Below are 54,250 nucleotides of genomic sequence, written 5' to 3'. Positions count from 1 at the left end.
GGAGGTAAGTCTCAGTGAACTCCGGGAGTTGGTGATGGACAGGGAGGCCTGGCGTGCTGCGATTCATGGGGTCACAAAGAGTCGGATTGAACTGAACTGAACTGAAGTCACAGTGTATAGCTCTGTGACCTGCAAAACTCCAGAGAGCAGCCTTCTTGAGCACACTATGTGCAGATCCTATCCCTCAACCCTTATCTATGCAGGATTCAGGAGGCCCTAGGGCCATTAGTGGAGAGCTGGAATTTTTGGGTGGTTCCTCATATCAAGACAAAATCTGTCTCCACCCTCCGTACAGAGTGTTTCACATTTTGGTCCCTGTTGTATCCTCTGGAGCCTCACACAGAAAGCCTTATCTCGTGTTTCAGCAAAGATGAAGACAGGAGATCCCATTCAGGCCCCTTGGATTCCAGCCCAAGCTAGAGGCAATTCTTTTGATGCTGCTCCTTGTCCCTCGCTGAAGATGCTTGACTTTGCAAGGCTTCGATGGGAGGAGAGAGACCTAGGCCACGCCCCCCCCCACCCTGACCAGCAGGTGTGCCTGCCTCTGTCCACTGTCACCTTCCTCCAGAACCTCGCTCCCGGATAGGTGCAGAGCAAAAGTAGAGCAGTCCGGAAATCAGAAAGAAAAACCTGCATTCCTGCTTCCTTCTAGGCAAGTCTCCCAAGCAGCAGGGCTCCTCGGGCTGTTGACTGCAATACATCTCCCCTGCCAGGGTTCCCTCAGAGCTGCCCTTTGGGCAAAGTGCTTCCAGGCTTCCTGTGAGCCCCTGGGTCATCCCATCAGGCTCCTCCCTGGTGGTAAGCCTGCTTGGGGGCATGTTCCTCCCCAAGAACTTGTGTGGCCAGGTTTGGGGTTAAGACAAGGGTTTCCCAGCCTGAGTAGGAAGGACACAGGCACTTCTCCTCTTCCAGGAGAAGGGTCGTGGACACATCTAGAAGCCAGTAATTCACCTGTCCTCTGTCCCACAACCTCCTTTCCAAGAAGGAAAGGTAAAATTCAACGCTTGTTACTTCCTTGGGTCTGGACAAGGGGAGGCACCTTCCCCTGAATGAGAAACTGTGGCCTCTGGGACTGAGCAGAGAATGAGAGGGGCTGGACCCAGATCGGTCCTCAGGACACAGTGCCTGTGGGCGTGCTCGGAGGTGGGAGGGGGGGAGCAGTGAGGGGATGTGGAGAAGAGATATAAGGCCTCTTGTACCAGAAGCAGCCAGGAGGTGAGAAGAGGTGTTAGTGGCACCCAGGAAGGCAGAAGAGGCTGAGGAATTCAGGAGGGGCAAGAACAGCCCTACAGAAAAGGCTCTGGGCACACTCTCTCTCTCTTTTGCGGCCAAAGCCAGAGAAAGAACAGCCAGTTGCATAATCCTTCTATTTGCTCAGATCTACATTTTGCCTTGAAGCTCCCTGCCCTGGGAAGTGATTGAGGAAGGCACCCAGCAAGGACTGGGCAGGGCAGGGAGTCAGTAGACCAACCAGGGGTGCGCAGGGTCTTCAGCCTTTCTTCCACCACTGCCGTCCAGGAGGATGGAGGCCTTCAACGAATCTTCCCCGTTCAACTTCTCCCTCCCGCACAACTTTGGCAAGCGGCCCACCGACCGGGCGCTGAGTGTCATTCTGGTGATCATGCTGTTAACCATCATGCTCTCGCTGGGTTGCACCATGGAGTTCAGCAAGATCAAGGCGCACTTCTGGAGGCCCAAGGGGCTGGCCGTCGCTCTGGTGGCGCAGTTTGGCATCATGCCCCTCACTGCCTTTGGACTGGGCAAGTTCTTCCAGCTGAATAACGTCGAGGCCCTAGCCATCCTGATCTGCGGCTGCTCACCGGGGGGGAACCTCTCCAACGTCTTTGCCCTGGCCATCAAGGGGGACATGAACCTGAGGTAGGACTGGGGGTGAGAAGGGAGCTACCTGGGGAGATTGCAGTCAAGGGGAAGAGCCAGGAGGGGAGTGAATGGGGGCTTGGAGGGTGTTAGGGCAGGGGGTGGCAGCCATTTATGCTCAAAAGCTAACACTGGGCTGGGGGCAGACGCTGGGGTACATCTTGGCTTAGGCTCCAAGCCAAAGGGGCTCAGCTGGTCCAGGGACATCCTGGAGAGACCCCGCCCCTACTCCCAGGGTTGTCTCAAATGGCACAAGGACTGTCTTGAAGGAATACTGTATTGATTTAAAGCAAAGGGACCTCTGGTGAACTTTCACCCATCTGCCAGGGTAGGCAGAATTCTGCTTCAAGGCCAGAGATACGAAAGGGAGTGCAGATTAGTCCCAAAGATCTCCAAGGAGATCAAGGCGGCTCAGAACCAAAGAGCACCTCCAGTTCCTGCAGACCAGGAAGGAATTGCCAAAGATCCCCCCAACTGTCTGTGCAAGTGGGCTGTCCTCTCTGAACCTCCCCTCTCCACCCATCAGAGGCAAGAACACTTCAGCGCAAAGACACAGCCAGGTAGATCCTGGAGTCCCCCAGCACCAGGTCAGGGTCCCATGTCAGGACAAGCCTCACCTCAGCCAAACTGGGAGGAGGCAACAGCAGCATCCCCACACCCAAACCACTACAGCAGAAGTCAGTGAGGGTAGAATCCTGCAGGGGGCAGCTGAATACCGGTCCTTCCAAAGAGGTGGGACTCTGGTCTGGAATGTTTCCCAGGGCAAAGCCATGTCAGACTAGCTCCAGCTCCAGCAGCAGCTTCTGCTGGCTGAAGAAAACTCACCAGCATAAAAGCTCTGGCTCTTACTTAATTGTCCATCTCAAGCCTGTCTCTTATGGTTCAGTCCTCAGTGGAGAGGCTATTCCATGCCAGGCAGGGCAGTAAATTCAAGACAGTCCATCTGCTTGTGCCTGTCACTACCCTGCCCCTGACTGAACTGTACTAAGGAAACCAGCCAAGTAGGGAATCCTCTTCCTGGTGATGCCAAGTGATACTGGAGCTGATACTTGAATGAAAAAATGATAGTGATCATGGGGGGTTACCTGGACCTGCCGCCTGAGAAGCTCTGGACTCTCCACCCATATAATTCAACCCTCACTGAGGTGTTTGATGGAGAGAGAGCCTGGCTTGTACAGTCTCTCATGGGAACATGTCCAGTATTCAACTACCTCACTGTGAGGAAGTTCTTCCCCTTATCTGATCTAGGTCCTTCCTGCAGCAAGACAAGCCCCTGACCTGATCTAGACAAGGCCCAATGCAGCCTCTGTGTCCCATACAGAGAAACCTGAACCATATCTTAATTCTGATGTAGAAGGGCTGCAACCTTGCCTGGGAGCTTAGCTGGTAAAGAATCCACCTGCAATGCGGGAGACCTGGGTTTGATCTCTGGGTTGGGAAGATCTCCTGGAGGAGAGCATGGCAACCCACTCCAGTATTCCTGCCTGGAGAATCCCCATGGACAGAGGAGCCTGGCAGGGTACTCAGGGCCTTATGGCTCTGTATCAGCAGAGCTGCGTGGGCGGGTGGGGAGGTGGGAGGCAGTGTTAAAGCACAGTAGGGGAGTCTCTAAGTGTGAGTGACCAGATGTCCCAGTCTCTTGAGCCAGTGAGTGCCAGTAAGGTCCCTTTGGCAATGCCTGCTTTTCAGAGGCTCTAGGCCTCCACCAGTGACGCCTCCAGTGACTCACTGTCTTGCTCAGGCTCCTGGTCTGGGCACCTGGGACCTGTCACCTCCACCTAGGCCCCTCAAGAGATAATACTTTGCAGGACAGCCACCTTCTGCCATAAAGCCCCTTCCCACAGACCAACCTCCCATGTACATGAAACCAGCCCTCTGACCCCACTCATCCTCCACCATCACAAGCTGCCAGAAACTTCAAATTCCAGATTGAGTTCACCTGAGACAACTTGTTACAGGTATTATAGTAATGATAATGGTGCTGATAATAAAAGACAGACTGGCAATGGGCCAAAGGCTCTACATGGGATCCTGATACGGCTTCCATGAGGAGGTGCTATAAGGAGCTCCATTCTAGAGACAAGAAAACTGAGCTTTAGAGAGGTTAATACATTTATCCGAGGCCTGGGGGCTCCAAAGCCTGTGCTTTCACTCAAATATCTTCAATGCCCAGTGTGGCTGGAAGATGACCGCCAGCCTCTGAGGTGTGGGGCTCCCTGCACAGGGCATATGCCATCCATCTCTGCCGTGGCTATTGTGGGATTAGGAACTCATGGCTGGCATAGCTTCCTGCTTTTCAGGAGAAGACAGAATCTCCCTTTGAAGGTGAAATCTCCACATTTTTAATTGTTGGCAATGATTTCAAATTTTTTAAAACACTGTGCAAGCCAAACTGTACATGTCAGAGGCCCAGATGCCACCCAGAGGCTGTGGGTTTGAGGCCTGTGTACGATACCATGCTATTCCCATGTGGACTAGAAAGGAGTGTTGAGACCAATTCCACTTTACACGTGAGAAAGCTGAAGTCCAGAGACTTGCTAGAGGCTTCCCGAGAGTCTGTGGGCAAGCTGTGTCTGGAGCCAGTCCCGGGGTCTCTCTTGCCAGTCATTCTGCTTCACGGCTGGAGTGAGGCTGAGGGAGATCCTCATGGGTGAAGGGGGAGAAGGAACATTCCAGAAGGCTGGGTGCCCCCTCCCCTGGTGGACCTCTCAAGGCAGCCAGGCACAGCAGCTCTTTCCTCTAGGATGCCGAGAGTCATGCTTCAAAAAAGACAGTGGACCCACAGGCAAGAGAAATTGCCCTCCCTGAGGGACAGAGAAGAGAGGGCCAGTGAGAACTGGGCCCCTTTGATGACCACCTATGCCACGCCTCGAGTTCACCTGCTCACCCCCACCCCTCATCCAGCCTACAGCAGACAGCAGAGCCAATGGCTGTGGAGACAACCCAAGGATTCTCACAGTTCTCCCCACCATGAAAGACTAGGCAGGAGACAGAAGCTACTCAGGTTCCCCGAAGTCTCCCACTTCACCACAGAGACTGACCGGTTCCCTCACAGCTCCCTCAGCTTCTGCTGCCAGTGCCTCTGTTAACAGGAGCTCAAAACCTGTCCCTCAAGCAGGGTATATACAGTTGCCCCAAAGCAGGCTGTGTGGAGGGCTCTGAGAATTTAAGCAGAAAGGTTAAAAAAAAAAAAAAGAAATGTGCTCCATTCCCCCTGGTCCCTGGACCCCTAGACAAGGTCCATAGCAGACTCTGGGTCCTACAGACAGAAACCTGGACCATATCTTAATTCTGATGTAGAAGGGTTGCCAGCTTCCCTGGTAGCTTAGCTGGTAAAGAATCCGCCTGCAATCCAGATTCACAATGTTACTACATGACAGGTTCGTCTCAGAGCTACAACAGGACTGCCCTCCCAGCACTGCCCTTCAGGGTAACAGGATCACAACCATTACAGATACCAGAAATGTAGGCCAGGAGCCAAGCCCTTGCACGGGCGGAGGAGGTATCAGGAGGTCTGGGAGCACGGCTCCCCCACACACGCCAGTGCACAAGGCACACCAAGTCCCAGAGCAAATTCCAAAGCTCCCGACATGCCGAGCCAAAGCAAGCATGACTCCTGTTCAAGGTCATCAAAACAAGCACACGAGTTTCATGTGTGGCCTTTCTCCTAGGCAGAGGTCAACAGCTAGCGCTGTGTAGCCTACCGAATGCCCTTCCCAATCTCATTCCCCTCTTCCTACACTCAAGGAGCACCTCCCAGGATTTGACTTTCAGCCCTTCCACAAACCCTTTTATATTTTATATTATACTATTACTATGTATGTAGATATCCACCAGCAAGATACACTCCTGCATTTGTTGTTTTTAAACTTTATATGAACTGTATCATACTACCCATATCATTTGACAACTTGCTTTCTTTGAGATGATAGGTTTAAAAATAAAAGAGCTATTTTGTGCATTTGAACTGCAGAATAGTTTGTACCAGGCTTCCCTGGTAGCTCAGTCAGTTAAGAGTATGCCTGCAGTGAAGGAGACCCGGGTTCGATCCCCGGTCAGGAAGAGCCCCTGGAGAAGGAAATGGCAACCCACTCCAGTATTCTTGCCTGGAAAATTCTATGGACAGAGGAGCCTGGCAGGCTACAGTCCACAGGGCTGCAAGAGTCAGACGCGGCTTAGTGACTAAACTGCAACCACCATAGTTTGTTTGCATTGTCCTGTTGGCAGGCGTTTATGCGGCTTTCCTGTTTAAGCAAGTCTTGTGCCTGCTACCCCTATGCTCACATGTGAGAGCATACAGGAACACAGGACTGCTGGGTCTTGAGGTTCACACATCTTCATCTAACATCTATCCAGACTAGTTGTTCTACATCTCACTCCCCAGGGCAGTGTATGAAGATCCGTTTCTCTGTGTCGTCATCTGTATAAAATGAAATGTCATGGTGGTTTTAAATTTAATTCATCATAGGCTTCCCTGATAGCTCAGCTAGTAAAGAATCCACCTGCAATGCAGGAGACCTGGGTTCGATTCCTGGGTCAGGAAGATCCCCTGGAGAAGAGAAAGGCTACCCACTCCAGTATCTGGCCTGGAGAATTCCATGGACAGTCCACGAAGTCACAGAGTCGGACACAACTGAGCAACTTTCACTTTCATGGGAGGTCTAGCACCTATTCAAATCTCATTGGCCATTTGGGTGTCCTTTCTGAAAATAATGCCCTTTGCCTATTTTTCTATGGGATGGTGGTGCTTCCTTCTTATTAATTGGTAGTCATTTGTTGTTTTTACATGTTTCAACAGTCTACTCATAGTTTGGGGCTTATCCTTATGTTTTGATAATGATATAAAACTGTGTATTTTAACTTAACCAACTGTATTAATATTTTCCCTTGACATTTTATATTTTGGGGATTATTTAACAAACACTTTACTGCCTTCAAGGTCATATATACATTCACCTATGTTTGAAAAGTTTTAAAGCTTTGCATCTCACATGAAGATCTTTAATTTATTAGTATGTATTCTGTGATCTAATTGTATCTTTTCCACCTGAATAGAAAAAATTCCTAGGATCAGTGAATTTTTTTCCAGCAACTTGTAACACCACCTCTTGTTGATCAGATGCTCAAATAAGCATGGGTTTATGTCTGAGATCTCTCTTCTATGTGGCTATTCTTGTACCAATATCACTTAACTCTATGGTAAATTTTGATAAGTGAAAGGAGTTGCCCTACCTTGTTATTCTTGGAAATTATGTTAATTATTTTTGACCTTTTACTCATTCATTTGAATTTTGAGACTAACTCTCAAGTCGACAAAAGTTATTTCTGAAAGTTTGGTTAAGTTTGCATTAAATTTATAAATCAATACTGAATCTTCCCATCCACAAAACTGGTATAGGTTTCCTTTCATTCAATCATTTCATATTAGGAAGTTCTTCCATATAATTAAAAATTCATTTACTAATAATTTTTTGTAGTAATTTTTAATTGATTTTTTTTATTGCTAATGTATTCAGAATTTCATGGATTCTATTTACTAGTTAAAATAGAAATTCACTTGAATTTCCTCTGTGGACAGTTCTATCATCGGCTTATTTTAGTTTCTTCCTTTCCCCTCTATATAGTTTTCCTATCTCGTTTTGCAATGCTAGCGAAGACGTACAAACTATAATTTACAGCAGGTGATGTGATGAGAACAGGTATCCTTCCTTTATTCCTCTAATTTTTCACCATTAGGTTTTCTATTTCTTGTAGATTTTTTGGACAGATAATCCTTTTCAGGTTAAGGGAATCCATTCTGTTGCTAGTGTGGTGATTTTTACCATGCATGAACACTGGATTTTGTTGAATGACACTTTTCTATACCATTTTTTTCTTTAATCCAATAATGCAGTGATACATATCAGTAGATTGCCTAATATTAAATCATTTTTATATTGCTGGGATAAACCCATTTTGTTCATTGTATTATTTTATAAAGGCATAGCTAGATTCACTAGGTAACATTTTGTGACTTTTGCTCCTGTGTTTGTAAATGAGAATGGTCCCTAATTTTCCTTTCTCATAATGTGACTTTTTTACCTTTGGTTCTAAACTCATACTAATCATATATAATTTGGGGCATGTTTCCCCTTTCTTTACTCTGAGACGATCTATACTTTGAATATTTAGCAGAACTCTACTATAAAATCATATACATTTTGTGTGAGGTTTATTTGGATAATAGGTTTCAAAGTGTTTACTAAATGTCTTTAGTGAGTCTAAATTGATTCAGGTTTTCAACTTCATTTTAAGTTTTTGTAGATTTCCCAGGAAATTGTCCATTCAGTCTGAATAGAAAAATGAAAATATAAGACTATCCTTGATTTCTTCTATGGTCCTCTAAAATCTCTATTGTATCGGAAATTGTATTTCTTTTTGCATTCATGCTAAGATCAATTTGTGCCCATTTTCCTTTTTCTTGGCTAGCCTCGCCACAAGTATTTATATTATCGGACTTTGTAAAGAACCTGCTCTTGGTGTAATTGATTCTCAATTTATATCATTTTTAAAGGTTATTCTCTCATCTTTAATATTTTCTCTTTCACTGGGTTTGTTTCTCTTTCCAACTCTTGAATAAAATGCTTAGCTCATTAATTTTTAATCTTTCTTCTTTTCCTTTATAAACATTTCAAGCTATAAATTTTCCTCTTAAGGATGAATTTTGTCCTCTAGATTTTTAATATTTTTAAGATATAATTCACACACCATAAAATTCACCTTTTTAAAATCAGTAGTTTATAGTATATTCACACTGTACAACTATCACCACCAATTCCCAAACATTTTAATCATCCCCCAAAGAAACCTAAACACATTAGTAGTCACTCTCCATTCTCTCTCTCCAGCCCCCAGCAACCACAAATCTATTTTCTGTCCCTAGGGATTTCATGTAAATGGAATCATATAATACCTAGCCTTTCATGTTTTTGATTCCTTCACTTGCCATGCTTTCAAGATTCATCTTTGTGACAGCTGATATATAGTGGTACTTCATTGCTTTTTATGGCTGAAGAACATTCAATTACATGAATACACCACAATTTGCTTATCCATCAATATTTTATTTTCCACTTTTCAGCTGTAACTAATGTTGCTCTGAACACTTGTATGTACTTTCTCCACATTCTCACCGAGACTTATCATTTTTATTGCTTAGCTCCGCTAGTGGGTGTGAAGTGGTATCTCATTACCACTTTATCATTTCATTATCAGTTTTAATTTGTATTTCTTTTATAACTAATGGTGTCGAGCATCTTTTCATGTGCTTGTTGGCTAACTGTGTTTCTTTGGAGAAATGCCTATTCAAGTCCTTTGCCCATTTTTAAATTGAGTTATTTGGAGTTTTTTAGCTGTTGAATTATGAGTTCTTTATATATTCTGGATACTGGGCACTTGCACGATTTGCAAATATTTTCTCCCGTTATGTGGGAGACTTATTTTGAGTATCCTTTGAAGCAGTTTTTTAGGTTTTGAAGTCAAAGTTACCTGTTTTTCCTTTGGTTACCTGTGCTTTAGGTATCACATCTAAGAAATCATTGCATAATCCAAAGTCAGTTCAGTTCAGTTGCTCAGTCATGTCAAACTCTTTGCGACCCCATGGACTGCAGCACATCAGGCTCTTCCTGTCCATCACCAACTCCCAGAGCTTGCTCAAGAGTTGGTGATGCCATCCAACCATCTCATCCTCTGTCATCTCCCCATATTTTAAAATACTATATTCTTCTATTCCTTTTTCCATTATGAGTTCATATTCAACCCATAATAGAATTACATGTTCTGTTTTTCCAGTAGTCCTTTTGGAGTATTGATTACTGAGTAAACATTTGTTTCACCTCTCCTTTTTTCATAGGCTTAAAGTCTCAATTCTGGCCCCTCCCTTGGGTATTAAAACCTAAACACCAGATTACCAAGACTAACACCCTACCATCTACTCCTCCACATGCTGCAGCTTCAGCACAAGCCTACCTACTACTCGACATTCTTTTGTTTCTAGTCCCTGGAAACCTCCCCTCAGTTTCTTACAAGATGGAGTATGTGCTTAAGTGTTATAGGTGTTCATGACTATGTTGGGGGGAGGTTCCCATTATTCAGTCCACAGTATCTTTTGAGGGTCTCTCCTCAGCTTCTGACTCCTTGTGATATATCCACCAATTATGTTCTTGATGGCTATACTCCAGACCCTTTGGACTAGGATGTAGTTGATGGTCATATCAAGCCCTCATCCCCAACCTTCTCACTAGAATGGACGCCAAAGCATATATTGTAAAGTAAATGTCTACAAATCCAAGATGTTCCCTAGCAGCTTCCTCTCCCCGTTGGTCTTTCTGAAGGGCCTCTTCCTACAGTGTTCTGAGATTAACAAGGATGAGATTCCAAATGCAGACAGCAACAGGGCAGTTAGGATACAAATGAGAACTGGGAAGATACATTGTTATTCAGGATCTGAAACTCACAATTTATCTTAAATAATGTTAAAGATAAGCCAAAACATAAAGGACATGAGAATATCAATGTTGGGTGTGTGTACGTGTGCATGCTGCTTCAGTCGTGTGCAACTCTTTGTGACTCCTGGACAGGAATGTAGCCTGCCAGGCTCCGTGGGAATGTCCAGGCAAGAGTACTGGAGTGGGTTGCCATGCCCTCCTCCAGGGGATCTTCCCAACCTAGGGATCGAACCCACATCTCTTACATCTCCTTTATTGGCAGGCAGGTTCTTTACCACTAGCACCACCTAAGAAGTCCTCAAGTGTTGGGGACTAGATTATTATTCAAGATAGAAAACAGGTCTGATGACCAGATTATCTTGTCACTTGACAGTGGCTAACTCTGTTGCTGCCTTCTCTAATACTCCACTATTGGGCTCCTTCATCAACTTTTTTTTTTACACAGTCCTCTTAATCACATGGGCTTCCCTCGTGGCTCAGCTGGTCAAGAATCCACCTGCAATGTGGGAGACCTGGGTTCAATCCTGGGTTGGGAAGATCCCCTGGAGAAGGGAAAGGTTACCCACTCCAGTATTCTGGCCTGGAGAATCCCATGGACTATGGGTCGCAAAGAGTCAGATAAGACTGAGTGACTTTCACACTTAATCATAACCTCTGTTTACTGCTTTTTCTTTGCATGTTTTTTGGTTTTTGAAATCCCTCCCATGCCACCCACTCTCAAAGACCAAGTGCTCTATAATTGTGTATACGTTCAAACTCCCTGAGAGAAAATGTCCTTGATGTGCTTAATCTTTGTTATTTTAGTCAGAACCACTATGTCCAGCCATGCCCTAGACTCTAAAGGCAGGCACTTAGCCACTGTAGATCAGGTGTTATTCTACAACCCAACGGACTATAGTTAGTGATGGGATCGCACAGCTTTTTTCAAAATGGGCTGTGCATATGTACAAGTATAGAGAGCAAAAAGAGTTCTATTACGGAGGAGATCAAAATGGCTCCTTTCACAGTGAAGTGTATAGGGACCTGGGTTCAAATCTCAGCCTTCCCACCTTTGTGATCCTTCAAGTCCCCAGCTTCCTCTTCATCAGTAAAAAGGAGATCGTATGCTTACCTCCTCAAACTACTGGGAAGAGGAAACAAAGCAATGCATGTAAGATTCTTCACGCCACGCCTGGCACACAGCAGGCACTCCACAAATAGTACAGGCATACCCTGGAGATACTGCAAATTCATTTCCCTACCACTACCATAAAGCAGAATATCACAATAATGTAAGTCATGTGGATTTTTTGGTTTCCTGGTGCATATACATGTTACTTTTAAACTATACTGTGACTTATTAAAGGTACAATAGCATTGTGTCTAAAAAAATTTGCATATCTTAATTTAAAAATACTTTATTGCTAAAAAATGCTAACCATGATCTGAGCCTTCAGCAAGTTGTAATGTTTTTGCCAGTAAAGGGTGTTGCCTCAATGTTGATCAGGATAGTGGCTGCTGAAGGTGAAGGTGGCTGTGGCAATTTCAAGAAGCAACTCCTTATCCATTCAAGTTTTACCATGCGTTGCAGCAATTCAGTCACATTTTCAGGCTCCACTTCTAGTTCTTGCTATTTTCACCACAGTCACGTCTGTAGTTGCTTCCTCCTCTAGTCTTGAATTGCTCAGTCATCCACGAGGCTTGAAATTAACTTCTTTTAAACTCCTGTAACATTGATATTTTGACCTCTTTCCAGGAATCATGAATGGCCATCTAGAATAGTGAATCCTTTCCTGAAGATTTTGTTAATTTTGCACAGATCCATCAGAGGAGTTACTATCTATGGCAGCTGTAGATGCATCTTCTTCTGATAGAACACTGTTTCATCTGCACTGAAAATCTCTTTAGCATGGCCATCTTCACTGATGATCTTAGGAAGATCTTCTGGATAACTTGCAGCTTCTACATAAGACCTTGCTGCTTCACCCTGCACTTGCACATATATGCATATGGCAAGAAACATCCATGTTTCTTCTGCAGATTCCTCACCTCTCTGAGCCTTCCTAGAATTGAAGAGAGTTCAGGCCTTGATCTGGATCAAGCTTTGGCTTAAAGGACTGTTGTGGCTGGTTTGATGGTCTCTTTAGATCACTACAACTTTCTCCATAAGGCTGTTTTGCTTTCTTCTCATTCGTAAGTTCACTAGGGTAGCACTTATAATTTTCTTCAAGAACTTTGCCCTTGCACTTACAACTGGCGTTTGGTGCAAGAGGCCTGGCCTTCAGCCTGCCTGGGATTTCCACAGAATCTCCTAAGAGTAAACATTTCTACCTTTTAACTTAAAAACATAAGAGACATCTGACCCTACCTTTCACTTGAACACTTAAGAGACCAGTGTGGGGTTTGTAATTGGCCTAATTTCAGTATTATGTCTCAAGGAACAAGGAGGCTTGAGGAGAGACAAAAGGGGGAGCAGTCAAAACACACACATTTATATCCTTGAAATTCACCATCTTACATGAGCATGACTCACAGTGCCCCTAAACAATTACAATAGTAATATCAAAAATCACTGTGACAAATACAATGAAAAAGCGTGAAATACTGCAAGACTTGCTAAAACACGACGAGACACCAAGTGAGCAAATGCTGTTGGAAAAACAGCACCAATAGACTTGCTTGATGCAGGACTGCCATGAAGGCTCATTTTATAAAAACACAACTGTGAACTGCAATAAAATGAGGTATGCCTGAATTAATGAGCACCGTCTCTCTCTCCATTTTTCCTATGTCTCCCTCTCAGCATCGTGATGACCACCTGCTCCACCTTCTTCGCCCTGGGCATGATGCCCCTCCTCCTGTACCTTTACTCCAGGGGCATCTATGATGGGTCCCTGAAGGACAAGGTGCCCTACGGCGGCATCATGATATCACTGATCCTGATTCTCATCCCTTGCACCATAGGCATCATCCTCAAATCCAAACGGCCACAATACGTACGCTATGTCACCAAGGTAAGAACCTGGGGGTCTGGGCAGGGAGTGAGAACCCCACCATCATAGCAGTAAATGGCTTGATCCGAGTCATTTGGGCTTCTTCTGTGTCAGTTTTCTTTCCTTGATTAAAAAAAAAGTCTGCTATTGATACAACCTACTTCATGAGATTGTAATGCATATGAGAGTATTTTTGAAGCGTTAGCAGGAAAAAAAGGAAAACACCACACACAACATACAACCATTTTGATAATTAAGCTTTTATCATGTACCTACTAGATGTTACGTTTTACGCTACTAAGGATTCACTATCCTCAAAGAGTTTAATCACAGAAAATCAGTAACACGTGAGAAACAAGACACAAGAGTGTATAGTCAGGCATTGGCAGAATGCAAGGAAGGTAAGGTTAAGAAGGGCCAGGTAGTCAAGAAAGGCTTCTCTGGAGGATGGAAGGAGGGGTGGTCTTGAGCGAGACCATGAATAAAGGGTCAGATTTGGGTAAGCCTAAGGAAATGTCTGAATAGAGGAGTTCAGAGGGAGACCAAAGGCAAACATGGCTGACTAGATAAGAAGGTGGAGGGGAAGAGACCAGAAGAGCTGGGAGGCACACTCACAGCGCTTTGGGAATGGGATGGAGGAAGTGGAGAGTTGGTCCCAAAGGGTGTGGGGGAGTGCCATGAGGGCACCATACCACTGCCTTGCCTTGGAAAAACCAGACCCTTAGAGAGCTCCCTCTGCCAACTCTTATGACCTTGGAGCTCACTCCCCATCAGTCTCTCCTCTGGTTCACTGCTCACCCCTGGGATCCAAGTGCCAACCTGGTCCTCAGGATAAACTCTGCATCCTGAAGGCCTGTTTTTGTTCCTGCCCCTGGATCTATGCCTTTGAGCCGGTCTACAGGGTACACTACTTGGAAGCGCAAGGCTTGGCAGCAGCTTTAGGCCTGGAACAGAGGTTTGGTCAGATTTCCAGGGTCTTTCCATTTTCACAGTGCCATTGTCAAAGGTAGATTTTTGCCCTTGCCCTGGTGCAGTCCTAATACCACGGCCACAGTTCCCCTCCCGACCTGTTGGAAGATGTGAAGTCTCCTGCCAAATGGCTGGTCACCCCACTCTGCTCTGGACAGCATCTTCTGTTTTCACCCTTGCTTCTCAGTAATCTCCTTTTATTCATCACATCCTCTTATTCCCACAGCCTCCTCCTCACTCTCATTTTTAGAATGACACCATATTAATTCTTCCCAATCAACATCAGTTCTGGTTTACATCTCTCCTTTTTTTCAGTAAGTAGTCACTGGACTGGACTTCCTGTTTCAGCCAACACCTGTCTTTCCTCCCCTTCCTAGCCATGCTCCCAGCAGACATCCACTGCCCCCACCTACCTTCCACTCCCACCCAGCCCCCAGGGCTGTTCTCCAGTGACAACCCTCATCAATCAGTGTCTACTCGTCAGTCTCCCATCCACTCACATTTTGATGACCCCTTGCTCCACTTTCTTCACCAAATCCAACAGACATGTCTCAACTATTCTTTTAGCGGTTTTTGATATGGCTGACCACTGCCTCCATCTCAGAAATCTTTCTCCTCAGCTTCAGTGACAGGGCACCTGCTTTCCTACCACCTCTCTGGCATTTCTTTTCAAACTCCCTTGTGAGTTCCTGTGGCAAAGGTTACTTCTCTGCATTCAGCCCAAGGTTTCTGCTTTTCTTACCTACGCCCGGGACCTTCCCACCATGAGATCTGGCCCATCTCAACAGCCATCTACAAGCTGATGACCACCAGAACAATATCTTCAGCGCTCACAGCTCTCCTGACTCCAGGATCCATGTATTAACTACCAAATCTTTCTACTGAATATGCCTCAGGCATTTAAAACTCATTATGTTTTAAATTTAAACCATTTCCTCAAATTTGCTCTTCCCTCCTCCCTGTGTCATCTCAATGAAGCATTTAATGTGCCCAACTGCCTGAGCCAGAAACCAGAAAGCCATTCTCCACGTCCTCTCCCCCTCCCCACCCACACTAATCACCAATTGCCACTTCTGCCTTCTTTTGCTTGAGTCCATGTTTCTCCAAATCCACTGTCTTCATTCAGGCCACTCTCCTCTCTCACTAAGCTACTCAGTCTTCTAACCTGGTTCCCTTACCTAATTTTAACCTGAGTCTGGAAAGAACAAACTATCATGTCACTCTATTGCTTAAAGCCCCTCATTGGTTCCTTATTCTACCCCACGAGTCATGAGGCTCCTCAGCCCTTTCTTAATTTGGTCTCAACCAACCTCTCCAGTGTTAGCTCTTTTCTTTGCACATGCCCTTCCCTCTGCCTGGAATACTCCTCTCTCCAAAATCCCACCTCCCTCACCACCACCTTTCAACTGGACACATCCTTCAAGTCTCAACACAATTAGCACCTGCTCTGGGAAGCTGTTCTCAACCCACAAGCTTGGACAGAATGTGTGTCCTATTTGCTCCCTCATCACCCAACATCCTTGTAGCATTTATTGTATTCGTATTAAAAATACCACTTGTTTTTATTCCCCACACACCTGCAAGAAGATCCTAAGGCTGTGTCTTAACACTGAATTCTCTAACACTCACATCTAATGCCTGAGAATAAACAAAGGAATAGAGGACAAATCCTGTCTCTCCCACACATGAGTAGAAAAACAAAAAACCAGAAACATGAACCTGTCATCTCACTTACTGAAGAGCTTGTGGAATGTAGAAACAAAAGGAAAAATATATCACACAGAAGATAAAAATGTGAAATGACCCCAATATCACTTAAAGCAACTTTGCCCTCCTCCACTTTGTAGGTGAAACCAGAGACTAGAACCCCAAAAGCAACTGATATAACGTGTCTCCTGATCTAAGTATTCTTCTGAGAATGGCAAATACTGTAAGAGATCACTTATACGTGGAATCTAAAATATGACATGAATGAACTTAACTGTGAAACAGAAACAGGCTCACAGACCTAGAGAACAGACTTGTTGCCAAGAGGGAGAGGGGCAGTACAGAAGGAATGGGGGTTTGGGGTTAGTAAACTGATGTATACAGATGGATGGACAAGGGCCCACTGCATAGCACTGTCAGCTATATTCACTATCCTGTGAGGAAATGTAAAAGAATGTGAAATGTATCTGAGTCACTTTGCTGTACAGAAGAAATTAACACAACACTGTAAATCAAGTACACTTCAATTTTTTTTTTTAAAGTGTTCTGAGGATGGAAAAAAGAATCTCAGATCTTAAGGCTAGAGAGGGCTTCAAGATGAGGTAGTCTCCTGCCTTATTCTCATTTTATATATAGAATAACTGAGGCCCAGGGAATGTCTCTCATTCCTGTTTTGTTACACATCCATGACTCAATTCTACAGTAAATGACCCCAGAGAACATTAAAAGGGCTGAGATACACCTGGACAGGAAGGACAGGAGCCAGTAACAGAGAATCACATAAAATATAAGTGTACCTTAGGACCTGCTTTGCCGCTGGCCAAACCTCCAAGGTTAGACAAGCAGAAGGGCAACAGCTCCATTAATCAATTGCTCCCAAACAAGATATCATTCCCATGAGGTTGCAGATAAAAGTGAGTGGCCAAGATGTAAAGGCTGAAATTTTCTTGCTTTTACATTTCTTTGAGGACTATGCTCATTCTTAATCTCCCCAATTCATAATGTAGTGAGTTACAAGCTGGAACAACTGTCCCAGCTTCTTTGCATACCGAACACTCCTAGAGACTTTCAAATCAAAATTACCCAACTTCTGATAACTGGCTCTGACAGAAGCTATCTGTTCAAACTCTGCTCAACCAGTAGCATTCCCTAGTGAGAGGTCACATTTGGACACACCAAGATACAATTTTAAGGATGCCCTATTTGGGCTACCCTGGTAGCTCAGATGGTAAAGCATTTGCCTGCAATGTGGGAGACCTGGGTCTAAAAGATCCCCTGGAGAAGGAACTGGCAACCCACTCCAGTGTTCTTGCCTGGAAGATCCCATGAACGGAGGATACTGGCAGGCTACAGGGGGGTCACAGAGTCAGACACAACTGAGCAACACTTTCACCATTTGGAAAGGTAATTCAAGTAATACTGTAACTCACCCATGCAGGAGTTTATTCAAGCCTATGTGGTCAGAAAGTTGGTGAACCTGAGCATGACACAGTCCAGGTGCCACTCAGCATAAGCCACTCACCACTCTCATTATAAGGATCCCACCCTGACACTGACTCAACCACGCTACCTATGCTTTCCCCATACCTGTTGCTGCTGACCGAAGACCTGACTCTCCTTTGTCTCAGTTTATGCCACCTTGTGACTTCTGCAGCCTGCGGGCCTCCATGTCAAAATTTTCACACTTGTCTCTGCTCTTGCCTCCCCTTCTCTGTAACTCTACAAACTCCCTAAATGAGAGAATTAATTTCCTCGTTGGGTCGCTCACCAACCAGGTCACCTACATGGGAAGAGTTAGGCCAGGTTATCTCCTGGATCCCTGGCAAGCTGAGCTGGCTGCCCATGAATGGACACACACTCATCACAGCTTTAGTCAGCAATGACAGGGCAATGCAGGTGACAGAAAACATGGTCACCTATGAACAACTACTGTGGCCTCTCTTCTTAGCAAGAGGTCATGGACAGGAGATCCGAGTGACAAGAAACTGTGAGATGTTACACTCCACTCCTTTCCCTACAAGCTACAAAGCAGTCAGTGGTTCTAAGATGCTAGGTGCTGTGTTGTCAACCTCATTCCAAAAGCTGAAGGACTCACCAGTTTACATATCTTGAGGAGGGCTAAGCCAGTTTTCACACCTGGGTCACATCAATGTCTATGCTCACCACCACTCTAAAGGCCCCAAGAATGGGAGAATGAGAATGAGGGCTTGAGATTAATACTCACGCAGATAAAGAGGGCTTCCGGATTCACAATCCTTGTAGCCCAATACCTCCTACATTCTTCATTACCCTCTTCAGAACAAAATCTGGACATCAGGTAGAGGACAAACCCAAGAGGCAAAAAATCCAAAAGGAGAAATTAACTCAAAACCCAAGGGTGAACTAAGCAGTTTATCAGTTAATTTTTGTTGTTACTCAGTCATGTTTCACTTCTTGCAACCCCATGGACTGCAGCACTCCAGGGCTCCCTGTCAGTTGTATCAGTTAATAGTCTCTCAATAAAACTTAAGTCGTTACTAGTGAGATTCCTTCCTATCCTGGGACAGGACCACCAACAGTACAGGTGCTGTTTTATATGATTATCAGTTGCAACATGATTTAGAAACAAGGAACTGCGCAGTTACAAGTAGAGCAACATAAATAAACGTTAAATTGTCACTAGGACAACATTGTGAATGTAATTAATGCCACTGAATTATACACTCAAAAAAGGTTAAAATGACAACTTGTGTGTTCTATATATTTTACCACATTTTTTTTTTAAAAATTGCATTAGGAAATACCAAACACAGGTGTGAAATGAGCTGGAAATGGAACCATAACCATTACAGAACACAGTAAGTTCAAGGAAGGTTTGCTGCACACACTTGTACTGAGAAGAAAAGGCTTCCCTGGTAGCTCAGGGATAAAGAATCCGCCTGCTGGTGCAGGAGATGAGGGTTCAATCCCTGGGTCAGGAAGATCACCTGGAGAAGGAAATGGCAACCCATCCAGTATTCTTGCCTGGGAAATCCCATGGACAGAGGAGCCTGGTGGTTGCAGTCCATTGGGTTGCAAAGAGTCAGCCACAAGTTAGTGACTAAACACCACAACTCAGAAGATAAGAGGGACAGAGCTTAAGTTTATGCATGCATTTTCATCAGTTTAGATGTCACTCTAAAATGCAGACATGTAACACTCTTTGAAACCTTGAATCCTCCTTAGTAGAGAAAATTCTTAACATTCTAATTTCATGATAAAGTGCCTACTGAAAATTCTAAGTGGTATGGAAGATCCAACTATAAAATCATAATTTTAAAAGAAAAAAAAACATACCATTGCTCCTGATGACAGTTGCTTTCACAGCTCTCACCTGGGGTAGGGTGGACCTGCACTGTTTCTAAAGATGCATTACCTGAGCTATTTGAAACTCCTTTTAGGAACTTTCCTATCATCCCAATTTGCAAGTCACTCAAGAAAAGCACTCATCCCTATACATCATTCAGATCTAAAAGCACATTATCTGACTTCATTACCTGCTTTAACCAGCATTGCTTCAAATGATTTTTGGCAACTTCCAGAAATCAGATTCATCCTAAAATAGATGAAGTCCCTACCCATAAAAGAGGTATTTAAGACAAGTACCACAAGTTCTAAGAACAGCTTCTACTCAGTTCCAAGATATCCAGAGCATCCAAAGCATTGTTGGGATGCGTAAAGAGAACTTTCATTTACAATACCCACTTTGCCGGAGGGCTGAATAGTCTCATCCTTCAGAGTCACAGCACTTCACTGAAAACCTGCTACTCAGAGATGTCTATCAGAAACTATGTCTGGCTGAGCTTTCAGTAACAAGGTAATCAGACCTATGACCGCCAGCAAGCTGCCCAGCTACAGGTAAGAAATCCAAGATGATGATAAAGGTCTTGCGTACTCCCTTTCACTTCAAATATGTTTATTAAAATGTTTTCCACCTTCGGTATCCACCAGCGCTTCCCTAGCTCTCTGTGCTCCTCCATATCCCCACACCCTTCTAACTGCCTTTTCTTCTTGTCCTTATTCGCAGGGAGGGATCATCCTCCTGCTTTTGTGCAGTGTGGCTGTTGTAGTGCTCTCCGCCATCAACGTGGGCAAGAGCATCTTATTTGTCATGACACCACACTTGCTGGCCACCTCCTCCCTGATGCCTTTCATCGGCTTCCTGCTAGGCTACCTTCTCTCTGCTCTTTTTTGCCTCAACGGACGGTAGGTATTATTGTTTTAGGTCCCACTGTCCCACGCCTTTCAGGAAAAAGATAAGATCCACAATCTGGGGGAAATAATTAAGCAATATATTCAAATGCAAAAATGGAACAAGGCAATTGGACTGAGGAACAGTGGGGAGGTACTGGATGAATAACACAGAGAAACAAAATCCAAAGGTATCTAATCACACAAAGAGGAACAGTTCATGGCGAAGTGCTCCCTAGCAGAGCCTAGACTCCACCACCTGCCCAACTCCCTGGCAGTAAACGGCAGCGGAATAGCTCCATGTCTTCATGACAAGCCTTGATGAGGAAAAGGATCCCTTCCCCTTTGCCTCCTTTTCTGTATAGGTTTTAGTTGTAACACACCACCTTGGGGTGGCAACTTTATAATAAATGTGCAGAGACCATGCTTACAATTTTTTAGCAAAGAACTATTTTAATCACTAATTGCAATTCAGTGAATAAAATGTTGTATTAAATGTAACAGTACATTCTTTAGCCCATAAAGTGTAAAGCAAGAGAATGTGTTCTCAAGGCAGATAATGGAACCAAACTTTCAGTTGTGAAGACATCCAAGCCAGAAATCGGACCACAGGACAAGGTTCCCAGACATTTAGACAATCTTTTACTTTATGCTGAAATCCTAATTGTCCTGTATGTAACTCAACATGTGCCAATGAACAATACTGGCTCAGATCTTTTCTCCCCGTAGCCAGACATTTTCCCTAAACTTCATTTTGGTAATTCCACAAGTGACAAACTGTAGATTTCTAAGCTAATCAAAAATTCCCTCATTAAAAACTCCCCACATGGACCTACTAGTCACCATTTTCCACAAAGCTGGATTAGTGACCTAAGAAATGGGTCAATTTGACTTTTCTCAAAACCCTGTGCACATGGCTCAGTTCCATCTTTCTGTGTTGGACTGTCAGTCTCTCTTATAAAGTATTTGGGAGAAAGATGACCAAGTGAAGTTGCACCCTTATGTCCCTTCTCTGAAGGCATTTGGTTGTTTTTTAATCAAAACAGATGCAAACGCACAGTTAGCATGGAGACTGGATGCCAAAATATTCAACTCTGCTCCACCATCCTCAATGTGACCTTCCCCCCTGAAGTCATCGGACCACTTTTCTTCTTTCCTCTCCTGTATATGATTTTCCAGGTTGGAGAAGGGCTTCTCCTTGTTGCCATCTTTAGGTGCTATAAGAAATTCAAGACTCCCAGAGGTAAGTACTGAATCATTCCCCTTTGAGCTCTACTCTCACCTGGGACATGATTTCACCAGCAACTGTCTCTGGCAAGGACCTTTCAAGAGGGGCTGTAACCCATAAAGTCATTAGGAACCAGACAGCACCAATGTGCAGGAAGGAATTTCAAAGAATCAAACTACCCATAGTTAGTGCATCTCATTTTCGCTGGGAGAGTAAGCTGTGGACTTTGCCTCATGGAACAGAGGGGATTTGGGCTGCTTTAACTGGGGAGACCATGCGGATGAATCAGACAGAACTGTCTTAAGCATTACATGGTTATGAGATCAGTAAGATTCTGTGTTAAGAGTAGGTTCTCAAGCCATGAAACCAGGTCAGAGCCCCAGCACCATTGGCATTGCTTTATGAGGGAAAACATGAAAGCAACGCAGTCTAATAAACCAGAACCAAAAAATGAGGATTCCAACTCTGGTTACACAGTAACAATAAGTCAACTACTAATCTAGATTTAATCTAATTACTACTGGATTAACAAATTCCTAGCCCATAGCATCTCTTTTTTAAGATGCTCAAGAGTATTCATTCTCTTCAAGATACAAACTTCAAGAAAGCCCACTGACTCCTTTCCTCAAAGTGAACATCAAATCTTTTTTTTTCTTCAGTATCTTTTTTCAAACCCAGAAAACTCAATCTCATTTGGTAACATATTTCAGTATTTTGTAACTCTAAACATTAGTATATTCATCTTAACCACTCATTCTTCAACTGACTCAACTTCCTATAAACTTGAAGATGTCTTAAGACCTCTTCAAGACCCAGAGCCTGAATCACACCCTAGGAGAAAGAAACTTACCCTGGTGGAATTTATCTTACAGTAGCAAATGAAGACTTACAGTAACTTAAAAGATGTAATCTTGGTTATCAAGCAGCCAAAAAGAAACCAATAAATAACTGATCATTACTTATGAACCATTTTTACTCAGCTCTGCTTGAAAACTAGAGCTATAGATAAGCATGCAGTCTGATACTTCTCTAAGATCAACTCAAGCTATTTGTTACCATTCAAGATTTCCACCCTCTTAACAAAAAAATTCCAGATCCCCAGGCTTGCGGTTTTAGTACCAGAAAGGGCTGAAATGCCAAGAGGCCATATTTTATAGCTTCTGGCTCTAGAAATCAATGTATGTAGGAAGATTCCTTGGGAGAAAACTAAGTGAAAATTACTCATCTCACATACTGTCTGGGCCCAAGTAGTGTTCAAGTTTAAGGATCTGTCAGTTTTTGTGCTTTGGACCCTTCTAGAAAGATGGGAAAATGGGAAAAGTGAACCCTAAGCATCTCTCCTTGCTACCACCATGTAGGCAGAAGTAAACCCAACAACACGACAGGCGTAATGGAAACACCTCTGGGAAGACTTCTCACTGACAGTGCTTTGCTCCCTGCCCCCACTGGTCCCAGAATGCAAGTCAACCATTGCTTACATGGACTCAACTCCCCAACTGTACCACTTGTACTAAGATGATAGAGACGGAGTGAAGCAGAGTCAGTGCTCTCTAGACCTTACTGCTCTTTATTAGACCCTTTGTTACGAGTATTATCATTAGAGTTGTTGAGGTGAAACCTAATTTTTCCTCAGTTTGACTAAGTCATGGGGAGAAAGGTGGTCAAGAGATAAGAGAAAAAAAAACAGCACACCCTAAGGGAAGTTGATATTATCCCCCAGACAGAACAAGTTTCTTAATCACTCTTTTGTTCTTCCTAACCCATGACCCTTTTCAACTTTACAGATGACACAAAAATGACCTACAAAGTTGATGCAACTGAAGAAACCCTCCCAACAGCTCTGGGAAATGGCACTTACAAAGGGGAGGAGTGCAATATTGGGTTTACTTCAGGCTTCCCCAAAGAGCTGGATTCTGGTCAGAAGGCAACTGAGCAACTCAACATGGCAAACTGAAGAGAGAGCAGAAAGAGGATCCACCTGTGGTGTGATTAGTCTCTCTCCAGCATTTCCAGCATAAACTATCAGAATCATTAAGCCTTGCATGGAGAACAAAGTGGGAGTCTACCCCGCAAGGCTTACCTGTCCTCAGCTCAGGACTTGATACCTGTTTTAAAAAATCAAAGACTTATTCAAGGACAGCCCTACAAAGGCAGGCACCAAAGCTGCCTTTGCATCCCTATAACAGTGCCTAAAAGGCATTAAAAAGCAATTTCTGAGCTGGTCAGTAAATGGGCTTTCACCCTAAAATCAAATATTAAAATTCCGTTCCCAGTTTTGTGACCCAAAAGGGAAATAAGACGCTCAGAGTATTGTAGGATTAGTAGACTTCAGAAGTCATTTCTAACCTTTAGATTTAGAAAAATCTAGATCCCATTCTTTCCCTTTTGACATCATTGGCACCAAAGCTACTGAGAACATGACACCAACTGGCTAAGACAAACTCACAACCATTCTGAAATGAAAGGACATTCTGGAGAACACAATTCTGGAAGAGAGCTTTAAAAAAGAAAAGGAAGGAGAAGAAGTATAAATACCAAGAGAATAGTTTCTCTAATCTAATAATCTACCCCATCAATTCATTAAGTATCAGTAGTTTTCACGTTATGTTCAAATTTAAAATTGAGAGTAAACTATTGCCAAAATTAGTGATTGCTAACTTCAAAGTACTGAAATTCTTAAATTTCCAATTTTTCCCAATGAAATTTAGACATTTTCTATACTGCTCATAGGCAAACACATACACACACAGGCACATTAAGTCAAAGATAAATAAAAACACTTGGAAACAGCTGACTATACCTAGATTCCTTGTGAATTTCATATCCCTTAATGTGATTAAGTACAAATGGAAACCAAGGCAAGTAAACATCTTTGCATCCATCTGGCAAATCTCCAGAACTATCACTACTCCCAACAGAACACCAACTTGGGTCATTAAGCACCTCTTAAAAATGCTAATTTGTTTTTTAAAAAATTGTAAAGATATCTGCCACCTATCAACCTTACATTCTACCTACATTTACTTATCTGTTCAAATTGTTTTCTCTCGTATCTAGCTGACATCATCTACTAGACCTGGTTAGGAAGAATATTAAGTTCAGCTTTTTGAGTTAAGTATGGCTGAACTTGAGATATATTACACTCAAATTTCCCTTAGAGGACCAAGCTGAACCCTGAATAGCCAATCTCCATGTTGCTGAAAATTCAAGTATAATTTAGTCAGCTCTCTGTATCTGAGATTTTACGTCAACTGATTCAACCAACCATGGACCATGGAATACAGCAAGAGGTATTTATTGAAAGTCTGTGTATAAGCAAACCCATGCAGATCAAACCTGCATTGTTCATGGGCCAACTATATATAGAAAAGTAATTACAGGGAGTTCCCTGGTGGTCCAGTGATTAGTAGGACTTCACACTTCCACTGCAGGGGGCAGGGGTTCAATCCCTGTCCGATAACAAAGATTCTTATACCTTACAACACAGCAAAAAAAAAAAATTACGTCACACCACACAAAACCTGAAGTTGGACACAACTGAAGCAACTAACTGTAAAACCTGGTCCTAAAACTTTGCTTAGGATTACAGCCACGCTCATTATTTCTGATGTTCTGTATCTCGGAATTCAGGCCAACTTATCAATTCAAAATTAACTTGGTCATCTCTGCCATTAGTTTAAAGCGCTTTATCCTATTAAGAGTGATAAGCCACTGATAACTATGTATTTAATGATAGAGGTGAAAAGTCACTGGTAAAATATCAAAGTACATACAGCATGCCCTTCTGAGTTACCATATCTAAAAAGCATAAGGGGAAAAATAATCACACCTCTCCACTTTACATCAGCAACTTCTGGCTGACCTGTACACCCTTCAACTACACTACAAAGAAAAAAAACCTAGGTTTCCCACAGAGGTAACCACAAAATGCCCCACATTCAAGTGAAACAACAAGTACACCACACGAACTCTCCCAAGAGTTGTGATCAGCTTCACAATTTTATGGCCTAAGTTCTGTAGTCTTGAACACAGGCAAGCTTTCATACCAAGAACTCTCAAATGCACTGCCTGCTAATGCAGATTCCCACTATCAAATGCCACACTCTGAGGAAACCCAATCTGTTCCGAGTGCTGCCAATTCTGCCTTCCTCAAAATCCCTGAAAGGCTAGGGCAGTTAAGTGTGGTTTTGGGGTTCTGGAACTAGACTTCCAAGGTTCTAATACCAGTCTAGCATTTACTTGTTGTTCCAGGCCCTGGCTGGAGAAGGCAATGGCACCCCACTCCAGTACTCTTGCCTGGAAAACCCCATGGACGGAGGAGCGTGGTGGGCTGCAGTCCATGGGGTCGCTAAGAGTCGGACACAACTGAGCGACTTTCACTTTTCACTTTCATGCATTGGAGAAGGAAATGGCAACCCACTCCAGTATTCTTGCCTGGAGAATCCCAGGGACGGGGGAGCCTGGTGGGCTGCCGTCTATGGGGTCGCACAGAGTCGGACACGACTGAAGCGACTTAGCAGCAGCAGTAGCAGCCAGGCCCTGGCTCTCCTCTTGGAAAACCTTGTATTAAAAAATAAAATTATACATACATATATATAAATATTTCTATACAAATACTACATGTAATAGTTAAGTGGTTTAGCATTCAATGACAGTATATACGCGAGGAACTTAACAGAGCTACTATGTGTTACTCATTTTAACAAGTATTTATCTTGACTAGCATTCAATCAAACCAGTCTGAGATATTCCTAGAACAAACAATGAAACTAATTTCCTACAGATATAGGACTCTAACATTTAATAAAGGTGGATGTAGAACCTTAAGCAGTTTCACTACCATTTTCCCTTCAACAGACTGTTACACCCTACTAATAAAATGCATGTGAAAGCCTCTTAAAACATTACATGCAGTTATTTTTAAGTTTTATGGAATGATCCTGGACCATCAAAATCGTTTCACAACCTTTAAGTTAGGCATGAAATATTAACTTCTACAATCTGCTTCCCAAACTGTCCATCTCTTGGCTATGGAAACCTAAGTAACCTGATGCCAAAATCAGATAGGGTCACACACAAGGGAAACTGTCATAAAAAACTAAGTCATCATTTGCTTTCAATACTTCACACTTCATCCATCTTTTGACTAGCCTGGAAATGTCAAAGGCACTAATTTAAAAAAAAAAAAAAGCTCACCATACCTCACTAAGGTGGCTTCTCAGGTGGCACTAGTGGTAAAGAATCCACATGACAATGTAGAAGACTTAAGAGATGTGTGGGCTGGATTCTTGGGTCAAGATTCCCCTGAAGGAGGGCGTGGCAACCCACTCCAGTATTCTTGACTGGAAAATCCCATGGAGAGAGGAGACTGGCAGGCTACACTGCATGGAATCTCACAGTTGGACATGACTAGGACACACACACCTGCCTCACTGCTACAGCATTCCCGATGATGGATTTTAAATGCATCAAAAGTGCATGGGGAAGGAGAAGTAGGTAGCCATAACTCCTTCAGACAAACACACAAAAGCAGTTTTATAACCTTTTATTATCAATAACAAACAGCTGTCTTAACGTCTTTGCCAGACAGCTGTTAAAGGGTGGGTGGGTGGACACCCTTAACCCTAACAAGGAAAATTCATATTAAGCCTTTATGTACAAGCAAATTAAGAGCTCTTTTAAGTGTCCAAAGCTATTAATTAGTTTAATTGAGGCATTAAACTAATTGCGCATTAACATTATCTGAATAACCAGGAACTAAAACGTTCAAAATTTTTCTAGTACAAAAAAATTAAATTTGCTTTAGTAATAAAAGAGCTCTGTCAATATACACAAACTATATACTTCAGACATTCACAAAAATGTGAGCAGAAGGCTTATCAAAAGACATTTAATACAATTGGTTTGCAACAACCCCTGGTGGTCCACATCTACAAAGATATCCAGCCCAACCCACCCCCCTCCAAATCCCACCCCACAGAAAAGCACATACTTACCAGAATTTTTAGCAAGTATGGTTTGGGAATTTTTTTTTTTAAAAAGGCCCCTAGGGCAAGTTATTTACAGTTTAATTGCCACTGTCAACTGATCTGGACCTTGATCGGGACCGGGACCGGGACCTCTGGCGATCCACAGATGCTGGAGACTTAGATCTACTTGAAGAACCACGTTTCTGGCTCTTCTCAGGCACAGGAGACCTACTAACAGAACGAGACTTGCTCCGGCTCCGACTCCGGCTCCTGGACCGGCTGTAAGACTTGCGACTCCGGGAACGAGATCGGCTACGAGACCTCGAGGAACTCCTAGTACGGGAACGAGACCTGCTTCGTGACCTACTAGAAAGAGAAGAAAAAAAAAAATACAAAACTAAGAAGCAGACCCCACAAATCCCTTAAATAAAACTATGACTTAAAAACATTAGAGATACCTGTGCCTTTTGCTGCCTTCAATTAATTTGATTTTTCTCCCATTTATTTCTTTTCCAGAAAGTTTTTCAATAGCATTCTTTAAGTCACCATAAGAGGCAAACTCAACTACCCTATAAAGAAAAAACACACTATTTGTAAAGTTACATGTATTTCTTGCTGCTGCTGCTGCTAAGTCGCTTCAGTCGTGTCCAACTCTGTGCAACCCCATAGACGGCAGCCCACCAGGCTCCCCCATCCCTGGGACTCTCTAGGCAAGCTCACAAACCATTATCCGTCTAGTTTAATTACTTTTTAAAGTTCATTTTACTATTGTTATTATTGAACAGGAAACCTCAACCTCCAAACCGTGGACATCTTAAGCCACATAATTCAATGGGAGTGAGGAGCTTTCCTGTGTACTACAGGAGGATCAATACCATCTCTGACTCTACTTTAGCCACCTGGTGCAACGAGCTGACTCACTAGGAAAGACCCTGAAGCTGGCAAAGACTGGAGGCAAAAGGAGGAGATGATAGAAGATGAGATGGTTGGATGGCATCACGGACTCAATGGACATGAGTACGAGCAAACTGCAGAAGACAGCGAAGGGAAGGGAAGTCTGGCGTGCTGCAGTTCTTAAGAGTTGCAAAGTTGGACATGACTTAGCGACTGAACAACATGACCTCTACCCACAAGATGCAAACAGTAACCTCAATTCTGACAACCAAAATGTCTCCAGACACTGACACATGTACCCTGAAAAGCAAATTCAACCCTGATTGAGAACCACTGCATTTCAGGATGTCCAAATTTTGAGAACGCTAACATTCACGGTACAACTTTAGAACATTTTAAAAGGCTCTCATACACCAATACATACTCACCCCTCATTTAATTTAGGTCGATGTGCATCCGCAAAGGTTACTTCCCCAGCTTGTCTCATGAAATCTTTGAGATCCTTAACACAAGATGATCGAGTTAAGCAGAGAAAAGGAAACGTGACACACAAACAACCACAATGTATAAAAACAAGACTACTGAAAGAGAAGATGTTAGATAAAGTACAAACATGGTATTTATTTACCACACTTGTAGTCTATCGGAATTTTAAAATAATATATGTCAGGGCACGAAATAAGCAAATAGCATATTGCTTTTAAGCAAAATGCCAGAGGAAGTTTAGATTTTAATATTAAAGTAGTATTAGTCTATACTGAGCTCAATACAAAAAGAAAAAAAACAAAACAAAACAAACAAAAAAACAAAAAGAAACAATACGTATTTTTAAAGTAAAGACTAAACTAAAAATTTTATATTTAAAAACAGAACATTTACAAGACACCAGTTATTTTGTGCCCCATATGTCATTAAAAAAGTTTACTTTACCTTTATTATTATTTCCCTAGGCTAGTCAGGCAGCAAACCATTTATCGGTCGGAGAAACCTTCATGACATATGCCCGACTGGCTCTTCGCCACCCACTTGAAGGACACTACCCAATCGATGGAAGCCTTTAATCGCACAGCCCTCCCTATTAGCAGACTATTGGCGGATGCAGACAGGTTCTACTCTTGTGTAGTTACCAAGGACCACTTTACTGCGATCAGGATTCCAACGACCACCTAATTTCGAATCTTTGAACTCTTTTCGACCAGGACCTCTTATTCGGAAGCGTTACAGGAAGACAGCTCTCAACTTAGGGATCAGATCACGTTATCAGCGCTCTGGGATCGCTGCAACCTGGCACTTCAAGAAGTGCACCGATTACGTCTAGACCGGCAAACACAGATCTAGAGGTGGCCAATTGATCACTGTAGGAGCTGACTGGCAAAGTCAACCAGGCCCAACCAAGAGTGACCAAGACAACGATTAGGATAACCCACAGGCACTCCTCGTCATAAGGCCAACGACACAGATAGGCTGGCAAATAAAGGGTTTAATATTTGGTTAAAATTGATTTTTAAAAACAAGAAAATATATCCTCAAAACATTTACATTCGATCACTAACATTAAAATTTGAAATATCCCCCAATTACATTTAATTTAAAATTTAAAATTACAATTAAAAGTCCATTAAAGATAAAACTACTTTTAATAAAACATTAATAAAAACATTAACTACCCACTAATATTTAAAAAACCACATCAAAATATCTCAAAACTGTGTTTCAACAAACCTGCCAGCTGACTCTTGAAGATAAATTCTCAACTATAAGCCGATTTTCTGTTCTTACAGGTGGAGCATTTCTGAGGAAGAAAATGAGTACTCACAATGGAAGAAATGCAGCAGCGTGCACCTATTGTGTTCAGTTGTGGGCAAGTTCAAGCAATCAGGTATGACACGTCATTCAAATGACTTCCACCAACAGTTTCTGCATTATTTTAGGACTCACCCTTATTAGAAACAGTAAACTAATACATGAATGACAAAACTGATTATACACACACAGCAAATCACTTTTGCTAATAACTTTAGAACACTAAGACTCCTGCAGTAATGCTTGCACAAAGCAGCCATCCACCATTCATCACATACCGTCTATCATTTCGAGGTCTGCGACTACTAAAACGGTCTGAGTAGCGTCCTCTACCTCTTCCACCTCGAGATCGAGCCCTAGCATGTTCAATTGTAACCCTACAGGAAAGGAAGAAAAATCTTCATTATCCACTTTAAGCTACATAAGAGATCTATTTACAAAAACACGTAGCCCAATACCTAGCTTATCTTTAGAGTGCTAAGTCATAAAACTAAAAATAAAATTATCACCTTTCACTGCAGAGTTCTTTTCCATCAAGTTCATATACAGCATCATCCGCATCCCTGGGATCTTCAAATTCCTAAAACACAAACATATACATAATGCTTAACACTGCTTTAAAAGTCTATTCTACAACACATTAAAACCACTAAATGCCTGTGAAAGAGTATGTTAATGACAACAGCATATAGATTAAGCCCAATCAAAAAGGGACCGGAAATGATTTCTTCAGCCCAGAGTGAAATTCTTTTCTCCTTTAAGAAAACTGACTACCTTAAGAATGCATGTGTCCCAAACATACTCTATTGGGACTCAAAAAACTCAAAAGCACTGCTTATAACAATCTTTACCCACTAACAATAGATATTTCAACCAGTTGTAGACACTTACCACAAAACCAAAGCCTCTTTTCAGATCAATATCTCTTATTCGTCCATACCCCTTGAAGAATCTTTCCACGTCTTTCTCCCTGGCCGCCGGATTTAGCCTCCCGATGAATACTCGACAGCCACTCATGTCCGGCTAGTACTTTCTGTCAGGAAATAAATTCAATTGAGATAGTACCAGTGAATGTCAGAGGAATGCCTGGTCAAGGGACCAAAAACATAAACAGCATAAAATAAAATGTTTACCCGGTGATGTTATAAACAAGATTGCCAAGAGTGCCTCTTATTAGGCCGGGTCCCTTGCAGACAAAATTAAAACTCGGCTCCCAACACGATCCTTCCCTGGGCCCAGACCGCAGCAACCGCAACGCCCACTGCCGCCTCTGGAACTGCGCAGCCGCACACTGTCCCCGGCTCTTCTGGCCCCCTCCCATCTGCCGCAGTTAGGAAAGGCCGAGAAGTGCGGGCGGAGCCGACCCCGCCCTCCGCAAGGCCAGCCCAATGACGACGGGCTGCACGCGCGTCGCCGCCTCCCGGGAGCGTCACAGCGGGTGGAAGCCGGAACCTCGCGACGCCACCGCCGCGCCTGCGCAGACGGCGGCGGGTGGCCGCGGAGCAGCCACAAAATGGCGGCCTCGGAGCCGGCGGTGGGGGGAACCACGCGTGCCAAGCCCCCCGTTCCCTCCCCCTCTCCCGACCCCACCGCTCCGGATCACTGTACCCACCCTGGGACAGCCCCGACCACACCCCGAGCAAAGGTCTCGGCCCACTACTCCCGGGGTTCAGACAGTGAAATAAAAAGGCAGGGAGGGGCGCACGACCCCTCTGTAAAAACGACCCTGCCCAGGACCGCCCTTCCACCTTCAAGTCCCCTCACACAATACCCAAAGGGAGACGTGCCCCAGCGCCCACCTCGAATAAACTGCGCTCATTGGACGCCGTCCTCCGCACAGAGAGCAGCCCTGACCACTCGCGATCTGAGCGGCCATGAAGAAGCCTCGATCCGAGAAGCCTTTCCCTCAAAGTGAGCCACTCACCTACCGGACAGGATCTTTGGCAGCTGAGACACAGAGAGGTCCGTAGTCTGCGATAGAGCCGGCCGCCTCCCCGCAGACCAGGACTCAACTCGTCTACGTCTCTCCACAACTGACGCACTTAGCTGCTCTGGCGTCCCACAAAATGGAGGGCGCGTCCCTGCGTCACTTCCGGGACCGCCCTTGACAACGCCCCTTGGGTCGGGGGACAGAGGTGTCCGCGGGGCGGGGCCTCTTTACGGTGCTGGCCCCAGGGACCCTGAGTCGAGGTGGGCGGGACTGAGGGGCGGGGTGTGGTATGGGCGTGGCCGTCAGGTGCTCGGGGCTGGGAGGCCATGGTCCAGAATGTTCGCACCTCCTAGGCAATGACGTTCGGTTCATCATTACTCCCCCATAAAACTACCGTAAGGCAAATGGTCACCTTTTTTATCTGAACTTTTTTTTTAATACCCGAAAGAGTACTGGGTGAAAGGAACTGGGGCTTTGCAAAATATGTCTGACCATCTCTGACCCCTTGTTCCTTAGCTTCTTGCATAATGTTTTTTATAAAAGAAATCAGTCTTTCAATTGCAATTATTCTCTGCATTCTGTGTTGAATATGGAAGCAACATCTTGTGAATTCACTCACTAAACATTATTTTTGCTGCCATGAGAGTAATCTGAAAAATATTTTCTGGGGTGAAAAACAAGAATAACGGTGCTATCACCATTTAAAAAGTTGCTGCTCTTAGGCCGAAGTGGTGTGATTTTCTTCAGTATTAATTTTTTAATACAGTATCTTGACCTATTTAACGTTAAAAAGTTTCTGACTTCTATAAAGGTAATTGGTCTTCAGTAGTGCCTAGTGACTTAATCTATTGTATTTTAAACCATTTGTCTTCTGCAGTGATTGTTTCTTCTGTGAAAACTATTGAATAAGTCTCCCTACTAGATTTTCTGACCAGCTTCTCCAATAAAAAACGTCATATTTCATGAGTAGAATTACTCTCCCTTCTATGTGATCCAGCGGTAGTCTGTGTACACCCCAATAATTCCTTCAACACTGACATAAAGAAGATATGTGTTATTCATGTTTTGTTTTCCAGAAATGCTTAGCATAGAAAAGACTCAATATTTGTAGAACTGGGTTTACATTAGCATTTTTTTCTCAAGTGTTCCTATTGCTGTATTAATGTTTCAACAAAATGACTTGGCATCCTTTTTCTAAGATAGCCGAGTAGCAAATCTATAGTAAAGGAAAAAAGATGCAGAGATATAAGATTAAAGTTTATCAAATCATCTCTTTGGGAGACTTTCAGCATAACTGGAATGTTTCCTTCATTACATCCCTGATTTTATCTAACCGGTAATTTAAAAAAAACCCACCTCAACCTGTGTCACTTGTTAAAGTTGCCCCATCTCACCTTTCCTAAGCCAATGTATTTAGCTATAGACCAAGTAGTTTCTTGCTGTTTGGTTTTTTGGCCACACCTCGAAGCATGCTGGATCTCGGTTGTGAAATGTCATTTCTGCAACCAAGGATCAAACCCATGTCCCCTGTAGTGAAAGCCTGGAGTCTTAATCACTGGACCGACAGCAGAGTTCCAAGAGCAGGTAGTTTTTACACTCTGAGGTGCCACTTTCTCAAGCTCTCATTCACCTACAGCCAGACCTCCACCCCACCTCTCCACTGAACTGCTTTCAATGTTCATCATCAATCCAACTACAAAATCCAGCAGCCTCTTTACAATTTTCAGCCTCCTTAATGAAAGCTGCCATTCATTTTCCCTTACTGTGCACCACACATAGTGCTTGGGGCTTTGGATTGATCAGCCAATTCAGCCTTTGTACAACTCTCTGTTGTCAGTTCATATCCTTTTTTTTTTTTTTTAATATGTTGAAACCAAAGCTCAAAGTTACACAGCTGGAAATGGTAGGACCTTGATTCAGCCCCAGGCACCTTTTCTAAGTCTGTGGATCTAAAGGATTTTCTTTCTAAAGTTAAATGATGTACTCAAAGGGAAATTCAAAAACCTATAGCATTTTTTTAAATCAGGAGAGCAAATTCACATCATGGACTAGTAACTTCACCTATATTTTTGTCTCTGTGTTACAAAGATATGAGCTAGAAGATGTAAATGGATTCAGCATCAACTCTTACTATCAAGGACCAAAGGATCTAGTCTGTGTTACAGGTGACATCCACAGGGGAAGCAGGTGAGCCCATTAGTGAAATGTGCAGACCTGGAATCAGATGTGTTGGAATTTCAGGCCCAACACTTAGTATGGGAAGCTCCAGAGAATAAAATAGGGCCTGGCATACCACAGGTCCTCCAACCATATTTGCAGAGGAGAGAATGCATGACTTTCAGCATGGTGCTGGGCCTTTCTAAGCCTCAGTTTTCACGTGTGAGAAATAGGTCAAAGATGGAGAAGCTCTACACAGTCAACAAAAACAAGTCCAGGAGCTGACTGTGGCTCAGATCATGAACTTCTTATTGCCAAATTCAGACTGAAATTGAAGAAAGTAGGGAAAACCACTAGACCAACAGGTATGACCTAAATCAAATCCCTTATGATTATACAGTGGAAGTGAGAAATAGATTTAAGGGCCTAGATCTGATAGAGTGCCTGATGAACTATGGAATGAGGTTCGTGACATTGTACAGGAGACAGGGATCAAGACCATCCCCATGGAAAAGAAACGCAAAAAAGCAAAATGGCTGTCTGGGGAGGCCTTACAAATAGCTGTGAAAAGAAGAGAAGCGAAAAGCAAAGGACAAAAGGAAAGATTTAAGCATCTGAATGCAGAGTTCCAAAGAATAGCAAGAAGAGATAAGAAAGCCTTCTTCAGCGATCAGTGCAAAGAAATAGAGGAAAACAACAGAATGGGAAAGACTAGAGATCTCTTCAAGAAAATTAGAGATACCAAGGGAACATTTCATGCAAAGATGGGCTCGATAAAGGACAGAAATGGTATGGACCTAACAGAAGCAGAAGATATTAAGAAGAGGTGGCAAGAATACACAGAAGACCTGTACAAAAAAGATCTTCACGACCCAGATAATCACGATGGTGTGATCACTCATCTAGAGCCAGACATCCTAGAATGTGAAGTCAAGTGGGCCTTAGAAAGCATCACTATGAACAAAGCTAGTGGAGGTGATGGAATTCCAGTTGAGCTATTCCAAATCCTGAAAGATGATGCTGTGAAAGTGTTGCACTCAATATGCCAGCAAATTTGGAAAACTCAACAGTGGCCACAGGACTGGAAAAGGTCAGTTTTCATTCCAATCCCAGAGAAAGCTCAAACGACTCTACAATTGCACTCATCTCACATGCTAGTAAAGTAATGCTCAAAATTCTCCAAGCCAGGCTTCAGCAATACATGAACCGTGAACTTCCTGATGTTCAAGCTGGTTTTAGAAAAGTCAGAGGAACCAGAGATCAAGCCAACATCCGCTGGATCATGGAAAAAGCAAGAGAGTTCCAGAAAAGCATCTATTTCTGCTTTATTGACTAGGCCAAAGCCTTTGACTGTGTGGATCACAATAAACTGTGGAAAATTCTGAAAGAGATGGGAATACCAGACCACCTGACCTGCCTCTTGAGAAATCTGTATGCAGGTCAGGAAACAACAGTTAGAACTGGACATGGAACAACAGACTGGTTCCAAATAGGAAAAGGAGTATGTCAGGGCTGTGTACTGTCACCCTGCTTATTTAACTTTTATGCAGAGTACATCATGAGAAACGCTGGACTGGAAGAAACACAAGCTGGAATCAAGACTGCCGGGAGAAATATCAATCACCTCAGATATGCAGATGACACCACCCTTATGGCAGAAAGTGAAGAGGAACTAAAAAGCCTCTTGATGAAAGTGAAAGTGGAGAGTGAAAAAGTTGGCTTAAGGCTCAACATTCAGAAAACGAAGATCATGGCATCCGGTCCCATCACTTCATGGGAAATAGATGGGGAAACAGTGGAGACAGTGTCAGACTTTATTTTTCTGGGCTCCAAAATCACTGCAGATGGTGACTGAAGCCATGAAATTAAAAGATGCTTACTCCTTGGAAGGAAAGTTATGACCAACCTAGATAGCATATTCAAAAGCAGAGACATTACTTTGCCAACAAAGGTTCGTCTAGTCAAGGCTATGGTTTTTCCAGTGGTCATGTATGGATGTGAGAGTTGGACTGTGAAGAAGGCTGAGTGCCGAAGAATTGATGCTTTTGAACTGTGGTGTTGGAGAAGACTCTTGAGAGTCCCTTGGACTGCAAGGAGATCCAACCAGTCCATTCTGAAGGAGATCAGCCCTGGGACTTCTTTGGAAGGAATGATGCTAAAGCTGAAACTCCAGTACTTTGGCCACCTCATGAGAAGAGTTGACTCATTGGAAAAGACTCTGATGTTGGGAGGGATTGGGGGCAGGAGGAGAAGGGGACAACAGAGGATGAGATGGCTGGATGGTATCACTGACTCGATGGACGTGAGTCTGAGTGAACTCCGGGGGTTGGTGATGGACAGGGAGGCCTGGAGTGCTGCAATTCATGGGGTCGAGAAGAGTCGGACACGACTGAGCGACTGAACTGAACTGAATAGTAGTTAATTCATAAGATGATCATGAGGATTAGGTGAGATAATGCATGTAAGGTATTTGATCCAGTACCTGGTGCACTCCTCACGTTTCAGCTCTAATGAGTGATCCAGGCGGCCCTCTCAAGTCAGAAGGGACAATGATCACAGGAGAGTTTAAACTGCTGAAACAAGGGGACCCAGCAAGACAGAAGCTTAGGTTCTTATTCATGACCCCAAATCCTTTGCAGGTAAAATATAAAAGACAAACCTCCCAAAGTCAAACAGTTCATAGCATTTATAAAAGAGAGAAAGAACTGGACAAGGGCCATTTCTCCCCAAGAGCTGCCTCCCAGTGTTGGTTGTCCTCTACACCTACTCCACCCAACAAGCTGTCAGGAACTGGGGACTGGCCAAGTAGCGGGCTCTTTACGTCTCTGATATCCAGAGGGAAGCCTCCTCATAATGGTAGCGCTGTGATCCTATAGACATGGTACCTTTATAATAGAGGGCTGGACACCAGAGCTTTCTTTCCACCATGTGAGGACATAGCAAGAAATCCCTTTAGCAAGCCAGGAGGAGGGCTCTCACCAGAACCTGACCACTGCTGGGACCAATCTCTGGAACTGTGAGAAAATAAATATTTGTTGTTTAAGCACTCAGGAAAAAAAATTAAAAAGGAAGCCTCAGAATATCAATTCTCCGAATACTGATTCCTAACGAACCATTGTGGTGGGGCGCACATGTTACTGACTAAGGTTCTTGGCCTTCTTAATTAATAGAAATTGATAGAAATTCAGGCAATGCTTTATTGGGGCCCCTGCTGCAGCAGGAGTGCACAAGAACAAACATGTTCCCTTGCTCACTTGCTGAGGGGGGTGGGCTTGTTCCTTATGGGGTGAGGGTAGGGGCAGGTCTAGGAGTCCCACCAAAGGGACGGCTTAGGTGGTTGGCCCACCCCTTTGGTGGTGTTGAGTGCAGGGGGCGTGTGGAAGTACATTGCTTTTTCTCCCAACATCCTGTTTTTTGCTCCAGGCTCTTCAGAAGTGGCAGTTGGCCTTTTTGTTCTTTTTGTATCTTGTTTTCCATAATTTGCCCCAATTGCCCACGCACATGGTTATTTTTAGTCCCTTATAGTTTATTTGTATTTTGTTGTGGAGGAGATGTTTGTCCAAGTGCAAGCACTGCAGCAAAGAGTCCCAGGTTAGAGGACCCAGGCTGGAAGAGACTCCGTCCCCCATAGCAGTCCTAATCCTGGCAATGATTCCTTCCCTAGTACAATAATTAGAGTCAAGTCACATAGGACCAATCCAGTGAAGAACGGTTGACATTTGTCTGTTTGATAAATCAAAGTACCCTGAAGTAGGTCAGGTTTAGTCCGAAAGAAATGGCTTACTCTCAGATAAAGAGTTGTGGAAGGAAACGGGAAGCTTCTTCCTGATCTCTGTACCTCAAATAAGCAATCTCCTGACTTGAGAGCTTTGATATTGAGTATTTAATTCAAATGGCCTTGGATAAGGAGAATTGGGTCAGATATCCTGCTGGTGAAGCAATTAGACATCCTATGGAGCAAGGTGGAGATCTCACTGCATCCACAGTGAGATACTATTAGGAACCAGAGCAGCAGAAACTTGGATCCTGATGACCAGGACAAGCCCAGTACCTCCAGTATTAGCACATAAGAACTGGTGCGGCTACTGGGTCTAGGTCTGGGGCTTCCAGGTGATCTTGAAGTGTGTTTGTGTGTGTGTGTGTGTGTGTGTGTGTGTGTGTGTGTGTGCGCGCGCACGCACACACACGAGCTCAGTTGTGTCCATGTCTTTGCAACCCCATGGACTGTAGCCCTCCAGGCTCCTCTGACCATGGATTTTTCCAGGCTAGAATACTGGAGTGGGTTGCCATTTCCTTCTCCAGGGGATCTTCCTGACCCAGGCATTGAGCCCCCGTCTCTTGTGCCTCCTGCTCTAGCAGGCAGACTCTTTACCACTGCAACACCTTGAGGAGGCTGATTCTAGTTTTCTCTGATGGTTTTCACCACCCTAATTCCTGATTACAACTCATATGCTCCTAGACCCTCTTCAGAACAGCAGGGTACATGGTATAAATAGTTGAATGTTGTATAAAATGGAAGCAAGGAAAGAAGAGGCTGGATATAGAGACAGAGACCATAATGGTGGGTCTCAACTACCATGTTAATGAGCTTGGACTTTATCTAGAGGAAACTGAGTAGATGTTGCAAGATTTTATGCAAGAAGAAAATATGATCAGATTTATGTTTTAGAAGGGGAGGACTCAGAGGGACAGTGGCCACAATCAGAACTTTTTATATGGCAAGGAACAGAAACCCTGGTACAACCATCTTAATAAAATGAGTTTACCTATTGGCTAGTATAACTGAGCAAGAGGGGGAGGTCTTAGAGGGACAGCGGCCACAATCAGAACTTTTATATGGCAAGGAACAGAAACCCTGGTACAACCATCTTAATAAAATGAATTTATCTATTGGCTAGTATAACTGAGCGATTTATAGACAGGCCCTGCGGTAGGCTTGGTTGGATCCAGAGTTCAAGAGAATCTCTGGCATCCTTCTTTTGGCTCAACTTCCTTTGAGAATCAGTTTCATCCCCAGGCAGGCTCACCTTGTGTTAGCAAGATGCTAGAAGACCTAGCCTCACAGCCTCACTTCACCAAGGCCAGAGGAAGGGAGAGCATATTTTCCAGGATCTTCCACTGAAGCATCTTAGATCCTCACAGAATCCCTAGCAAACACTTCCCTATGTCTCACTGCCTTTCATTTGGGTCATCTGCTCATCCCTAACCCTATCACTAAGACCAGAGTGACTGGATGTTAGTCTGAGCCAGCAACTATAGCAGAAGACCAAGGATTCATTGGCTTAAATGACAAATATTCATTTCTTACAATTCTGGAAGCTGAAAGTCAAAGAACAGGATCCCAGCATGGTCAGATTCTCAATGAGAACCCTCTTCTAGTTGTGTCCTCATAGGGCCTTCCTTGGTGTGAGCGCAGAGAAAGAGCTAGCCTGTGCCTTCTTTCTTTTTATAAGGGCACTAATCCCATCATGTTCCCTTGGTATCTCTAATTTTCTTGAAGAGATCTCTAGTCTTTCCCATTCTGTTGTTTTCCTCTATTTCTTTGCACTGATCGCTGAGGAAGGCTTTCTTATCTCTCCTTGCTATTCTTTGGAACTCTGCATTCAAATGCTTAAATCTTTCCTTTTCTCCTTTGATTTTCGCTTCTCTTCTTTTCACAGCTATTTGTAAGGCCTTCCCAGACAGCCATTTTGCTTTTTTGCATTTCTTTTCCATGGGGATGGTCTTGATTCCTGTGTCCTGTACAATGTCATGAACCTCCATCTATAGTTCATCAGGCACTCTATCTATCAGATTGAGTCCCTTAAATCTATTTCTCACTTCCACTGTATAATCATAAGGGATTTGATTTAGGTCATACCTGTTGGTCTAGTGGTTTTCCCTACTTTCTTCAATTTCAGTCTGAATTTGGCAATAAGGAGTTCATGATCTGAGCCACAGTCAGCTCCCGGTCTTGTTTTTGCTGACTGTAGAGAGCTTCTCCATCTTTGGCTGCAAAGAATATAATCAAACTGATTTCGGTGTTGACCATCTGGTGATGACCATGTGTAGAGTCTTCTCTTGTGTTGTTGGAAGAGGGTGTTTGCTATGACCAGTGCGTTCTCTTGGCAAAACTATATTAGCCTTTGCCCTGCTTCATTCCGTACTCCACGGCCAAATTTGCCTGTTACTCCAGGTGTTTCTTGACTTCCTACTTTTGCATTCCAGTCCCCTATAATGAAAAGGACATCTTTTTTGGGTGTTAGTTCTAAAAGGTCTTGTAGGTCTTCATAGAACCATTCAACTTCAGCCTCTTCAGCGTTACTTGTTGGCGTATAGGCTTGGATTACTGTGATATTGAATGGTTTGCCTTGGAAATGAACAGAGATCATTCTGTCATTTTTGAGATTGCATCCAAGTGCTGCATTTCCGACTCTTTTGTTGACCAGGATGGCTACTCCATTTCTTCTAAGGGATTCCTGCCTGCAGTAGTAGATATAATGGTCATCTGAGTTAAATTCACCCTTTCCAGTCCATTTTAGTTCACTGATTCCTAGGATGTCAACATCCACTCTTCCCATCTCTTGTTTGACCACTTCCAATTTGCCTTGATTCATGGACCTGACATTCCAGGTTCCTATACAATATTGCTCTTTACAGCATTGGACCTTTTTTCTATCACCAGTCAGATCCACAACTGGGTATTGTTTTTGCTTTGGCTCCATCCCTTCATTCTTTCTGGAGTTATTTCTCCACTGATCTCCAGTAGCATATTGGGCACCTACCAACCAGGGGAGTTCCCCTTTCAGTATCCTATCATTTTGCCTTTTCATACTATTCATGGTGTTCTCAAGGAGATCCAACCAGTCCATCCTAAAGGAGATCAGTCCTGGGTGTTCATTGGAGGGACTGATGCTGAAGCTGAAACTCCAATACTTTGGCCACTTCATGCGAAGAGTTGACTCATTGGAAAAGACTCTGATGCTGGGACGGATTGGGGGCAGGAGGAGAAGGGGACAACAGAGGATGAGATGGCTGGATGGCATCACTGACTCGATGGACATGAGTTTGAGTGAACTCCGGGAGTTGGTGATGGACAGGGAGGCCTGGCGTGCCGCGATTCATGGGGTCGCAAAGAGTCGGACACAACTGAGCAACTGAACTGAACTGAACTGAATCCCATCATGAGGGCCCCACTCTCATGACCTAATCTAACACTGATTATCTCTCAAAGTCCTCACCTCCAGATACCGTCACATTGGAGGATAGGGTTCCAATATATGAATTTCAGAGGAACACAGAAATTCAGTCCATAGCAAAATATGCTGATACAGACCTTCATTAAACAGGACCCACACTACAAATGGGGACCCTCACCAGAAAAGGGGGTGAGGCAACTCCACTCAAACTGTAGCTAACAGTGGGGGAGAGGTGGTTCCCCAAAGGAAAAGCAAGAGTTCATTTTACCCAACAGAGAGGATAAATGGATGCTGTGGTAGCCAACTCCCGAGATGGCCCCCGGGCCTCACATCTTGATATTCACATACACTCTTCTACATATACCAGGTTTGGTCTATATGACCAATAGAATATGGCCAAAGTGAAAATGCTGGAAATTCAGTTCTAAAATATTATGGGGTTTTTTCTATTTCTTTAATTTTATACCTGAATGAGATGATGAATATTCACTAAACTATGATAATCATTTTATGATGTATGTAAGTGAAATTGTTATGCTGCACACCTTAACCTTATTCAGTGCTGTATGTGAATTATACCTCAATAAAACTGGAAGGAAAAAAGCAAAAAATCATTAATGAGAAATAAAAACACAGGCTTCCCTGGTAGCTCAGTGGTAAAGAATCTACTTGCCAGTGCAAGAGACAGGGGTTCAATCCCTGGTCATGGAAGATCCCACAGGCCACAGAACGACTACACCCATGAGCCATGACTGTTGAGCCTGTACTCTAGAGCCAGGGAACTACAACTACTGTGTCCACACCCTGCAACTACTGAAGCCCACCCACCCTAGAGCCTGTGCTCCAAAACGAGAGACACCACCACAGTGGGAAGCCTGAACACCATAACCAGAGAAAGCCCCACAGCAAAGAACACCCAGCACAGCGAAAAATAGAATAAATTTTAAAAATATTTTTAAAAAAAGAAGTAAAAGCATAACAAAGATTTACTATGTAACACAGGGAGCAATATTCAATATCTTGTAGTAACCTATACATAATGGAAAATAATCTGAATATATATATATTAAACTGAATCACTTTGCTGTATACTGAAACTAACACAGTATTGTAAATCAACTGTATTTCAATTTTAAAAAAGAAATGAACTTAATTTTTAAGATTTTTATTTTGTATCTACACATAAATATAATAAATATATATTTTGGGGGCTGCAGTGGTCTTGGTGGCTGCACTGAGGCTTTCTCTAATTGTGGTGAGCAGGGTCCACTTTACATTGTGGTGCAGTGGCTTCTCTGGTTTCAGAGCATGGCCCTAGAGTGTAGGCTCAGTAGCTGTGGCTCCACAGCATGTAGGATCTTCCTGGACCAGGGATTGAACCATGCCGCCTGCATTGGCAGGTGGATTCTTAACCACTGGACCACCAGTGAAGTCCCTTATTGTGTTTTTCTCTAATTATGTTGTTTAAAACATAATTAGCATTCCATCTAGAATGCTCTCTCTCTCTCTCTTTCTCTCTCACACACACACACACACCACTTCCTTTGGGGGAAGGCAGTTGCCAAATTGTGACCCTCAGACAACCTATTGGGAGGGTGACTGAAGCCCCCAACCAACAGCCATAAGGGAAGGGAGGCCTCCCAACAACCACGTGGGTGAGCCTGGAAGCAGCTCCTTCAGCCCTAATCAAGCCTTGAGATGACTACAGCCCTAGCTGACAGCTTGACTGCAGCCTTGGAAATGACCCTCAAAACCACCCAGCCAAGCCTCTCCCAAATTCCTAATCCTCAGAAACTATGGGAGATAATATTTTTTTGTGGTCTGAAACTACTAAGTTTTGGGTAGTTGGTCACATAGCAGTAGATAACACGGATGATGAGGCAAAATCAGCAGTTGTGCATTAAGTCAATTATGGGATTGATGGGGCAATAGTAGAGGAAGGGGACAAATTATAACAACTTGGGGACTGATTTAATGTGGAGGGTAGGGGCCATAAGGATCAAATTTCACTTCCAGGCTGTATTATGGGCACAGAAGAGGATACAGGATAAAGGGGTAAAGCCTATGTGCTTGCTCAGGTTAGTTTCATTGGAACATCCTGGGAGGAGAGTCCATGAGCAGCAGGATCCATATAGGTCTGAAGTATAGGAGACAGATACAGGAGAGAGCAGTTTCTAAGATCACGTTAAAAGGAATCCTCATGTATGTGAACAAGAAAATAAAAATAATCACCCAGGTTTTTGATGAGGCAAAGACATGAAGGGAGTATTTTGTGAACAGATTTAAGAATGTGTTCACCTTGGAAGGATCTTTCCGGTGACTAGTGGGGAAAAGGCATCAGCCCAGAAAATCCCAAGCACGAACACCGTGAGAACAAGGGTTAGGGGAGACTAGATGACCAGAGGCCGACAATCTGGGCTGGGGCCAAGGGTATACGAATAGGACTATTGACTGATTGACTGTTCAGTCTCTGAATCGTGTCCAACTCACGGACTTCAGCACTCCAGGCTTCCCCGATCTCCCCAGGTTTGCTCAAATCCATGTGTGCTGGGGTCCAGCCCCAGCAGGATCCAGGGATTCCCTCAGGAGAACGGTGTCGGCGATTAGGAATAGATACAAAAGAAGAGAAAGAGGCTTGATCTTCCTCGGTTTACACAGAAAGCCAATAAAGCCCCTGTGTTCCTGCCTCCTGACTCCTGACTCCTGTTCAGGAGCCATCCTGAAAGAAGAACAGAGAGAGAAAAGGAGAGAAAAGGAAAAAAAGAATGACACGGGGAGACCAAGCTCTGATGAAGCCGGGTCTGTAACTTTATTTTCAAAAGGAGCTTTTATACCCTAAGTTACACATTTCCAGAAGTAAAAGATACAGAGTTATACAGAGTCAGCTCAACATTACATCAGTTTCACCTTTATCAAAACCAGGACATTTTCTGCATAGCTTTTCATAAACAAGGGTCTTATGTTGTGCACATCATCTTCTGGACCTGTGGCCTGCTAACATTTTGTAACTCTTTCTTGATAAAGGTTGGTCACCCAGAAAACCTGCTTTCCCTTTATCTTTCCAGTCTGCAGTCCCCCTCAGGAAACAGAGCTACATTCTTATGGAGCAAAGGTGCAGTGGGTTACAACAAAGAAAGAACTTACTAACTCAAGGGTCCTGTGTTGCTAAGGCCAAGGCTGCTGCTTGTTTTTCTTGCATACCAACTATTTTTGCTGATGCACTCCCAGGCGCACATTGGGCAAAGGACAAGGAAACTCGGTAGCAAACATTGGCTCAACAATGCAGTATTATTTTAATAAAGCTTTTTTATTGCTCGAAGGTTATGCTTGGTGTGTTGTGAACAATCATGTGCGTTAGTTTCAAGAGTGTGGATAAACCTGCCAGGTAAGCTAAAATAGTAACAGAGGGTTTAAAGTAAAAATGCTCCTTTCAAGCCCAGGAGACTTAGTAACTAGAGCCCTAAGTTGATTTTCTTCAGAGAAAGGAGGTCAGGGATAGCCCCCTGTAAATGTCAGAAGAGTTGGTGAAAGGCATAATATAATAAACAGTAGACAGACAGATTTTAGTTTCGGGGTAGATGCTCGAGCAGATCCAGGGAATCCCCCTGAATCCCGTTCTGCCTTTGCCTGTCAGGTCCTCTCCGCATGACCTTTGTCATGGGTGGGATCTCCCGTGGTGGCTCCCAGCACATGTGCATTGAGTTGGTGATGCTATCTAACCATCTCATGCTCTGCCACCCTCTTCTCCTTTTGCCTTCAACCTTTCCCGGCACCAGGGTCTTTTCCAATGAATCCGCTCTTCACATTGGGTGGCCAAAGTATTGGGATAGCGCTACTTTGCCTTCAAATTCAGGCAGGACCCTGGCCCAGTAGAGTGTGTCTACTTTTCACCTGGTGCATTTGCTTGTGTCACCACGGCTCAGACACTCTGGATCCATCCATCAAAAATGCATTCTTGTTTAACTGCATTTAACGTATAATTATTTGTAAATACCTGGTCCTTCTGGTTGTTATCATAAAGCATGTTAAGTGTATTTTCAGTGTTTCACTCAATAAGTCTTTTGCTCATCTTGACATGGCCTGGAGCCTGGGCTGTAGTCCCCATGGCTCAAAGGCATCGCTCCTGTCTCTAAACTCCTGTGGTGCTTCATCTTTGTAGGTGTCCTCTAGCAGCTGCCACAGGCTGCCTTAGAGCATTATTTGTGGGAAATTATAAGCTCTTTGTTTTAATTCCAGAGAAGGGCAATACCAAAGAATGCTCAAACTACTGCACAATTGCACTCATCTCACACGCTAGTAAAGTAATGCTCAAAATTCTCCAAGCCAGGCTTCAGCAATACATGAACCGTGAACTTCCTGATGTTCAAGCTGGTTTTAGAAAAGGCAGAGGAACCAGAGATCAAATTGCCAACATACGCTGGATCATGGAAAAAGCAAGAGAGTTCCAGAAAAACATCTATTTCTGCTTTATTGACTAGGCCAAAGCCTTTGACTGTGTGGATCACAATAAACTGTGGAAAATTCTGAAAGAGATGGGAATACCAGACCACCTGACCTGCCTCTTGAGAAATCTGTATGCAGGTCAGGAAGCAACAGTTAGAACTGGACATGGAACAACAGACTGGTTCCAAATAGGAAAAAGAGTACATCAAGGCTGTATATTGTCACCCTGCTTATTTAACTTATACACAGAGTACATCATGAGAAACGCTGGACTGGAAGAAACATAAGCTGGAATCAAGATTGCCAGGAGAAATATCAATAACCTCAGATATGCAGATGACACCACCCTTATGGCAGAAAGTGAAGAGGAACTAAAAAGCCTCTTGATGAAAGTGAAAGAGAAGAGTGAAAAATTTGACTTAAAGCTCAACATTCAGAAAACGAAGATCATGGCATCCGGTCCCATCACTTCATGGGAAATAGATGGGGAAACAGTGGAAACAGTGGAAACAGTGTCAGACTTTATTTTTCTGGGCTCCAAAATCACTGCAGATGGTGACTGAAGCCATGAAACTAAAAGATGCTTACTCCTTGGAAGGAAAGTTATGACCAACCTAGATAGCATATTCAAAAGCAGAGACATTACTTTGCCAACAAAGGTTCATCTAGTCAAGGCTATGGTTTTTCCAGTGGTCATGTATGGATGTGAGAGTTGGACTGTGAAGAAAGCTGAGCACCGAAGAATTGATACTTTTGAACTGTGGTGTTGGAGAAGACTCTTGAGAGTCCCTTGGACTGCAAGGAGATCCAACCAGTCCGTTCTAAAGGAGATCAGTCCTGGGTGTTCATTGGAAGGAATGATGCTAAAGCTGAAACTCCAGTACTTTGGCCACCTCATGCGAAGAGTTGACTCATTGGAAAAGACCCTGATGCTGGGAGGGATTGGGGGCAGGAGGAGAAGGGGATGACAGAGGATGAGATGGCTGGATGGCATCACCGACTGGATGGACGTGAGTCTGGGTGAACTCCAGGAGTTGGTGATGGACAGGGAGGCCTGGCGTGCTGTGATTCATGGGGTCGCGAAGAGTCGGACATGACTAAGCGACTGAACTGAACTGAACTGATAAGCTCTTTGATATTACAGACCCTGTTCTATAAACCTTTGCAGCCCACTCGATGAGATGCACAATTTCCCGTGTGCAGTCAATTGTAAGAACCAGCTTGCATAAGACATCACTTGCACTGGCTGACCAGTGCCCACTCCTTGTTGTTGGGGAGCAGCACGTCCTGACCTCACAGTACATTCTCTCAGCAACTGTACTGCTCAGCCTGGAGCTCCCCGCAGGTATCGCAAATGTACCCATCACCCATCAATGGGGTTCTCTCCACCACAGGAATTTAGAGTTTTGAGCTGAAACACCCCACGCTGAGGCATCTTCACGGCAGGCTGTCAGAAAGAAGTCGGTTTCCCAGTCTGTGGCTGACATACCCAGAGCTGCCCTGATGCCAGCACCTCCTGAAACTGGTTCGAACTTCCTAAATTTCAGGAGATACCCCAACACCTTCCAGAAAGTTCCTCTTTGTATTTCAGCTAGCTCAAGTTGCTTTCTGTAACTTGAGCACAAAGTAGCTTAACAAGCAACATTATCAAGCAAGCCTCAAATACAGGCTCATCCCTACAGATTCAGCAGCGTCTCATGAAATCCCAGGAGGAGAATGTGCCCACGTAAGAGGAGTCTGGAAACAGGAAGTGGGAACTGTCAAGAACTCAGAAAGTCTCCCTTTCCCCTATCTGTTTTTTGGTTTTGTTTCGTTTCTTCCCCTCTGGCAGCCTGGCTTTCCCTACCTCTTGATTCATACAGCAGAAGAAGGCCCCGCCCACCATGTCACCCAGTTTTGGTATCTCCTCCACCCACAAGCAGAACCCAGCATGAAGGTGAAACCTCTTCATCCCAATTCCAAGTTTCCTGGAGAGGAAAATCTGATTAGCGCATTTTGGATGAGGTGTCTGCCCTGATCCCCTCAGAGAAGATGAGTCACATGGCACAAGCACGGCCGTCAGAGAGCCCACCTCATAAAAGAGTCTGTGAGCTAGGATGACACCCCGCATGTTGAACTAGCAAGCAGTTCGACTTCAAAATGGCCCAGTGTGCCCTGGATTTAACTCACAACCACCCACCACTCTTCTACCGGAGCCGGCCAAACCAGCTTATCTATCTTCCTACACCAGGCTCTGTTTGGGCAAGGGTGTGTGAAACCATCCCACCCGCCTGAGTCCTGCCTGTTTTCCTCGCTATGTCTAACTAGAAAGATAACCTAATAATTACCTACTATACTGGGTAGCATTCAGAAATAAGTGGGGGCCTGCCATGTGCCAAGTGTTGTACCAGGGGTTTCATGGACTTATCTCCTTCGACCTTCACCTTAACCCTAAGATGCATATTGCTGGACCTATTGTATAGGAGAGGAGCTATGTCCCAAGAGGTCTATTTCCCAAGTTTGACAACTTGGGAATCACAGTGCAGGATTCAAACCCCTAGTTGGTCTAACCTCTTTTCACGGCCAAGGTCACCTCCAGTATGGATCAGAGGGGTAGGTAGAGTGCACTCAGGTGCCTCAGCAAGCAGAAGTTGAGGGTGAAATTGAGTTCAGACGGAAGGGCTCAGGCACTGGGAGACTTGCTTCCTTTCTGAGTCGGATATGACTCCCCCAAGCCCTAACTCAGCACACTGCCCCTCTGACCCCACCTTCCCCAGGAAAGCAGAGTCAGTAAGGAGCAGAGTTAACATGATGGAACAACAGAGTTGAAGACCTGTACAGTGACTTCTCTTTAGGAGCATTGCCTGTCCCAGGAAGACTTGAAAGGCCAAATATAGGGCAACTGTCAATCATAATACATTTATGATTTAGTACAGCTCACATTTATGGCGTGCTCACTGCTCCTGACACTGTGCTCAGAGCATCCTGTGCATTCAGTCACTGAAACTTTGCAACAAAACAAGTTTCTGTAAGAGAAGACCAAGGCTTAGAGAAAGTAATCTCCAAAGGTCGCACAACAAGTAAATATTTGAACTCAAGTTGTTTATCTCAGAGAGCTCAAACGTTTACTACCATGACAAAGCAATAAATACTGGATATGTGCTGAAGAAAAATTTAAGGACATACCCAGAGAAGTTAAAGCAAAGAATTTGTCACATAAAGGGGGAGGATGAGTCCGAGGAACCATTTTCCCATGGAGGGGAAACCAGCTGAACTGAGAGGCAGCTCTGGGTGCGAGGCGCTCCAGAACACTCCTGGGAGCAACTTCCACCTTCTCACCAGTGGGTCGAGTTATCTTTACACCATTCTCATCTGCAGCAGCTACTGCATCTGGCTTGTATGTGAATGCCTGGGGCAGGTGAAACCCTGGGGGACACACCCAGACTTCCCAAGGGATATCTGGGCACTAAATTCCACTTTAAGAGATCCATCTGCCATTCGGCATCCTTGTCTTGGTCAATGTGGGCTGCTCTAACAGAATACCACAGACTGAGTGGCTTTTAAACAAATATTTATTTCTCACTGTTCTGGAGGCTGGGAAGTCCAAGATCAAGATGCCAGGAGATTGGGTGTCTGCTGAGGGCCCACTTCCTGGTTCATGGATGGTCGTCTTCCCATCATGTCCTCACAATGGTGAATGGGAGAGGAAGCCCAATGGGGTCTCTTTTATAAGGGCACTGATCCCATTACCTAATTATCTCTCCAAAACCCCAGCTCCAAATACCATCTGTTTGGGGGCTAGGATCTTGACATATGACTATGGGGGGTACACAAACATTAGTCTGTGACAATTCTCTGCTGTGATGTGAACGCTTTCCCAAGTAGATCTGATTGTGAACTCTCCTGTTGGTCCAAGCATCCCCTTTCCAAAGTCCCCTCGCCCCCTAGACAAATCTTCAGGAGGAGTGAGAGGGTAACTTTTGTTCAGTGGGAGAAGAGTGCCTCCAAGGCACCAAACTATTAGTCACTCAGTCGTGTTTACTCTTTGCGACCCCGTGGACTGTAGCCTGCCAGGCTCCTCTGTCCATGGAATTCTCCCTGCAAGAATACTGGCATGAGTAGCCATTCCTTTCTCCAGGAGATCTTCCCAACCCAGGGATGGAACCCAGGTATCCTGCATCACAGGCAGATTTTTTACTGTCTGAGCCACCAGGCACCAAACAAAGAGACCACCAGAAACACTGTTGGTTAGGTACGGAAAACTCAGCGTAGTCACAGGACTGGAGAAGATCAGTTTTCATTCCAATTCCAAAGACAGGCAGCACCAAAGAATGTTCAAACTACTGCACAATTGTACTCATTTCACATGCTAGCAAAGTAATGCCCCAAATTCTCCAAGCTAGGCCTCAACAGTACATGAATCAAAAACTTTCAGATGTTCAAGCTGGATTTATAAAAGGCAGAGGAACCAGAAATCAAATTGCCAACATTCACTGAATCATCAAAAAAGCAAGAGAATTCCAGAAAAACATCTGCTGCTGCTGCTAAGTCGCTTCAGTCGTGTACGACTCTGTGTGACCCCATAGACGGCAGACCACCAGGCTCTGCCGCCCCCGGGATTCTCCAGGCAAGAACACTGGAGTGGGTTGCCATTTCCTTCTCCAATGCATGAAAGTGAAAAGTGAAAGTGAAGTCGCTCAGTCCAGTCCGATTCTGAGCGACCCCATGGACTGCAGCCTACCAGGCTCCTCCGTCCATGGGATTTTCCAAGCAGAAGTACTGGAGTGGGGTGCCATTGCCTTCTCCAGAAAAACATCTACTTCTGCTTTATTTATTGACTACACCAAAGCCTTTGACTGTGTGGACCACAACAAACTGTGGAAAATTCTGAAAGAGATGGGAATACCAGACCACTTTACTTCCCTCCTGAGAAATCTGTATTCAGGTCAAGAAGCAACAGTTAACTGGACATGGAGCAATAGACTGGTTCCAAATTGGGAAAGGAGTATGTCAAGGCTGTATATTGTCACCCTGTTTATTTAACTTATATGCGGAGTACATCATGAGAAACGTTGGGCTGGAAGAATAACAAGCAAGAATCAAGATTGCTTGGAGAAGTATCAATAACCTCAGATATGCAGATGACACCACCCTTATGGCAGAAAGTGCAGATGAACTGAAGAGCCTCTTGATGAAAGTGAAAGAGGAGAGTGAGAAAGCTAGCTTAAAACTCAACATTCAGAAAACGAAGATCATGGCATCTGGTCCCATTATCTCATGGCAAATAGATGGGGAAACAGTGGAAACAGTAAGAGACTTTATTTTCTTGGGCTCCAAAATCACTGCAGATGGTGACTGCAGCCATGAAATTAAAAGATGCTTGCTCCTTGGAAGAAAAGTTATGCCCAACCTAGACAGCACATTGAAAAGCAGAGGCATTACTTTGCCGACAAAGGTCCATCTAGTCAGAGCTATGGTTTTATGGTTTTTCCAGTGGTCATGTATGGATGTGAGAGTTGGACTATAAAGAAAGCTGAGCACTAAAGAATTGATGCTTTTGAACTGTGGTATTGGAGAAGACTCTTGAGAGTCCCTTGGACTGCAAAGAGATCAAACCAATCAATCCTAAAGGAAATCAGTCCTGAATATTTGTTGGAAGGACTGATGCTGAAGCTGCAATACTTTGGCCACCTAATGCAAAGAACTGACTCATTGGAAAAGACCCTGATGCTGGGAAAGATTGAAGGCAGGAGAAGAAGGGGACAACAGAGGATGAGATGGTTGGATGGCATCACCAACTCGATGGACATGAGTTTGAGCAAGCTCTGGGAGTTGGATGGACATGGAGGCCTGATCTAGAAGTTTCCCCTACTTTCTTCTATTTAAGTCTGAATTTGGCAATAAGGAATTCATGATCTGAGCCACAGTCAGCTCCCGGTCTTGTTTTTGCTGACTGTATAGAGCTTCTCCATCTTTGGCTGCAAAGAATATAATCAGTCTGATTTCAGTGTTGACCATTTGGTGATGACCATGTGTAGAGTCTTTTCTTGTGTTGTTGGAAGAGGGTGTTTGCTATGACCAGTGCGTTCTCTTGGCAAAACTTCTGTTAGCCTTTGATTTGCTTCATTCTGTACTCCAAGGTCAAATTTGCCTGTTACTTGGGGTATCTCTTGACTTCCTACTTTTGCATTCCAGTGCCCTATAATGAAAAGGACATCTTTTTAGGGTGTTAGTTCTAGAAGGTCTTGGAAGTCTTCATAGAACCGTTCAACTTCAGCTTCTTCAGCATTACTGGTTGGGGCATAGACTTGGATTACTGTGATACTGAATGGTTTGCCTTGGAAACAAACAGAGATCATTCTGTCGTTTTTGAGATTGCATCCAAGTACTGTGTTTCGGATTCTTTTGTTGACTACGATGGCTACTCCATTTCTTCTAAGGGATTCTTGTCCACAGTAGTAGATATAATGGTCATCTGAGTTAAATTCACCCATTCCAGTCCATTTTAGTTCGCTGATTCCTAAAATGTCGATGTTCACTCTTGTCATCTCCTGTTTGACCACTTCCAATTTGCCTTGATTCATGGACCTAACATTCCAGGTTCCTATGCAATATTGCTTTTTAAAACATCAGAGTTTACTTCCATCACCAGTCACATGCACGACTGGGTATTGTTTTTGCTTTGGCTCTGTCTCTTCGTTCTTTCTGCAGTTGTTTCTCCACTCTTCTCTAGTAGCACATTGGGCACATACCAACCTGGGGAGTTCTTCTTTTAGTGTCCTATCTTTTTGCCTTTCCATACTGTTCGTGGGTTTCTCAAGGCAAAAATACTGAAGTGATTTGCCATTGCCTTCTCCAATGGACCATGTTTTGTCCACCATGACCCATCCATCTTGGGTGGCCCTACATGGCATGGCTCATAGCTTCATTGAGTTAGACAAGGCTGTGGTCCATGTGATCAGTTTGATTAGTTTTCTGTGATTGTGATTTTCATTCTATCTGCCCTCTGATGGAGAAGGATAAGAGGCTTATGGAAGCTTCCTGATGGGAGAGACTGACTGAAGGGGAAACTGGGTCTTGCTCTGATGGGCAGGACCATGCTCAGTAAATCTTTAATCCAATTTTCTGTTAATGGGCGGGGCCGTGTTCCCTCCCTGCTGTTTGACCTGAGGCTAGACTATGGTGGAGGTAACGAAGATGATGGATGGTGACCTCCTTCAAAACGTCCCATGCACGCACTGCTGCACTCAGTGCTCCGCACCCTGCAGCAGGCCACCGCTGACCCACGCCGCTGCCAGAGACTCCTGGACACTCTCAGGCAAGTCTGGGTCAGTCTCTTGTGGGGTCACTGCTCCTTTCTCCTGGGTCCTGGTGCACACAAGGTTTTGTTTGTGCCCTCCAAGAGTAGTTTCCCCAGTCCTGTGTAAGTTCTGGTGGCTCTGTGGTGGGGTTAATGGCAACCTCCTCTGAGAGGGCTTATGCCACAGCCAGGTCTGCTGCATCCAGAGCCGCTGTCCCTGTGGCAGGCCACTGCTGACCCGTACCTCCACAGAAGACACTCAAACACAGTTCTGGCTCAGTCTCTTTGGGGTCTCTAGGTCCTGGCGCACACAAAGTTTGTTTGAGCCCTCCAAGTGTCTCTGGCAGGTATAGGGTCTGATTCAAAATGCGATTTCACCCCTCCTACCATCTTGCTGGGGCCTCTCCTTGGATCCAACATTCTCCTGTCGATGGTTGTTCAGCAAAGAGTTGTAATATTGGAGTTTCCACAGGAGAAGATAAGTGCACGTCCTTCAACTCTGCCATTTGTGAATCCATGACAAGTAGACTCAAGGGGTTAGATCTGATAGATGGAGTGTCTGAAGAACTATGGTCAGAGGTTCCTGACCTTATACAGGAGGCAGAGACCATCCCCAAGAAAAAGAAAGGAAAAAGGCAAAATGGTTATCTGAGGAGGCCTTGCCAATAGCTGAGAAAGAAGGGATGCTAAAGACAAAGGAGAAAAGGAAAGATATCCATTTGAATGCAGATGTCTAAAGAATAGCAAGGAAGATAAGAAAGCCTTCCTCAGTAATCAGTGCAAAGAAATAGAGGAAAACAAAAGAATGGGAAAGACTAGAGATCTCTTCAAGAAAATTAGAGATACCAAGGGAACATTTCATGCAAAGATGGGCACAATAAAGGACAGAAATGGTATGGACCTAACAGAAGAAAAAGATATTAAGAAGTGCCAAGGATACACAGAAGAACTGTACAAAAAAGATCTTCGTGACCCAGATAACCATGATGGTGTGATCATTCACTTAGAGCCAGACATCCTAGAATGTGAAGTCAAGTGGGCCTTAGGAAGCATCACTATGAACAAAACTAGTGGAGGTGATGGAATTCCAGCTGAGCTTTTTCAAATCTTAAAAGATGATGCTGTGAAAGTGCTGCACTCAATATGCC

The 54,250-nt window shown here is 44.0% G+C and overlaps 2 protein-coding genes and 1 long non-coding RNA gene across 9 annotated transcripts; 1 reads left to right on the top strand and 2 right to left on the bottom strand.

The window, feature by feature from the left end:
- Window positions 1–1,190: 1,190 nt before the first annotated feature.
- Window positions 1,191–26,356, top strand: SLC10A1 (solute carrier family 10 member 1). The gene is made up of 5 exons (XM_061429258.1): window positions 1,191–1,878; window positions 13,147–13,357; window positions 20,058–20,236; window positions 21,268–21,464; window positions 23,234–26,356. The coding sequence occupies exons 1-5, from the start codon at window positions 1,523–1,525 to the stop codon at window positions 23,401–23,403; spliced, it is 1,113 nt and encodes a 370-aa protein (XP_061285242.1). The 5' UTR covers window positions 1,191–1,522; the 3' UTR covers window positions 23,404–26,356.
- Window positions 1,386–13,256, bottom strand: LOC133254895 (uncharacterized). The gene is made up of 2 exons (XR_009738798.1): window positions 4,387–13,256; window positions 1,386–3,951 (listed from the first exon to the last, which is right to left on the bottom strand). It is a non-coding gene; the product is annotated as an uncharacterized LOC133254895 (long non-coding RNA).
- Window positions 26,357–26,978: 622 nt separating the features above from the next.
- SRSF5 (serine and arginine rich splicing factor 5) lies at window positions 26,979–32,285 on the bottom strand. Of its 7 annotated transcripts, XM_061429261.1 has the most exons (9): window positions 32,040–32,193; window positions 31,249–31,436; window positions 31,007–31,148; window positions 30,625–30,695; window positions 30,394–30,492; window positions 30,035–30,104; window positions 28,741–28,814; window positions 27,877–27,987; window positions 26,979–27,784 (listed from the first exon to the last, which is right to left on the bottom strand). In XM_061429261.1, exons 3-9 carry the CDS (start codon window positions 31,130–31,132, stop codon window positions 27,517–27,519), a joined length of 819 nt encoding a protein of 272 aa, XP_061285245.1. In that variant the 5' UTR covers window positions 31,133–31,148; window positions 31,249–31,436; window positions 32,040–32,193; the 3' UTR covers window positions 26,979–27,516. The 7 variants fall into 7 exon arrangements, with proteins under 7 accessions (XP_061285245.1, XP_061285244.1, XP_061285247.1 ...); XM_061429260.1 differs by lacking the exon at window positions 31,249–31,436 and having other exon boundaries at window positions 32,040–32,285; XM_061429263.1 differs by lacking the exon at window positions 31,249–31,436 and having other exon boundaries at window positions 26,979–27,781; window positions 32,040–32,194.
- Between the last annotated feature and the right edge of the window lie 21,965 nt (window positions 32,286–54,250).

This window comes from Bos javanicus, chromosome 10, assembly GCF_032452875.1.
Source record: "Bos javanicus breed banteng chromosome 10, ARS-OSU_banteng_1.0, whole genome shotgun sequence".
Classification (NCBI taxonomy): Eukaryota; Metazoa; Chordata; class Mammalia; order Artiodactyla; family Bovidae; genus Bos; species Bos javanicus.
Note: the sequence above shows the minus strand (reverse complement) of the source record. Positions and strands in the feature narration are given on the sequence as shown.

Excerpts from the sequence above, each read along its gene's own strand:
- SLC10A1 (XM_061429258.1), top strand. The coding sequence starts at position 1,523 with ATGGAGGCCTTCAACGAATCTTCCCCGTTCAACTTCTCCCTCCCGCAC. Across the intron at positions 20,237-21,267 it reads CTTTTTTGCCTCAACGGACG|ATGCAAACGCACAGTTAGCA; the intron begins GTAGGTATTATT and ends TAATCAAAACAG. Across the intron at positions 21,465-23,233 it reads GAAATTCAAGACTCCCAGAG|ATGACACAAAAATGACCTAC; the intron begins GTAAGTACTGAA and ends TCAACTTTACAG.
- SRSF5 (XM_061429260.1), bottom strand. The coding sequence starts at position 31,132 with ATGAGTGGCTGTCGAGTATTCATCGGGAGGCTAAATCCGGCGGCCAGG. Across the intron at positions 30,493-30,624 it reads AAAGAACTCTGCAGTGAAAG|GGTTACAATTGAACATGCTA; the intron begins GTGATAATTTTA and ends CCTTTCCTGTAG. Across the intron at positions 27,785-27,876 it reads GAAGGCAGCAAAAGGCACAG|TAGGTCACGAAGCAGGTCTC; the intron begins GTATCTCTAATG and ends TTCTCTTTCTAG.